We start from the raw sequence: 72,089 nt of genomic DNA, 5'->3' as shown, positions 1-72,089 counted from the left end.
ATCATGGAGCATCGTCATCACTTATATCCACTCTATTTAATTTTGTGTGTGTATATCTTTGTTAAAATACTCAGACATTAGACTTTTTAAATTGACGTTGATATAATTTCTGTTATTTACTTATTTTAATTTTTGTCATTTCAGTTTACTTTCTGAAAAGCTCAATTTCCTTTTTCAACACTTTCTAATTTTCCATTCTAACTATTATTATTACTTAATCATTTTGTTCACTGTGTAGTCTTTCATTTTTTACTGACATATCAAAATTATACATATATTTGAGACATTATGCAATATTTCAATATGTGTAAGCAATGAGCAATGTTAGATCAGTATAAACATATTTGTGTCCTCAAACATTTAACCTTTCTTAATGTGAAAATATTTACAGTCCTTTCTTCTAATTTATTAGAAAAACATATAGTACATTATGATAATCTCTACCTGTCCTACTGTGTAAATGAACCTCAGATTTCCTATCTAGCTGTAATTTAGTATCTATTAAACAGCCCTTCTACCCTCATCCTCCCCTTCTGCTTCTGATAACTATCATTATGGTCTTAACTCCTATGAAATCAACTTTTTTAAATTTCACATTTGAGTGAGATCATGCAGAACTTGGTTTCTGTGCTTGATTTATGAAATTTAACATAATAATTCCCAGTTGCATCTATGTTGTTACAACTAATAACATTTGATCCATTTTATGTCTGAATAGTATTCCATTGTATATAAGGATCACATTTTCTTTATTCATCATTGAATGAACATTTATGCTCTTTCCTTTTTGTAATTGTTGTGAATAGTGCCACAATAAACATGGGATAACCACATAGAAAAGAATGAAACTAGACCCCTATCTTTTACAATGTACAAAAATAAACTCTAGATCAATAAAAGACCTAGATGTAAGACCTAAAACTTAGAAATTCTAGAAAAAAGAACATAGAGGAAGTACTTAAGGACATGGGAATACGCAAATGTGCAGATTTTTTTATCAGATGCCAAAAGTATAGGAAACAAGTAAAAATAGATGAATGGAATTTCATGAAACTAAAAAGCTTCTGTAGAGCAAAAGAATAATTAACACAATGAAGAGAGATAACTGACAGAATGGAAGAAAATAAATGCAAGTTACCCAGTTGACAGTGGGTTACTAAGCAGAATACATAAGGAGCACAAACAACTCAATAGGAAAAAATAATCATATTAAAAATCTAGTAGATTCACACTGACATTTCTGGGAGGAAGACATACAAACGGTCTACAGGTAAATGAAAAAATGCTCAACAAGGCTAGGCACTGTGGCTCAGTAGGTTAATCCTCCACCTGTGGCGCTGGCATTCCATATGCACACGGGCTCTAGTCCATGCTGCTCCACTTCCAATCCAGCTCTCTGCTGTGGCCTAGGAAAGCAGTGGAAGATGGCTCAGACACTTGGGTCCCTGCACTTGCATGAGAGTCCTGGAGAAAGCTCCTGGCTCCTGGCTTTGGTTTGGTGCAACTCTGGCTGCTTCAGCCATTTGGGAAGTGAATCAGCAGATGGAGACCTTTCTCCCTATCTCTCTCTTTCACTGTCTGTAACTTTATCTCTCAAATAAATAAATACAAATATCTTTAAAAATGCTCAACATCACTAATAAGAAAGCAAATGCAATGAGAGTCACAGTGAGATATCAACTCAGTCCATTTAGATTGTTGTTGTTGTTGTTAAAGTTTTTATTTATTGGAGAAGCATAGAGAAATGACAGTAATGCTTCTAGGCTTCTCTGGGGACTTAATCTAGGAGCCAGAAACTCAATCCAGGTCTCTCATAAGGGTGACATGAACCACGTCACTTGAGCCAGCACTGCTACCTCCCAGAGTCTACATTAGCAGAAAGCTGGAGTCAGGAGCATGGTATTCAAGTTCCTAAGCACTTCAGTACACTTTACTATGGGACACGTATATAGATATGCTATGGAAAATACCAAATCTTGGTGCTAAAGATACATCTTGAGATACCACATCCATATTTGAGTCCTGGTTCTGCTCCTGATTCCAGCTTCCTGCTAATTCACACCCTGGAAGGTATGGTCCCTCAAGCACTTTGGTCTCTGCTACCCAAATGGGAGACCTGGATTGAATTACTGCCTCCTGAATTTGTCTAGGCCCAATATAACACTGGTGAGGGCGTTTGGGTAGTAGACCAGCCAGTGTATAGGAGGTTCTCTCCCTCTCATTCTCTCTCTCTCTCTCTCTCTCTCCATCCCCCCAATCGCTTCTCTATGACTCTGCCTTTCAAATAAATAAAGAAATTTTTAAAAAATAAATAAATATAAGTATAGATATACAGATATTTTAAGAAGTTGCAGGAAGACTTGCTGATTGATGTGTCTCAGTAGGATGGTCTAATTGAGACATTTCTTTTGTCTAATTTTAACTTATTTGAAGGGAAGGGAGAGAGAGAAACAAATATCTTCCATCCTGTGGTTTGCTTCCAAGATGTCTGAAACAGCCAGGGCTGGGCCAGACCAAAACCAGAACCAGGAATTTAATCTGGGTCTCCCCTGTAGGTGGCAGAAACTTACCTGCTGCATCTCAATGGTCTATCAACAGGAAGCTGGAATTGGAAGCTGAAGCCTAGATTAGAACCCACTCCAATATGGGATGCAGGAACCCAAGCAGCTTCTTCAAATGCCAAATATTCACCCTGATTAAAGTTATTTCAGTCATCTATCTTCATATTAAAGTCCTCCTAACATCACTGTATGCGTCCCTGTCCGTGGTGCCTTTTTTCCCCCTTTGAGATTAGATTGACCTATTTACTCAGAAAATAAACCTCTGATTATACCAGAGTTTGTTACAGAACTATTTGTATAGAAATGGCAAGGGTGTCTGGATTTCAAATGCATCTTATAGCTTTTCAACCATTTCTTGTGTTTTCAGCTGTAACTGTATTGCCATTTTTCAGAGGGAGTAGTGACTTTAATGTCACTACATTTCAATACATTTCTGGTATTGTGCAGTTCAAGTGAATTGATTGTGAGTTTCTTCCAATGCTAGAATAAAAGTCAAACTTCTTTGGTCTTTTAAGAAATTTATCATTCATCCATATGCATTAGAGTTTCCAAACATTTGTTACTGCAATGTCTTTCCCCAAGATTTTTATTATAGTTGATCACATTATTTTATCATTTTAAGTGCATTTTTATGTAATCTGGATAAGGAGAAATTTTAACACATATCTTGATTCTACTATGCTTATCTAGTTAAAGAGAAAAAAAATTAAAAGCTACCAAAACGAAACACAGACTACCTCCCCAGATGCCAGAAGATGGAGTATCTTCAAAGCGCTAAAGAAAAATAACTGCAAGGATCCACATCAGATCTCATTACCAGAAGAAAAACATAAGAGAATGTATTATTTACAAAGATTAAGAAAATTTTCACACGAAGACTCTCACTGAATGAATGACAATTAAGTGCACTTCTAGAAGAAAAGGAAGAACCCACACAGACAACAGTGTGAGATAAAAGAAACAAGAGTGAACACCAAACTGGATGAAACATCTGCAGATTTAATGATGGATTTTAAACACAGTAACTGTATTTGGTGAAATTATGAAAGAATTAAAACATATTATGGTTTCAGTTTACTTCTTGATAGATCAGAAACATAAACTTTAAAAAAATAGATATTTTAAAGTCAAGTAATTCCTAAAATAATTAAAACTATATATAGAGAGAGATATGTAACTTCTAACGCAGCAAAGAAAAGGAAATTTTTGAAAACATTTTCACTCTCAAAACTACTAATAAAGAAAGAAAAATAATGTGCAAAGATGACAGGTAGAAAACTCAAAATATATAGTAAAATAATTCCAAACATTTCAGCTAATCAAAATAGTTTAGATGACTCAAACTCACCTATTAAAGACAGATTACAATTAGATTCTTAATATTATGGCCGGGACTGGTGCTTTGGCATAGCAGGTAAAGCCACTGCCAGCAGTGCCAGAATCACATATGGGTGCCAGATAGAGCCCCAGCTGCTCCACTTCCCATCCTGCTCTCTGCTATGACTTGGGAAAGCAGTAGAAGATGGCCTAGGTCCTTGGGCCCCTGCACCACGGGGGAGACCTGGAAGAATCTCCTGGCTCCTGGCTTCGGATCAGCACAGCTCTGGCTGTTGCGGCCATCTGGGGAGTGAACCAGCGGATGGAAGACCTCTCTCTCTGTCTCTCCTTCTCTTTTTGTGTAACTCTGACTTTCAAGTAAATAAATAAACCTTTAAAAAATATATACATATATAGCCATAAGTTGTTGAGAATAGACATGAAAATAACAAGGAAACAATTTCCAAGTGAAAACTAGGGCAGCAATATAATATCAGATGGTTAGAATTTAAGGTAAAAGACTGATAAGACATTATGGACAATAATAGAAGGGAAAATCACTAACAAATTGTAACAACCAAGAGCTTATGTGCAACTAAGAACAAAGACTCTTGAAATATTTAATGTAAAGCTGGCACAATTGCAAGAAGAAATGGTTACCCCCATAATATTAAATTTCAATTAAGGATAGTTAAAGTGGACCAAATATTATTTAGAGTATGTTTTTCAAAATATATTTAAGAAGCTTGATGTAACAATTACATACAGAAATCTGTAACCAAAAGTGAATATGTATAATATCAATATGAATAATAACCAAATTGACAACATACTGTCATTGCTATCATATTGCAAATAAGTGTCAATAAGTAATAATCTATGAAAATAATCAAATTTAACATCAACAATAAAAAATCTAAAAACTTTGGAAAGTCTGTTAACTCCCATATTAAATTACAATGAGAATTAGGAGATGGAAGTGAAACAATTAAAGGCATTTGGTAATGTATATGTTCTACATTTTTGAGATATGTTAGGTGCATTTTATAACATTATTTGGACTCTTTAGAAAAAATATTAAAAATGAATGAGTTATATATTTACCCAAGAAGATGAGGAAATAAAGCAGAAATAAGAGGGTTAAAAATAAAGCAAACAGTTTGACAAGGTATATAAAATAACAAGTAATAGTCAATAATGTTCTTATACATTATTGGCATAAGTACCAATATATAGAAATAATAACTGAGGACTAATAAAAATGTAGCTGATTAAATGACACACAAATATCTAGAAAACTACAATGAATATTTGTAATTTACCAAAAAAAAGAATAAGAAAAATTATTCATCGATAATAGCAAAAAATTTTGTAATATACCTAGGAATAAATTTACTACTAAGTATGCAATGTGTTTGCAGAGAAAATTATAAATCATGATTTAGGGAACAAAAGAAATTAATAAATTAAGAAATGTACTATCTTCATAGATGAAAAAGACATATTTTTTAGAAATGATCCTGAAATTAATGTACAAATTCAGTAAAAAATTTACTAGAATCATGTGACAGGTTAGGCTGAACCTACAAGTCATGTAGAAGAGCAAAGGGCCAAGATTATTGAATTTTGAAGAACAAATTAGAGGAACTCTCTCTACTTGATATCAAGATCTAATATAGATCTACAGAAATTAAGCAGTGTAGATCTACAGATGGAAAAATTAGAGGAAGAAATTACAAGAATAGAAAAATGATAAGGATGTAGAAAACAGGAAAAAAAATGATGAAAGCTAGGAGAGACTCCATTTCTTTTCATTTCCTGATTCATAACTTATACTAAGATGCCTATTTACACTTATAGCCCTAGACTTGCCTTATTTCTTTATTATATGTTCTTTTTCTTTTTTCTTAAACTACTTTGAGAGGCTTTTTTAAATTTCTTTTTTTTTTTTTGACAGAGTGGACAGTAGAGGGAGACAGAGAGAAAGGTCTTCCTTTTGCCGTTGGTTCACCCTCCAATGGCCACCGCGGTAGGCGCGCTGCAGCCGGCGCACCGCGCTAATCCGATGGTAGGAGCCAGGTGCTTCTCCTGGTCTCCCATGGGGTGCAGGGCCCAAGGACTTGGGCCATCCTCCACTGCACTCCCTGGCCACAGCAGAGAGCTGGCCTGGAAGAGGGGCAACCGGGACAGGATCAGTGCCCCGACCGGGACTAGAACCCGGTGTGCCGGCGCCACAAGGGGCTTTTTTAAATTTCTAACCCAGGAGCTGTGAATGACACAGTTTGACAATTATCAAATTATCTTTGACATTAACAATTAAAAATAATGATGCTCAACTTTATATAATACCACTGGCTCCATACATCCATGAGAAGTACAGCTTTACAAATGCATAAAACAGACCTCAGTAATATTTTTGAGAGAATAAAAAGAAGAAACAGAAGGAGTAGTATTCAAACATTGCTCCTCTGGACAAGGCTAGGTTGAAGCCTAAATAAGAATTTGGTTTATAAGCCACAGATAGCATTTGAATTGAAAGCTGCCCCTTTGATTTATGTATCACATGGTTGATATCTATTGGCTACCTTGTTTTCTTGGATATTTATACTGATCTTATAATTTGTCATCCAAATCAAATTACTTTTGAATATAAAGAGAACATGAGACATAGATAAATACTATGCTAATCACATTAAGATATAGCTTCATCCTATTTACTCTGTATATAAAATTAGTTTGTAGTGGAACACTTGGAGGGTTTTGTGGTTATTTTCTTGGTCTACAGAATGATAATGATAGAAAGAAATGTAAGAAGCATAGCAGTTACAGGAACAAATAGTCCTTTGTTGGTTTTCCTAAATATTATGTCTATTATTGAACTGGTCTCAAGATATTGGAATATTGATTTCTGTTTCTATCTCTTCTGCAAGTCTCAGGCTAGGTAAGATGCAAGCCTAACACATTGGCTCTGGTCTGGAAGGAATCCAATGAGTGTTTTTTGAATTGAAATGATTTGAATAGAAATGAATTGAAATGCATAGAATATAGTTTTAGGAACTTTCCACTTTAGGAGAATTAATAAAGAGAGGATTATCTGTGCAAGAGATATGGTGTGTTATATGTAATGCACTTTATTATGAACAGTGCATCATGGCATGCTGACATAGAACTATGCAATTCATATGTTAGCTCAGTGTATCTAAATTGAGGAGCAACATACTACAATAGTTGGAGAATCAAATATGGAGAAAGATTGCTAGAATCTAAACTAGATTTTGCCACGTATCAGCTGTGTGACCTTGGAAAAATTAATCTCTTTGTGCATCTGTTTCTGTTTATAAAATAATAGAGTAATGATGCTTCCCTTATGAAGTTGTTAGAAATAAATATAATTCATTCAAAGCTCTAAAAACAATGCCCAATTCATTACAAACACTCAAGAACTATGGTTTTGTTGTTATTAAAGCTTGACTCTCGCATGTATATATCACTATATATATTTATATCACTATATATGTATTTATCACTATATATATTTATCACCATATATATATGTATATATATATGTATATATATATGACCCTCAGTTGTATTTATCACTATATATGTAGAGAGAGAGATTATGCTCAAAGAGTCACATTATAACTTGATGCCTTGCTTGTTCACATAATAACAAATGAACTGTTAAACTTAAATAATAATTGAAGCCTGGGAACAGGATTAGATAAAACAAAGAATTCACATATGAGGAACCAATGAACTTAAATTGTAATCTCTAGGACTGGCAAACATATTAGACTATGAAAGAAAATGGAGACATTTTTTATCTCTGATCTTTACTTCCTATTTTCCCTTTCAACTTATAAGGAGAACAAATGTGTTAAAAAATGTTTCCACTTATATCTGTTAACATAAGACATAAATGATCTTTTCTTTAATCTTCGTTCACTTTTTTAGGTAAGACTCAAAATAGTTCCATTTAAGAAACAGGAAAAATTTATATATATAACGAAAAAAAGACATTTGGGCTTTCTAAGGATATAACTAATTGAGAAGTCACTTGCTATAGAAAAACAAAATATAATATTTTAGTGTAGGCATAAAATGAATTAAATGTGATATTTTCATAAATGCTCCTTGCTAGAAAATGTTTTATAAATTCTAACATAAAAGCTTCCTACATAAAATTGCTAAAAGTAGATTATGGTTTATTTAAGTGTTTACCAAGAGAATTTCTAACCTGTTATAATGATTTTAAGCATCATTTCTCTACTGTTTGATAGTATGTTTTATAGAGTGTGTCTTCAGAAAATGTTAAACGTTTCCATTCAGGACCAAGTCAACCAATTCATGATATTAATGAATTCTATAATACAATAGACATGTTTCTGGCTTTTGTTTCAGTCTTCAGAGACTAATTCTTGATAGTCTTGAGCAGGTATATGATATGTTACTACATTTCTAGGCCATATACTGATTTCCTTTGGACTCTGCTCAGAAATATCCTTGTCTGTCTCAATTTCATTTCATATCAAAATCTGACAAAATGGGTCTCTTCATGAAAAAGATAAACCTTCACCTATTGCATACACCACTACACATAGTATTAGTAGGTAATGTTCACTACTATTACTGCCATTTATTGGATGATAGAATCATACAAGGAGGCTTAATTTTTTTTTTTTTAATGCAAGAGCAGGCTTTTGGCCTAGTGCTGAAGATGCTTGTTGTCCCTACCAGGGTGCTTGGGTTCCTTATCAACCTGTGGCTTCTTGCTAACGCAGACCATGGTAAGTGACAGTCATAGATCAAGCAATGTGCCTCTCACTGATATCATGGTAAACATGCACTGCATTCTTGGCTTCTGGTTTTGGTTTAGGTCCAGCCTGGTCAACTTAGGCATCTGGGGAGTGAACCAATGTAGAGCAGCTTGTTTGTTTTCTCCCTCCCTCCCTCTCTCCTCCTCCTCCTCCACCTCCTCCTCCCCCCCCTTCCCTTCCTCCTATTCTCCCTCCTATCTTTCCTTCCTTCCTTCTTCCTTCCTTGCTCTCTCCCTCCCTCCTTCCCTCCATCTCTGTCTCTGTATCTCTCAAAAATTTCATGGAAAATGGAATTAAAAGGTAATGTAAATCTTCCATGAAATTTTTGAAGACTGTATGTATATGCATACATACTGTCTTATATATTACTTAGGCAAAGGCTGACTATTTTTTCCTAGTTGTTCTATTTGCTCCCCTTAAAAGTTGACATGCAGAACAGGTGTGAATTTGAGAGATCAGCCATTTTCAAAGGGCATGGCAGCAGTCGGGAAGATTATGTTTCTTACACTTTATACCTTGTGATATTTTTAGACTTTAAGCTACTGGCCTACATTATCTGAAAACATATCTTGTTCTATGAATTTCTTCCTCAATCCGTGCATTAAGATATGCATTATTTTTTCATGTGTAATGTGCATTGTTCCCTATGAAACAGAATGAAAGAATTTATAAATATGGAAAATCAACTTAATTGTTCAGAAAAATGAAGAGAAAGCATTGTTTTTCTCCTCACATCTCAAATCCTTTGCACTACTCTGTCTTGCTCTCACACATTCTATTTTCCTTTTTCAATCTTGTCTTCAGTAGTTTACCAAAACATCTTACCTTTGATTTCATTAAGTTCATTCATTTGTGAATCATACCTCAGAGTTTCTTGTCCACATAGAAAAGGAACAAAAATCATCACAATTTGCTTCTACTCACAAATATTGACTAAAGTTTCCTATAAGCTAGACCTTGCAAGGTGATAAGAGGGAAGAGAAAAACTTTTATCCTTGTCCTGATAAAGCAACTAATTCAGTTAACATAATTTGACAAATGTCCAGCACTTGGAAGAAGATTAATGTTGTAAGAGATCCCACCAATTGAAATAGTAAGATACTTTGTACGGATGGGTACTCAAAGTGTATATCGAAAGTGTGCAGAATTGGATAGAAAGAGAGAAGTAGAGATAACTGGAAATGTTTTTTGGATAGAGAGGCATATGTGAGTAAAGTCACTGAGAAGCAGGTGAGCTTGGAATATTATAGGAACAACAAAATTTGTTTTACCAAAAGGAAGCTTGAAGCATAGAGCAATGAGAAATCAGCCTGGTTGGTTTGGGAGGTATTCGAAGATGGAAGATGACCACTTCCAACCAAGACAAGCAATTTAATGAGGCATTGAAATTTGCTGCAATATCAGATCTTGAAGGCATCACAGACAGATAAAAATGCTTTTTCTATAACCCACTTTGACTGATGCCCATTTTTATCATGAATGTAAAAAATGAATATACAGTCACTTAATCGCAGGGATATGTTCTGAAATATAAGCCATTAGGTGATTTCTCTTTTTTTATTATTTATTTGGCAGATAAAGTAAGACAGTGAGAGAGAGAGAGAGAGACAGAGAGAAAGGTCTTCCTTTTCCGTTGGTTCACCCCTCAAATGGCCGCTACAGCCGGCGCTGCGCCTATCCAAAGCCAGGAGCCAGGTGCTTCCTCCCAGTCCCCCACGCAGGTGCAGGGGCCGAAGCACTTGGGCCATCCTCCACAGCCTTCCTGGGTCACAGCAGAGAGCTGGACTGGAAGAGGAATTGCCGGGACTAGAACCCGGCGCCCATATGGGATGTGGGCACCGCAGGCAAAGGATTAACCAAGTGAGCCACGGTGCTGGCCCCCACCATTAGGTTACTTCATTATTATATAAACAGCATAGAGTATACTTACACAGACCTGGATGGTCGAGCCTACTACACATCCAAGCTATATGATATCATGGTTCCTGGAGCCATGAAGAACAAAACATGAGATTAAATCAAACACAAATGTAATCAATGCAATCAAGAGACGTAGTAAACATAGGAAGGATGAAGTTGCTGCTAACATAATGTAACCAAATATTTTAAAGGAAACGTTTTATATATTCAAGACACATCCACAATTCTATATTTATTGTAGCTGTAGTCGCAATAGCCAAAAATAGGAACCAACCTAACTGTTCATTCAACTGGTGAGTGGATAAAGAAAATAAGGCACATATACACAATGGGATATTATTCAATAATAAAAAAAGAAAGCTGAAGTCTTGTCATTTGGAACCACATGGAGGGAACTGGGGGACATTATGTTAAGTGAAATAAGTCAGGCAAATAAAGACAAATACCACATTTTCTGACTCATATATGGAAACTTAAAAAGTTGATCTCATAGAAATTGAAAGTGGAATTGTGATTACCAGAAGGAAGAGCAAGTAGATGGAAGGAAAGGATAGAGAAATGTTGACCCACAGGTACCAAGCTATGCAGGTACTTCAAAAAGTTCATGGAAAATGGAATTAACAGCTAAGTTCATTTCAGTGTAAAACAATTTTGAATCCACTCATATGAAAGATCTTCAAAATGTTCATAAAAATGTATATATGACAAAACTATGCATGGATTTCAAAATATTCTACATCAAAATAAATCTAACTTTTCATTCAATTTTTAATATATGTATGTATTATTTGAGAGATAGAGAGACAGGGAAAGAGAAACACAGAGAGAAAGGAATAGATATATTTAGAGAGCACTAACAATGGCTGGTTCACTCCCCAAATGCCCACAAGGCCATGTTTAGGCCAGTCTGAAGCCAGGAGCAGAAAATGCAAGCCAGTTGTCAAATGTGGGTGGCAGGAACACGGTTATCTGAGCCATCACCCTTTCCTAGAGTCCACGTTGGCAAGAGCTGGAGTTAAAAGATGGAAATGAGAATCAAACCCAATACTCTCTTGTGGGTTGCTACTAGATTAAATGCCCAATCCTTAATTCCATTTTTGCAGAAACTTTTTGAAGCTTTCTTAATAGTGAGATAACAGAAAGGATTTTTGGAATTCTGTTGCATACTATAATGATGATAGATAATGATAATGTACTGTATATTTCAACAAGAGCTAGAAGAAAGGATTTTTAACATTTTGAACACAAAGAAATGTTAATGTTTCAAGAGACAGATATGCTTAGCCTGATGGAAACATTGCACTATGTATGTATGTATTAAAATATCACATGGTATCCAATAAAGAAGTACGATTACGTGCCAAATGAAGAAAAATGTAGTAAATACATAAACCAGTATCAGAGTAGTTTATTATCATTATCAAATATTGTATATTATAATAATCATATGTACTATGCTTTTATACGACTAGCAGTGTATTGTGTTTATTTACACCAGCATCACCACACAGAGTGACAGCCACAGTGCCACTGGGTAATAGGAATTTTTCATGTCCATTATAACGTTATGGGATCACCATCATGTATGCAATCCATCATTAACCAAAATATCACTATGTGGAGCATAATTGAAATAGGAAAAGAGTTAGGGAATTTTTCATTAAATTATCACACAAAGTATTATTTCATATTTGAAAATGAATGTTATATATAGATATGCTTTCAGCAAGTATAGAAATGATACAAAATAAAAATAGTGTGCATTTTGAAGAGTTGTTTGTTTAATAAACTTATGCACTAAAAGGACAATTCTTGTAAAACATGTGATTTTTCAAATACAGGTTTAAAAAATTAGTAAAAATTTAATTTTCTACTTAAACAGGTTTAGGCAAAGTAATGAAAACTAACTGGATTAATGACCAAAGCTATTATTAAAAGATGAAAAGTGGATTACATTATCATAATTTTTGTTATAGGTTGTTTTAGAAAACCAAACACATATGCAAATAGATTTAATCACATAGGAAAAAGTAACCTTTTTAACTGTTCTCTTCATATAGGTGTATAAATGTGGAGAAGCCTGGAGAGTATGGCCCGTCATATTTTTTCATCCCTTGTTGCAGAATCAAAGTCAATCTCATTCCTCTGTTCCATGGCAGCTGGCTATGACAGGATTCAACTAACAAAAGAAAATCCTCGTTTTATAGTTCAGTTTTTATTTCTACTAGTCCTGCTGCTTGTTTGTTTTGTTTAGCATTGTTTACTCTTTTCTTTATACTCAAAAAGTAAGCTTAATAACCAGGGCAACAACATTAGTGATTTGAAATAATATTTATGTCCAGAAAAGTATTGTTAATAAAGCACTATGAATGGTATTTCAGAAAATTAAAATATGTTTACTTTCCCAAATTTAGTGTGGATATTTTTAAGTTTTCCATTTAACCAGCAAACTGGTTTACGGTGATAAAAGGTGATCCTGTTTCTCTCACAAATAGATGATATAAATATGTATATTCTTTGAAACTCACTGTAGTTCAGCAGTGAAACACGGCTGCACACTGAAGAGTGAATGTCATCTCACTGATTTGCTTCTTCTTATTTTGAGAAATCTGTGGTGATATTGACCAATTATATAGATGGGATTTTTAAAGGTAATTGCTTCTACTACCTGTACTTGCTTGATTTGCCAATTAGTTTTTATCATCAGTTCTAATGGTCAGAAGCCTAGCAAGATAAAAGGGATGGTTACCAGATTACATTTTTATGCAATATAGGAAGCAAATGTACAATTCGTCTTTGCCAACTCCCCTGCTACACCCTCATTTGGCCCTTTACCAAAACTTGGTGAGACACAATGCAGGTAGTTATACTTACAAAGATTGCCCTTACCAAGATGTCCCATAGCCAAATCTTTACCAACTGGCAGCTGCCAGTTCTTCCTGAGATCCACTTGTCTAGTTCAGCATAGTGACATGACCAAAGTAGGTTGCAAAAATCCTTTTCTGCACCTAGCAACAAGTTCTTACGACTTTACTTCAAATTCTCCCTAAGTAATATTTGCAAAGTCAATTCAATCATCAATTATTTATTCATTGCTCACAAAGAAATATATAATTGAGTATTTTAAATTCTTTGAAACTTCTATTGTCATATGACAAACATATATAAGAGTTTGGTAAGTTAATGTATCTAAAAACCAAACAAAAGAGATAAAAGAGCTTACATTGGTCTTTCAAGAGAATAATTCAAGTTGAGGCACCTGTGTTCATAAAGTGATGCAGTTTTCATTCTAGTAGTCAGATATGGAATATTGACCAAAACTCTTAAAGGTAGAATTTAAAAACTAAGCCATTAAGAACTGAAGAAATTCTAACCTCAACTCCATTGTGATTTAGACTGTCAATAAAATTATCAGAACAGAAATTTTAGAGATAATTTCTAGGTACTGCTAACAGTATGCCACTTGTATTTGACTAAAATATGCCTTCTCAAACAATCAAATATTTGCTCTAAGTGCTACTTCAGGATGTTTGTATTTCATCAACTAAAAAAGTTGAAGCCAAGCCTTCATTTTCAATGAGACTTGAGAGGATCATGCAATTAGAGGATTTGGCAATAGCTGTGTACCTAATGAAACTTAAGAAAATCATTTACTGTCAGAAAAAAGTCAGTTTGAATGTTGCATGATTGTTTAGTCATGAATGTATATTTCCTATATGTGGAGGATCTATAGGCAAGTTTTTGCTCATTGAATTTACCTTTACAGATAAATAAACAGATAGCTTATTCTCTCTGAAGGTCAATGTTGCTTATTCTAGGAAGGAAGTTAATGTTAAAAAAAAAAAAAAACACAAACAATTGTCCAAATAGGCTTCTTTGTATGACCTTCATCCATGCTCCCAGCATAGCCAAAAGCATCACATTACAAACCTATGCTAAACTTTACAGGTTACCATATTTTGTGCCTAATCCTAGGACTAGCTATGCAGAGTATCAAAGAGAGTGCTCTCCCATAAAACAAAGCACAACATTTCACATATAGTAATTATGCAATAAATAGCTGTTGAAATAAATTGCATGCTAATCCTCACACCATTTCTACTTAACTGAAATGATAAATGCCATCATTTCACACATTTAGCCATATTTACTAATGGCAACCTATGACAATGTTATACTGGGTATTTCATTTTTTTTCTTCAGTAGATTTTCACATATTCCTATCTGCCTACTTAAAATTTAAGTTATCAACTAACAACCTGATAATTATATAATGAATATCACCAAAGACTAAATATGTGTTTTCTAAATACACCTTGGGATATAATTCATTGTTTTACAGCAAGAAAAAACTGAAAATTTTTCTGAAGACAAAAATACTACCACACAGAACAAATAGTGCATTTGGAAAAGTTTTAAAGCTGTTATGATTAATACCTTATGTTTTATAAGTACAGATTCATTCTGAAACAATGCTTGTGGAACTTTTAAATTTTCAACTCTGAATAATAGTTGCCACTGAAATTGTTCAGCCTGCTAAGTCTCCCTTTAGAAGAGAAAAACATTGCTTCAAGATAGACCACCCACAAGATTTTGTAGAACTGAAAGATAATCTCCCTATTGTTTCAGTCTTTGTTGGATTTGACCTCTGAATGCCCTGACTTTGTAGGTACAAAGAGGTATAAGGGGTGGGTGTATGTAAACTATTATTCAACGGAACATAATGTTTCTTTAAATTTAAGCTTTTCAATATATATGGGGGTTCTCTTAAAACTATGAAATATGAGTTGAAATAGTTGATCTATCATTATGTGCTAATAAATGATACAGTGGTAGATGAAAATTTCATCATCAATCCTAAATGACAAAAAAAAAAAAAATAGAAGGAAGAAAGAAAATCCTCTGCCATTGTCCATGTTTTATCTATTTTTAAAAACCATAGAGGGAAAGATGTGCTCAGGGAAAAAAAATGAAGCTTTACTGCAAAAGAAATGAACACAAGAAATAGCACTTTAAGTAGTGAAGAGACATGAAGCATTGCAACTTCATAGCCTGCTAAGGAGCAACAGCTGTACCTAATTTCAACTTGACGTGCTTCAGATCTCATATTCATATAGGTATTTAATGATCCAAACATAATGGTCCTATATAGAATAATTACTTATATGAAGGAGCAAACTTCATAGGCATTCCTTTTTAAATGATCCTTCAAGAGAAAAACTGCACTGGCTCTTTGAACAATGAATAGTCTCTTTCACCAATCCAAATGTTTGGAGCTAAACAGCTTATCTTTTAATAATAATAGTGCTGAGGTTACTTCTTTTTGACAGACTCTTTTTGTCTCCCCTCTTCCCAGTATAGCCAATACAATGAGAAAAGGTAGAATGCCAAGCCTATCATGAGGTCATAGTGGTAGACGGTTACAAGAAACATCAGAAACAAAAGGAAATAAGGTATTTTAGAGTTGGTGTATTTTGAAAGAAGAGATTCATTGCTTTGATCTTGAGTTTCCTGCACAGGCAGACTAGTAGAAGCAGAGCTCTCAAATTCCTTGTCACCTGAGTTAATCAGTCCTTCATTTTCATGCCTTTCCCTTTCTATGTTCTCACGAGATTCACTGACTAAAATCATTGGCCCTTGAGACATTTCCACATTGTATTCTCTTGACTGGAACATCTGGCCTATGCACTTTTCTCTCCTAGTCTCTGATGTCACTCTTCTTGAACCTCTGGAAACTTCTTCAGGTTTAGATGCAGGTTGACCCTGGGTTTCCCTTGTTGGACTACAATTATATTCTGACTCAGTAGCAGAAGTCAGGAGAGCAGTGGTAGTAACTGTATTCTCTACAGCATTTGCCTGTTCACAAGACAGCACTGAAGTTTCTGTATGGTGACTGGAAAGAAGAGAGTCATTCTGAGAAGCTCTGTTCGTGTCTGAGTTAAAGGCAGAGTGAACAGTGGCATCTATGTCGGTTTTCTTTGATAATTCTTGGACCTGCCCAAGATCTCTATTTTCTGGAAATATGTTTTTGTCTGTTGAAGGCATTTCCAAATGTAAATCCAGCCTTGAAGTTGCCTTTTCATTATTTGCAATGACCTGTGAGGATTCTTCTACAGATGTGATACTTCCAATGCCGAGTTTCTCCCTGTCACGCATCTTCCCAGGGCTGTACATAGACATGGCTTCCTCCTTCTGCGTTTCATCTAGACGAGCATTACAAATACCTAAATGGGATTCCTTTTCAACACCGTTGTCATCGATTACACCGACTGTGTCTCGTTGACAAAGGGTATAATGTGAATCATCATTTCTCCCTTCATGTGGATCAAACGCTGTTTCCTTTACCTCCATGGGCCTGTCACTTCGTGCTGTCTCTTGAGGTAGCTTAGCAATTATCGCTTTTTCTCCAGCAGACATGCTTTCTGGAGTAGTTTCTGATGTTGTCTTAATTATACAAGCTGTACCTGCTTCTGCTTTCCCAGGAATACCATGATCAGCTAGAGAAGACAGTTCACAGTGCTCTGCTTCTTGGCAGGTAAACAATGCTTCAGCAGGAGTAGCTTTCAAACTCCCTGTGTTATCTCTTTTTTTCCACATGTCTTCACAGGCTACTTGTTCTTTGATCTGCTCTGCTATATTTGTCTTACTCCCTCTCACTTTTTCCTGACTTTCCAGAACATTCCAACTTTGTTGATGCTGTGTGTCCTTATTCTGATCTTCAGGATTAATCCAACCGGAGTTTCTTTTTTCAACTTGGAAAAGATAATCATTCTTCAAAACATTTCCATTTCTTGGTGAACCAACCCCTCCAGTTAGCCCTCCTAAAATAGTGCCTTCACTAGAAGAGAGATCATGTTCTGGGGTTGTTAACACAGCTTCTTCCCAACCTAAAGTTGTCCTTGATGAGTGAAATGTATCTTCCATGATTCCCCAAGTTGGAACTGTGGTAGCTTTGGTTGGCAGAGAAGTTAAGTCTCTGACACTGGCTTCAATCCCTTCCACAGTTATTTCAAGGTGGCCCACATTTCTTTCTTGGTCATAGAAGACTGATCGAAAATTTTTGCTTGGTTTTTCATTAACATCTAACTGTATTCTTTTTTCCTTCTTATCCTTGCTAGTCCCGTAATCTTCATTGGAGGTTCTTTTTTCTGTTGATTTTTCAAAATAGTCAGATGCTTTCAAATGGACATCTCTTGGTAAACGTTCCCAATCTTTTATTTCACTGTTCTCAGCCCCTCCTTCATACTTTTTATTTAGGTTACTTGCCTTAAGTTGACCTGGGAAGGAGCAAGATATTTCCCCTCTGCCACTCCCATGGGCTGGATTAGCGTTATCATCCAGGATTTCTTTACTGCTGATGTGTAATTGCACTGATCCATCACTGGTAGTACCTCCCAATGAGGCTTTGATTTCTCCCATATCTGAAGGCTGATGACTGGACTCATTTCCTGAGGAATATTTTACAGTGTGGTAAAAATCTCCCTTGAAGGAACTTCCTGCTGATGAACCTGGAGACAAAGGCCTTTGGGACAAGTCAGTGCATGCTTCACTGTGGATTTGGTTCTTCTGTAACTCTTCAGCTTTATTTGGACTATTGGATGGATCTGATGACAATGTGTTCTTTTCATATTCAGAAGCAGCACATCTAGTTCTTACTAAGCGTTGATTTATCTTTTGGAATAAAAACAACAACAACAAATAATGACCATATGATCTTTTCTAAATATACAGAATGAATTAGATAAGTTTTATTAGCTTGGCTAGATAATTAGCTGATAGATTCCCTTGACTCATTTCATTTTGTGGATTTCACACAAACTCTGGAAGCCAGATGTTTTGGGGGGATCCTTGTAAGCAGTGACTTGAGAATGAGATTAGTAAGAAAAGGGGCCCAAATTAATCACTCTCCCTCCAGCTCCAAATATCACATTGTATTATTCAACTATTCTTGCTTGTCATTGCACTTTCTCTTCACTTTGGATATACACATTGATAGCTCCATGCTAATCAATTAGAGAGCAGCTTCCTGGGTGCCCCTTGCTGCATTTACACTTGCTGTAGATGCCCCCATTACAGTTTCTCTTATTAATATGTTTTCTGCAAAGCCTCTGCAAACTATTAATAGCAAAACGTCACTCAAAGAAAAGTGAGGGAGTTAATGTCTCTGCAAATTCTGTTTTAATGACCCTCTGCCAACTGGTACTCAAATGTATTTGAGCTCTTCAGTGATGCCAACTGTCAGGATTTAACAGTGAGATGCCTGTGTTTTTTTTTTTTCTCCTCATAACTGACATTTGCATGATCTCAATAATTATATGCAAATCTTACGTTTTCCCCTTCTTCTCACATAAGGCTCATGTTACTTGTCAACTGCACAGCTGTCTTGTAAGCCAATGCCTGTGGGTTCCACAGATTTGGTTGTATTTCCATCTATTACAGAACTTCATTGTTTTATGCATTAATGTCAGTGTGGAGCAAATTAGCATCTAAATTATAGTTCCCTATTCATTTATTGGACGTACAATCTCAGTAACTTCTAAACAAACTTTTATATTTGAGCCTGCTCCCTGTAATGAGGTGCATTGGTGAAGTATGTGATTTTTCTGGGCCTTTTCATTATATTCTGTGGTTTTTTAAAAAAATGGCGATTTTAACTTTCAGCCGGTGAGAATTCTCACAATGGGTGACAACTTTGTAGTTTCTTAAAGTTGGAGCAAAGTAAATTGCATACTGTAGTGATGCAGCTACCATATCACTATAGAAAAGGTAGAATCTGTGGGGAAGGAGATGAGCTCTATTTCTTTTCTGTTTCAGCATTGACATTTGAAGAGGCAAATGTCATTTTAATCTTAGATGATTATGAATCCATGTATCCCAATGATATGAACTTCAGTCAAATACAGAGAAGGATAAATTGCATTATGTGACTCATTTACTCCTATTTCTTCTTTTGTGATAAAAATGCTATCTAAACCACTCCACCCAAAATTCAAAATAGATTGTATGTTCAACAAATGTGAAATTTATGATAACAAATTTAAAATTAAATTGTACAGTACTGAATTGTTTCCTGTTTAAAAATTACGGCACAGATTATTTTCTTTGCACTTGGTTATTTAATGCTTTGCAATAATATAGAACTTTGACATTCTTACAAGGATGGATGTCAATTTTTTTTTAAATGTTGCTGCTAAATACAAGAATTATAGACTTGTAGAGTTGGACAGGACCCTAACAATCATCGAATTCCAACTCTCTCATTTTACAAACGAGTTTATGCTAAGTATACACTTGTCACAAAGATTAGAAATGCACATCAGGGTATGGCTACCTCTCCTGCAATTCCTACAAACTATTACTCAGAGCCGCTGGTAAAGAGATAAGAAATGAATGTCATTAATTTACCACTGCAGAGACCAGAAGCAACATACTGAAATCAAAGTGGCTTGTTGATCAAGCTGGAGATGCAAGGACAGAATACGCTGTGCTTTCACATTTGCAAATTATATTAGTTGGAGCTATTGAAAGACAGGCATTGCAGCATCTTTGAAGCTTAAATGGATTCGTCTTCTCTAATACCGTGGCAACCAGAACACTTACCATCAACTCTAATTCTTTTTCATTATGTTCATCATGTTCCATGTTTACATCTTTTACATTTTGATAACTGCTTTTCAATTCTTCCTTGTCCTCATGAGAACAAACAATTGTTGGGAGATAGGTATCTGTAAGGTTAATATAATTGTTCCCATGTAAGATTATTTTCATTGTAGGATTTAACAAAAGAGACAAATTTTATTTAAAAATAAAATAAGAAATACTACCTGCAATCTTTGAATTTTCAAAGTTATTTTCTTCTGATGTTTCTGATGATTCTTCCTTACTGTTAAAATGAAAACAAAACCTTATACATATTTCTTTTGGAACTATATGCCTTAAGTACTTTTATAAAGGGGGGAATTCAAGTCTATAACAAATCAAATAAACATATACAGCATTCCCCTTATTTTCTTCCATTATACTGTATATTTTAAGTAAAATTTGTCTTTCAGAATTTGCAACAACTATGAACCATAGAAAATTTTTTAAAGTAATTCACAAAATTCCATATTTCTGAAAAAGGTTATGCTGTTTATGTTGTAACTTATAAAACTAAAGTAAAAATAAATGTAAATGTACATTATTCTCTCATTCATGATTTTCATCTTTGCAAATGAGAACAGTATGAACTGAGAGTCCATTTATGGTTGTGGAAATTTCTTTCTAATATTTCAATTATTAATTTTTTGCTTCATTTTAATCAAAATTATTTCAGTTGAACTGACATGACATTAACTTTCTCTCCAGAAAAGGAAGAAAAAAATCAAGTTAACTAAAACCTGAAAGGCAGCTAAATTTGTATTCAGTTAAAGACTTTATATATGTATTGCCACAGGCCAATTTTACAACCAAGACTTCAGATCTCTCATATGCAAGCATATATTTTCTTTGAAATGATTCAACTTACATCCCTTTTTCTAGCATATTCTGCATAGTGATTGAAAAAGATAAATACTATTTCCTGTCAAATGTAATCCAGTGTATTTGTGGAGTCCCAAGAATGTAGATTTGAACAGGACACTTAGGGTGAAAAATGTTGCTAGTGGGGAAAAAAAAACACTTTGTGTAGAGTTATATCACAAGTCAACTTATCAGAAATATTTGGCCCAATATTAACATCCACTTGTACCATCTCTGCTGAATTTTCTTCTAGTGACCTTTCTCAGTGATTTTTCTGCAACAAAGGAAACCTGGAAAGTTGTCAATGGCTGATAATCTTGTCATGATCTAGTATTTAATATACAGCAGATTTTGATCCCCAAAATATTAATTTTATTTAAATAAATCATGCACAATTTCTTCCATATTGACTATGTAAGCAGATGATTCAATTCTGTGTTTATTTATGATGCTTACTTTTAACTTTACTATGAAAATATTTGGTTACTTTAATGAACCTATAAATGAAAATAATGTTCCTATGAATATATAAGCATAATTTCAATAGAAAATGTCTGCATAATTGGTACTGACTTAATCTATAAATCCATGCCATTTAATGAATTCAATTGGTATGTAAAAATTTATTTTTATGCTAAGATTTACTTTATGAAATTTACATGCAAATTGGCACATCTTTCCATTTCATGTAGATAATATCTATGTGTTTAAAATATACAAATAATTTTAGAACACTTAATTGTCCCTACTTCCTCTTTGTTCCCGTAAAAATACTACAAATCTCATTTGTAGAGAAAAAAGATCACAGGCATTTAGTCTTCTGTTTTTATCTAATCAAAATGTTGTCAATCATTTCTCTAATTCAACTTTCTAGAATACTTTCAATTTTATAAATGATTAAGTCTAAAGGACAGGAGCCTACTTTTTTAAACTCACTAAGAGAACAAAAGATTATTTGCCTGATTGTGCTTCATTATGGCATCATCTTACAATAACATGTAATTCAGAAATGCAGGTGGCAACTTTAGGTTCAGGGGTAAATAAAAGGAAAAAAAGATAGAAATAAATGAAATTAAAATCTTAAATCAAATACCTATGAGCAAAAACTAATAGGAAATGTTTAAGATTTTTACAGGGAAGAGAATAAAAATTGTATCAAGAAATATTAAAGAATATCTAGAAAAAAGAAATATACCATCTTCATAGATAGTAGAAATAGTATGAAGATCCCAATTCTCTCCTACATTGATCAACAGACTCAGCTTAATTCTAATCAAAAGTCCTAAAACATTTTAACAAATTATGAAAATATAGTTCTAAAGAGAGTTCTAGTCCTGATTGCTCCACTTCCAAATCCAGCTCTCTGCTATGGCCTGGGAAAGCAGTAGCTGGCCCAAGCCCTTGGGCCCCTGCATCCACTTGGGAGACTCAGAAGAGGCTCCTGGCTCCTGGCTTCAGATTAGCTCAGCTCTGGCCGTTGTGGCCAATTGGGGAGTGAACCAGTGAATGGAAGACCTCTCTCTGCCTCTCCTTCTCTTTCTGTGTGTAACTCTGACTTTCAAGTAAAATAAATAAATCTTAAAAAAAAAAAAACCTGGAAAAAATGTTTGCACTGCACAAAAATACCAACACAAATAATAACCAAGAATTTATTTTAGAACTACTAGAAATCAGTAAGAAAGCACAAACATTTCATTAGGACAGAAAACACCAATGACCAATAGACATTTAAAGGTATGATCAGCATTATTAGAGAACATAAAACTGAAACCCAGGACTACAAAGAAATACCCTCCAGCATCCATTTAATTGATAAAAATGAAAAAGTCCACCAGGAGTTGTTTGTTCTGTTGGTGAAGACACCAACGTTTTCGATATCAGAGTGCCTGGGTTTGATACCCAGCTCTGACTCCTGACTCCAGCATCCTGCCAGTGCAGAACCTGATAAGCAGTAGGGATTGCTCAGGTAACTGGATTCCAGTCATCCATTTGGGAGACTGGAATTGAGTTCCCCACTGCTGGCTTCAGCCTGACCCAGCCTTGGCTATTGTGAGCAGTTTAGAAGCAAAACTGCAGATGAGAGTTCTGTCTCTCTCTCTTCCTCTCAAATAAATAAAAATTAAAAATGTTTTACCTATCAACACCAAGAGTGGGAGATGACTTGGGGCCATAGGCTTTCTCTCACATTGCTGGTAGAGAATAAATAGAGAGGACCTTTTTGGAGAATAGTTTGACTGAAATAATCACCTAAAATTTGATATTTATATAATTATAATGATCACTATATCTACTATCGAGTATATATATTTATGAAATTCTTGCACATACTACTGAGATAGTTCTAGGACCTTTTATGTTGGCATCAATATCAGCTCTTCAAATCTTGAACATATAGAAATGACTTGAATATCACAAACATGGATATTACATAGCACCCAAGGTTAATATACCACAGAGATACGCAACAGTATAGATAACTCTTAGCAATATTGTATTAAATTAGAATTTTCAAGATTAACAGAGGGGATTAACTTTTGTTAAATTAAAAACTACTAAAATAATATAAATGTAAGTATATATCAAGGCATGCAAAGACTATAATAAAAAGTATATAAAAAGAAGAGCATTGGGCCTGAATTGTGGTGTACTAGTTAAGCCACTACTTGTGATACTGGTATCCCATATTTGAATTCTGGTTTAAGTCCTAGTTTTACTACTTCCAATACAGCTCCCTTCTAAAGCACATGGGAAAGAAGGAGATAATGGTCTAAGTACTTGAACCACTAAACCCATACGAGAGACCCAGATGGAGTTCCAGATTCCTGCCTTCAGCAGGAAATGACTGGGTCACTGCAGCCATTTGAAGTGAACCAACAGATGGAAGATCTCTCTCTCTCTCTCTTTCTTTCTTTCGTTCTTTTTCTTTCTTTCTTTCTTTCTTTTCCTTCCTTTCTTCCCTCCCTCCCTCCCTCCCTCCCTCCCTCCCTCCCTTCCTTCCTTCCTGTCTCTCTGCCTCTCTCTCTCCCTGCCTTTCAAATAATAAAATAAAATTTTTTTAAGAGAAAGTTCAGGGCTAGGGCTGTAGTGTAGCTGGTAAAATTGTTGCTTGCAATGTTGGCAATCCAAACTGGTTAGAGTCCCAGCTGCTCCACTTCTGATCCAGCTCCCTGCTAAAGTGCCTGAGAAGGCAGTGGAGGATGGCCCAAGTTCTTGAGACCTTGAAAGCACATGGGAGATCTGGAAGAAGAAGCTCCTGGCTCCTGGCTTAGGCTTGGCCCAGCCCTGGGGTGGTATAATCAGCATTATTATCTCTCTCTCTCTCTCTCTCTCTCTCTCTCTCTCTCTCTCTCTTTGTCTCTCTGTCTCTCTCTCCCTCTGTATCTCCACCTTCCAAATAAATAAATCTTAAAAAAAAAAAAAAACAGAGCTTGATTTTCTAGATTACATTTACATCAGATGGGGCAACTTAGGGAAGAAGATGGAAAGAAAATGAATAGAAATCAGTTATTGTTTTGAGTAATTGTTTATGGGTGCTTATTAAATTATTAAAAATAACTAATTAGCTCAATTCAAGTTTCATATGAATTAAGAAGACAAATGAAGGGCTAGCAATGTGGCGAATTGGGCTAAGCCTCTGCCTGTGGTGCCAGCATCCTATATGGGCACAGTTTTAGTCCTGGCTGCTTCTCTTCCTATCCAGGTCTCTGCTATGCCCTTGGAAAGCAGTAGAAGATGGCAAAAATACTTGGCCGCTGCATCTGCATGGGAGACCCAAAAGAAGCTCCTGGCTCCTGGCTTTGGTCTGGCCCAGCCCTGTCTATTGCAGCCATTTGCAGAGTGAACCAGCTGATGGAAGGCCTCTCTCTCTGTCTCTCCCTCTCTCTGAAACTCTACCTCTGAAATAAATAAAGTCTTTAAAAAATAATAAAAGAAAATAAATGGATTGTTCCCTGTCCTAGATTAGGTCCATAAATAAAATCCCACCCTGAAATTGAAAATATCAGTCACATAAATGATCACCTAGTTTTGAAGATTTAATAAAATGTTATTAGAAAATTTAAAGGGAAAATGAAGAACTTGAGGGTTGATGATGACAGGGACTAGAACTATGTATGGTTGTGATTTAAATGAAAGATCATTCTAATTCTTCTCATCTCTCCTTTATCTTTTTTTATCAAGGGAATGTCTTTTCTGTCTTCCCTTTGACTAACACAGTGCCAGCATCCCATATGAGTACTGGTTCGAGTCTACTTCAAATCCAGCTGTCTGCTAATGTGCCAGGGAAAACAGTGGAAGATGGCCCACATGCTTGGGCCCCTGCACCTATATGGGAGACCTGGAAGAAGTTCCTGGCTCCTAGCTTCTGATCAGCCCAGCTCCAGCCATTGCAGCCATTTGAGGAGTAAACCAATAGAAAGAAGAGTCTCTCTCTCTCTCTCTCTCTCTCTCTCTTTCTCTCTCTCTAACTCTGCCTCTCAAATAAATAAATATTTTAAAAAGATAAATTTCTTTATTTTTTAAAGATTTTATTTATTTATTTGAGAGGTAGAGTTACAGACAGTGAGTGGAAGAGACAGAGAGAATGGTCTTCCTTCCATTGGTTCACTCCCCAGATGGCCACAACAGCAGGAGCTGCACAAGAATCCAGGAGCCAGGTGCCTCTTCCCAGTCTCCCATGGGGGTGCAGAGACCCAAGCACTTGGACCATCTTCTACTGCTCTCACAGGCCATAGTGGAGAGCTGGATTGGAAGATGGGCAGTTGGGACTAGAACCAGCGCCCATATGGGATGCTGGTCCCACAGGTGGAGCATTAACCTACTGTGCCATGGTGCCGGCCCCAATAAATTTATTTTTTAAAAAAAGAAACCCACATCCATGAATGATGGGATTTTTTAGAGGGTTTGGACTGTGTTTGAGGAAAAGAATGCCAGCTGGAATTAATCTGAATCTGATTATAAAGTGTTTGGCAAACCAAGCAAAATGGGGCTGAATTCTTTAGGTACTTTTTAACCTGTGGAGCAGGGCAGCTAAATGTGAGAGAGAAATAGTTGGATTAACTTTTGGGGACCTAGCTCTGGAAATTAGGTGAAGGAGAGTCTGACGAGAGAGCCACAGTGCAGCAGGAGGGGTAGGACACGAGCTTCTACAACCTTGCTGGGACAAAATGATGATGGTTAAGGATGACAATGATGAGGAAAGAGAGGAAGCACATTCAAAGTATAACTTTTGAAATAGTATCAATAGGATTTACTGTCAAGTTCTCGTGCATAGTTTTTTCGTTGCCTCCTTCTGCCTAACCTTGGCGATATACGTGAGAATTAGAAATCTGCTTTGTTGTCCCTCCCAGGACCCAGGTCAGAGAGAGGCACATCTGGTAGCTAACTGAGGGCTTCTGCAAGTCAACCAGATCTTGAATTAAGTCTCCGGGTGGTTTCTGAAGTTGTACAAGATGGGTAATCTTTTCAAGTGTCCTTGTAGACATTTCTTTCAGCCTTCCTCCCTAATCTGTAGTAGACATGCTCAGATATTAGAGCATGAAATTATACCTAAATTTCTGGTTTTTATTCTAATCCTTCACTGGGAAACATAAATTCTTCATCCACATTCTGTTTAGCTTGACTCTAAGTAGTTCTTGACAGACTATTTTATACTAATTTTGGACATTTCTAAGGAAGTAGAAGTCAAGTCCACATAGAAACTCTAAGCATCTTAATTGTTCAAGTGACCTGCTACCTCTGCTTCGCATTCTCACATGAAGACTGTAACTGCAATATAACAATAGCTCCCAGAATTGTCTTTCATATCAAAAACACTGACTTACCTATAATTCTAATTAATACACCTGTGCATTCAGAAAAGGAGGGAGTATAGAGAATGTTGATGCTAAGAATTTCTTTAAGTGATTTTGCTGTGAGGCCATATTTGCACACTACTGACATAGACCCCAATGTATTAGAGTGTATAAAGACCATTGAATTTAGCTACACAGATTGTCCCTCCCTGCATGATAGGCAGTTGAGATAGTCATTCCCTTAGATGTACTTCTTGGTCCTAAACCGAGTTATCTTATTTCCTGCTATTTTTAAAAAAAATATTTATTTATTTATTTGAAAGATAGTTACAGAGAGAGAGGGAGAGATAAAGAAAGAGATCTTCCATCCTCTGTTTCACTCTCCAAATGGCTGCAACATACAGGGCTGGGCCAAGCCAAAGCAAGAGCCAGGAGCTTCATCCAGGTCTCCCACATGGGTGGCATGGTTTGAAGTAATTGAGCCATCTTCTACTGGTTTTCCCAGGCCATGAGCAGGGAGTTGGATCAGAAGAGGAGTAGCTGGAATACAAACTGCCACCTGTATGTGATGTCGGCATCACAGGTAGCATCTTTACCTGCTATACCACAACATTGCCCCTTCCTGATATTTTTGTATGAACTTTACACGTTTTGCTACATCACACAATACTTATGATGGGGGAGAAATAAAGGATGATGCAAATGCTTCTAATTTGAGAATTTAAAAGGTGGAACTGTCCATAACTTGAGAAAGAATTTAGAAACATGAACAAAAAAAAGATGAGTTTCATTGATGGGAATGTGCTAAGCTTCAAAGATCTTTGACTAATGGTAAATAATATTCAGTGCTTCATGAATGAAAACTGCTGATTGTATCATTTTATCATTAGCTGTGTCATAATTATATCATTTATCTGTATCATGACTGTATTATTTATTATTGCACACTTACATTATCTTTGCAAGTAGAGGTAAATGTACCCCCTCTTCAAAGAAATGAGACCAAATACTGAAAATTTGTGATAAATTAAAGGAGACACTAAATAAATATGTGCTGAACACAGAATGAAGTGAAAGGTTTCTAGCCAAAAGTTAAGCTTACTTAGTATAATAGTAATTTTAAATGTATAGCAATCCACATTCATTCACTCAGTCATCATCTAACAAATATTTGAGTATGCATACACTTCCAGATGTTGCACTAGATCATCGTAATCAACAATAGTTCCTGCCCTGGAGGCACTCACAGTCTACCTGTGAAGGTGAGCAATTAAATAAAGCAAAATGCCCAGCAATAAGTATGTGCTGAGCAAGGTGCAGAAGGAGGTGAACTCACTTTCAGGAGGACTTGGCCTCTATGCTGAAGCCTCCACAAGAAGTGGCACTAGCTAGAGAAAAGGACAGCAGCAATTGCAAGCTTAGGCATCATAAGCAAATACCATACTAGTAAAAAAAAATTATTCTGAACATGTCATATAACTCAAAATATACTTAAAAAAAATGAAAGACTGTCATCCCCAACACCAATTGGCAGTCAGCTAGTTCCAGAGATACAAACTTAAATTCAATCAGTGTCTAAAAATGTGGTTATGGTTCCCCTACATGAAAATGACCTGGTAAATACAAATGCTGCTTCTGGGCCCTCAACCTAGCTCCACTAAATCAGAATCTATGGAGCAGAGAGTTGGAATCTATATTTTTAAGTGGAACCTCAGAGTTTGCTGAGGTACAGTGGTGTTTGGAAACACTCTGGTCTAATTAGAGGTGTAAAAAAAGCTCTACAGGCATATTGACACTCTGAGATTGTGGAACAGAGTGCTCCTTTATAAAATTTAATTAATTTAGTTATTTTCTTCTTACTTCAAAAGCAGAGAGACAGATAAATGGAGAGAAGTAAATGGAGAGAGATATCCCATCTGTTGGTTCACTCTTAAAATGCCCTCTACAGATAGGGCTGGACCATACTAAAGTCAAGAGGCAAAAAAGTTCAATCTGTTTCTCCCACATGGATGGCAGGGACTCAGGTACTTGAGCCACCCACCATCTGCTATCTCCCAGGGTGCACATCAGTAGGAAGCTGGACTGGAAGAAGAGGAACCAGGACTAGAATCAGGTGTTCCTATATGGAATGTAGGCATTCCATGCTGCAACTTAACTACTGTATGAAATGCCCACCACAAGCAGTGCCGCTTTATGCCACAGACTTTTCAGCAAGTTACACCCCATTCTGCTAAGGCAGCTGCAAATCTATGTGCAAAATAAGACAATTCTTTAAAATACAAAATGCATTGAAGAGTAGACCAATCTTACATGCCTTAGAGAATAAAATGATGAAACATTAATGGCATAGGAATTAAAAGGTATTTTTAACCTATCTAATCAGCTCTTAAGCAAACAGCAATTTGTGTCTCCAAGTCAGCTGTTATTAGTTCAGACTTTTGAGTTCTACAAACTCTTTACACTTGCACCCCATGCAACTTACAGAAAGTTTACTCTTCAGGCCAAATTCCTGTGATGCATAAAGATCGGGAATCTGTAGGGAACTTCATAATTGATTGGTGGCATTCCATCATTTTATAGACAAAAAGATGAAATCCCAGTTTAACAATATGGCAGAAGTAACACAAGATAGCAAATGACAAAGTTATAACTAGATTCAATTATCTTGGTCACCATGCCAGTGTTCCTTCCATTGAGAATTAATTCACAATGAAAAAGAGTAGAGACAATAGGATGCAGAACTGTCCTTTCATTATTTCACACTTACTAAGCCAATTACTAATTATGGGCCACACAAGATTTAACATCCTTAAGCTGTATTTTTCTCCAAAATATTGAGCAATTATTAATCATATTTTTTGAGCCATACTGTGTATAGTGTCTGTTATTATTATTAATGAAAGGTACTAAATAATACCATGGCAATCACTTGTTCTTTATTACCACAGAAACAAACTCTCATGCTATATTACCTATATTTTATATGTATCTCAATACCTATATTTTAATATTTATGGCACTATCATAAACTAATTCACAAGCTATTTTAAGAGTAAAATTTGCAGTGCCTGGTAACATACATGCTTAACCTTTTTGAATATGCCCTTATTATCAGAAGAACATCCTCCTACCCCAAAATTAGTTGACTTTCAGTGAAAGTAAACTTTTACTTATAGGTATCCTCCCCAAATACAGTGTTCACTGGAATGTTAAGTCACACTTTTTTTTATTACTCAACCGATTTATTCAGTGTCAGGATTTAGGCACCGGGTTAATATCACTATAGTTTCTGGATATGTTGCAGTTCTGCTTTTGGAGTTATGGGTAATTTTAACACTGTCAAAAAGTACTAGCTTTTAGTATAAGCCATTATATGATTTTTCCTACAGTCCTATTGTGTTAAAACCCCTTATGTCTCTTGGCCGGCGCCGTGGCTTAACAGGCTAATCCTCCGCCTTGTGGCGCCGGCATACCGGGTTCTAGTCCTGGTTGGGGCACCGGATTCTATCCCGGTTGCCCCTCTTCCAGGCCAGCTCTCTGCTATGGCCCGGGAAGGCAGTGGAGGATGCCCCAAGTGCTTGGGCCCTGCACCCCATGGGAGACCAGGAGAAGCACCTGGCTCCTGGCTTCGGATCAGCAAGATACGCCGGCTGCAGCGGCCATTGGAGGGTGAACCAACGGCAAAAAGGAAGACCTTTCTCTCTGTCTCTCTCTCTCACTATTCACTCTGCCTGTCAAAAAAAAAAAAAAAAAAACAGAAAAAAAACAAACTTATGTCTCTTAAAATATTTCAGAGACCTGTTCCACAAAATTTAAGTCTGAGGAGAGGGAATTACTCAACCAGTTAGGGTGAATGGCTGAATGGCAGCATTAAGTTGTCGCAGCAATATGTAACTCTCCAAGAGAAGTCAAAATGTTGGCATAAAAAGGATAATTTCCAAAATGAGTCATGTATTTTGTATTTGTGTCTCTTTAATCCTGCCTGAAAGTGCTCAGAACTATCTAAAGAGGACTTAACTAGGATTCTTGGTCATCACCTCTCATTCTATGATAAACACTTAAAACATAAATGTTATACTGCTCAAGTTCAGACCAGTACCTATTGTTCAAAGCTGTGGTTTCATTTGATCTCTTTCATCTGTTTCTCCCATCCCCCAAGAAAGAAAGAAATAACTGTTATGTTGATATTTCCAGTAAAAATGGCATTCTACCATTCTTACCTTTCATATTCATTAAAAACTGAATGAAGAAAATAAAGACTTATTCTTAGTGAGAGATAAAGTTTGTTATTACGTTAGCCACCTGAGACAGTTTAATATTTTTTCCCTTGGTGCTAAAGTACCAGTAGTCTTCTTTTGATCAGGAATAAAACAAAATACAGAAAAGAAATATATTATCATAAGAGAAGCAAGTGAGATAAATGTCTAATTGTGAATAGAAGGATCTAAGGTGAGCAAAATGTGAAGGCATTATGCAGAAAGAATTTAGGATGAAAACATGCATCCAGTTCAGTTCCTTGATGATAATGCCAGAAAGGAGGGAAATGAGCGCAGTTCTGCATCATTAACAGGCACAGAAAGAAGCAAGAAATAAACTTGAGGAGAAAAGCATCAGAAATTTTTAAATGGCTTTGTATTCCCCTTCCGTGGCGAGTCTGGGGACAGATAATCCCGCAAGGAAAGGGGCAATTTGTGTGTGTGTGTGTTGGGGGGGGGGGGGGCATCCCTTTCCTTACCTTTAAAGGGAAGGCTCTGGTTTCTTAAGGAGAACAAGTACAATCCACACTTGCTGACCTCCTCTCTAGCACTGATAGCAGATAAAAGAATTTCCTTGCTAAGATACCTTGGCTCTTCTTTCACTCAGCCAGGCAGTCACTATTAATCAAACCTTTTACTGCTCAAATTGGAACCAATTCATTCTTTTCAAGTTTGATATTAAACACATGCCTTCGAGTTTCAGAGTTATATATTTATAGAATTAAGAAATATTTTCTATGAATATAATTTAGAAAAAGTTAATTTGGAATTCTTGGTTTATTTTCAAAAGATATAAATGCTGGAATGATCAATAGAAACAACGTTAACATAATTGTAATATAGCTAAAGATAAATTCTCAAAAATTTTATAGTCAGCATTGTAAACTCAAATTTAATACCATAATCTTACCTGCATAATTGGTGAACCAGAGTTATAATATCATTTCCATTATATATTATGAAATGATTTATTTCTGCCTTATTTTATTAATGTCCAACTAAAATTTTTCAGTTATTAGAACATTACCAATATCCATAACTGATGAAGATAAATAAATATATTAAATGATTTCTAATTTATAAACTACCTAATTACTGTTAAAATGTGAAATCACAATCCATAGCAAATGACAGACTCCATCAGTAAACTGTAGCAAACTCTTCAAGTTTTCAAGTCCCTAAGAACATCCCATTACCTAGGTGACCAGATGGTTTTATTGATTATTTTACATTTTGCATTAGATTGAATTACTATATTCCTAAAACTCTTCTCCATTTTAGTTTCTAAATCAGAATATTTTCCCATAACCTTGGTGCTTAAACTTGAAAATGTATTGAAAATTATAGGACTTTATCTTCTTAAGGCAGGAAGTTTCAACAGCAGAGGAAAACACAACTGAAAGATATAACCCCAGTGAATTATTTGGCATGTCTCTCTTCCAGAGTGTCTTCATGTTCTGACTCTTCATTTCCTACCAAGAAGTACTCGAGCAGTAGAGGTCCAAATCTGCTTTGTCTTGTCAAAGGGGTGGGTGACATTTTTTCAAGCTCACCCTAAAGGAATCAGGGTAAAAAAAACTTTTTATATTTAATTATATGATTGGATCAAGTACCATGTGCAGTTCTGTAGAGATGTGTACTTTCTAACAAAGCATGAAATTATAAGGATCTAGTGCATAAGTAAGCAGAATCTTGGACAGCCAAGTCTGAACCAAAAAAAAAAAAAAACTGTCGGTTGCTTTGGAATAAAATGTAATTACAAGCAGAATTTATGAATTTTAAGTGGAAGAAGACTTAGAGATAAACCCGGTTTAAGGGATTCCTCTGCCACATTCTGCCAATTATATTCTATTGAGAGAGAAATGTAAATGCTTTTAAGTGATGGATACTGGAAAAACTAAAGCATATACATGAGAGATAGGGAAAAATTCTTAAACTTATTGTTCTAAAGTCTTTATTTTGATTGACTTCTTAAAGGAAGTAATGTCACTCATGAAGCAGATGGGTGACAAGAAACTAGTCATTGACCAGCTACAAGTTGCTCCCTCAAATGTCTGACTTCCTCTTCTCTACAACTACCCTACAAAGCAATCACTAAAAGCCTTATCCATCTTCTAAAAATGTTCAAAATATTGCCATGTGAATTTTTCCTTAAGAATATTACATTTCAGGCATTATTTTCTTCATAATTTTGTTAATTTGTTTGTGGCTGTATAGAAAGTCATTGTTAGAGTCATAACCAAAAAGCCAGTTAATTACAGTTAAAAAGAAAAAGTATTACAACATAATTTCTCTGTGGAACCCACAGGAATCATCACCTACGCCAATTTGCTCTGTTAAATATTGAGTTCTGGCACCCAAACTCCATAGCATTTGTTATATATTGGCTTAAAACATTTTTAGGAAAAGGTAATTTAAAATGTAAATTGGGGGCCATCGCTGTGGCTCAATAGGCTAATCCACTGCCTGCGGCGCTGGCACCCTGGGTTCTAGTCTGGGCAGGGCACCGGATTCTATCCCATTCGCTCTTCTTCCTGTCCAGCTCTCTGCTGTGGCCAGGAAGTGCAGTGGAGGATGGCCCAAGTCCTTGGGCCCTGCATCCGCATGGGAGACCAGGAGAAGCACCTGGCTCCTGGCTTCGGATCAGCACGGTGCACCGGCCGCAGCAGCCATTGGGGGGTGAACCAACGGAAAAAGGAAGACCTTCCTCTCTGTCTCTCTCTCTCTCTCACTGTCCACTCTGCCTATCAAAAATAAATAAATAAATAAAATAAAAATAAAATGTAAATTGGTATGTTTGGGAGGATTCAGAGTAAGGGTAAATAGAGAGAGGTATGAGACTTTCAGACTTGGATGTCAAGTCTTTCAGAAGTGATGTTTTTCAGGAAAAAAGATCTACCAAATTGAGCCCGGCAGAGGTGGGGTCAGAGCTTCAGTGCAGCCACTCACCTGAGCTTTGTGCTCACTACTGCTCCTCAAGAAGAGGATGTTCTCACTTGGTTGTTCATTTTGTTATTTTTTGTGGGGAGCAAGGTACCAAACTTTGCCAACTTTTCCATCCAACTTCTGTGCCATTCCTGGCTTTTGACAATGAATTTCAAACATAAATCAATATTCCTCCCTTTGTCTGAAGAGTAAATTAGGTAAAGTGGTGTTTAATTCAAGAAAAGTAGTGGAAGTGCAACTCTTCAGTATTTCTCATGATGTATCATAGGCTTTATGTGTGTAAAAATCACTAGTTTACCTTAAACATAATTGGGAGTAACAAAAGCTAAAATATGAGAAACAAACATAGAAATATTAAGATACTCAGTGCCTTTCTGTTACTGCCTTAAATTGTTTTGAATTAAAAAAATTAACAGGTACTTGACAGACAAATTTCTGGATTGTTATGCTATCAAATATATGTCCAGCATGTCCCCTATATTTTTAAATTTTTTATACTATCAGTTACTCAGTTACTGCTTTCTAAGTTTTAATAAATGTTTAGTAGCCTCTGATATGAAGCTTGTTGGAATTCATTCCATTTTCTTTTTTCAAGACATGTTTATTCACTTGAAAGACAGAGTGACAGAGAAAGAGCAAAAGGCAGAAAGTGGGAAGGAGGAGGTGGAAAGAGAGGGAGAGACCTTCCATTTCGTGGTCCAGTCCCCAGAGGGCTGCTTTGACCAAGGCAGGGCTAGACAGAACCCAGGAGCCTAGAACTCCAGCAGGGTCTCCCCTGGGGTGGGAGATCAGGGTCCAAGTACTGGGGGCATCTTTCCCTACACTCCCAGGTGCATTAGCAGAGAGCTGGATCAGAAATGAAGCAACTAAGACCCAAGGGACAAGAGCACCAAAACATCTCCTAACCTGCTGCACCATAGCATTGGCCCCAACCCATTCCATTTTCAAGAAATTCTGTTTCACAAGCATATTTTCCAACTAGTTCTTTTACTTATGTTAATCATACCATAAATTAACATGTCAGGGAAAATAGAAATATGACAAACTGAGCTGAATAGCTTGCATTAAAATCCAGGCAAGAATCTTATTACCAAACTGGGATTGAATCTTACTACATTTGGAAAGTTTCCTCAGAAGACTTCAATACATCTTAAAGCATTATTTTTAAACTTAATGCCTTTATGAACTTACGTCACACATTAAAATCATCTTAATGCACCTTTTTGTCAATTCTTCACAATAGTATTACAATAGGAAGGGAGGAGAGGATACATTTAAAAAGCAAATGAAAAAGAACTCAATGCAAGCCTATTAGGCTACCTGTTGATAAGCATGTAAGAGAGTCATTAATATGTGGATCATTGACATGATGGGCCATAATGACTCCTCCAGGGACATATCAGTCTATTGTGTCAGAGACAAGTTAGGGATTCATTAACTGGAAGAATCGTGGCTTCTTAATATGCAAATTATTAAAGCAAAGCACAGAGGTTTACCTCTCAAGTGTCCATATTTTGGGTTACACGTTTTCTTTGCCAACCCCTCACCCACACCTTTTGTGAACTATTCTCTTCCTTCCTTCCTACGTCTCAGATTTCTTCACAAAAGATCCTATGCTCATGTAAAATCAACCATTTTACATTCAAAGACCTCCTCCCCTTCTGTCCATGTTTTTTGACCTAAGACAGGCTTAGGGGGCTGGCATGGTGGCTCACTTGGCTAATCACTGCCTGCGGTGCCAGCATCCCATTACGGGTACCGGGTTCTAGTCCCGGTTGCTCCTCTTCCAGTCCAGCTCACTGCTGTAGCCCGGGAGGGCCCAAGTGCTTGGCCCCTGCACTGTGTGGGAGACCAGGAAGAAGCTCCTGGCTCCTGGCTTCGGATTGGCGCAGTGCTGGCCGTAGCGGCCATTTAGAGGGTGAACCAATGGAAGGAAGACCTTTCTCTCTGTCTCTCTCTCTCTCACTGTCTAACTCTACCTGTCAAATAAATAAATAAATTTTTAAAAATACAGGTTTAAACTCTTGAACCATTTTGATGAAATCATTTAAAATTCAGTACAAAAATCTGTGTATATTTCTTCAATGTCAAACTAGTTTGGGGCTAATGATAGAGCAAAGTGAAAGAAGTACTTTTTTTTAAAGATTTATTTTATTTATTTGAAAGAGTTAGAGATAGAGTCTTCCACCTGCTGGTTCATTCCCCAAATGGCCACAATGGCCAAAGCTGAGCTTATATGAAGCCAGGAGCCGGGTCTTCCACACAGGGGTAGGGGCCCAAGCTCTTGGCCATCTTTCAGGGCTTTCCCAGGTGTATTAGCAGGAAGTTGTATCAGAAGAGGAACAGCTGGAACATGAACCATATGGGATGCCAGCACTGTAGGCAAAGGCTTAATCTTCTATGCCAAGCATAGGCCCCTATGCTTCTGATACTCGTTTTTTAGCCACTATATTGCTCTAATCTATTCCAAAATACCATATAATCCTTCACTACCATTTATTTATCAACTTTGAGGGAAAATAGACCCAAGTTAAAAACTCCATGCACCCTACCATAAACCCTGTGTAATTCTGCAGACATCTGTATTTGTTTATCATAAAATATTCATGTCTCTCACCAAGTCATCAATATAATTTTAAGCTACATACTAAGCTCCTCACTTCCTTGAAGAGATCACACATAGATTTTATGTGATTAAAATATTTAAATAGAAAATAATTTATTTAAACAATTATTACAAGTAGTTGGTTATACTTAGTATTTTGGCTAATGCTAATTTCAATAGTAAATGCCAGAAAATATCCAACATTTATTGGCCCTACCTGGGTTCTAGACTGGAGAACATAGAATGTAAGCAGATTGAGAGATTATGCAAGAGAGCAGACAGAATCAAGGAAAGAGTCCAACCCAACTAAACAGCCTACCGTGCAGACAACCTCTCAAGTCTGGAGCCTACTTCTGGAGGGAAGGGACAAGGTTGAGGGGAGCTCATGTATACAAAGGTGATTCTCCCACCTGAAGACTTATGAGTCCTTAATTAAATGGGGCAAAGTTCATTTCCAGAATCCTACGATGAAATGAGAAGGGCTCACTAAAACAGACCATAGTTGGATTTTAGTACAACAGCAATATGGTGTTTAGCAGAGGACAAGTTGAGAACCGGATACAAATTCACTCGTTGAGGAAGCTGGGCTACATACTGATATTGCTGAAGGAGTCAGATACAAGAGCAAAATCCTGCTGTGATGTAGTGATTTTGATGAAGATGAGGGTCTCTGCCAAGATTGTAACAAGACAATGCAGAGTTTGATAGGAGCGTTCTGAAGAACACTGCTATTAGTGGATTTAAAAGGACTCAGTTCTATTGGACATGATGCTAATTCAGAATATTGTTGGATAAAACTCAACATGTATTCATTCAACAAATATTCAATGTGTGCCAAGAACTAGGCTAGAAGTTAAAAACCCTAGGCCTGTGCTGCGGCTCACTAGGCTAATCTTCTGCCTGTGGCGCCAGCACACCGGGTTCTAGTCCCGGTCGGGGCGCCGGATTCTGTTCCGGTTGCCCCTCTTCCAGGCCAGCTCTCTGCTGTGGCCCGGGAGTGCAGTGGAGGGTGGCCCAAGTTCTTGGGCCCTGCACCCGCATGGGAGACCAGGAGAAGCACCTGGCTCCTGCCTTCGGATCAGCGCAGTGTGCCGGCAGCAGCGCGCCGGCCGCGGCGGCCATTGGAGGGTGAACCAACAGCAAAGGAAGACCTTTCTCTCTGTCTCTCTCTCTCTCACTGTCCACTCTGCCTGTCAAAAAAAAGAAAAGAAAAGAAAAAAAACCCTAGCACAAGCTAAAGTTAAACAAATTCTACCCTCATAAACTTTACCTTCTAATGAAGGATAAACATAAATCGACACTTTAAAGTCACAACTGTAAGCATCATGACATATATTTCTTACGGCATTTATAAAAAAAGGGGGATCTTACATTTCTGAATCCTTTAGCTGTCCCTCTGATGTGTAAACACAATGGGCTTCCAAAAAGGTTGTGGAAAATTTAATTCAAAGTTTATTTTGGGGCCAGCTTTGTGGCACAGCAGGTTAAGCTACCGTCTACAGTATCAGCATCCCATATGTGCACCGTTTCTTGTCCCAGTTGATTCATTTTACATCCAGCTCCCTGCTAATGTGCCTGGGAAAGCAGTGGAAAATGATCCAAGTCTTGGGCTCCTGCACTCAATGCAGGAGATGCAGAAGAAACCCCTGTCTCCTGGCTTCTGCCTGGCCCAGCCCTGGCTGTTGTAGCCATCTGGGGAGTACACCAGCAGATGGAAGATCTGTCTCTCTTTCTGTCTCCCTTTCTCTCTGTAATTCTTTCAAATAAGTAAACTTTTTTTTTTTTAAGTTTATTTTGGTGCAAAAATTTTGACACCTATGGATATGAAAGATCCTCAAAATATTCATAGAGAATGCTTACTGTGAAAAAGCTTTGCAGGGATTTTTTTTTAATTATTTATTTGACAGAGTTAGACAGTGAGAGAGAGAGAGAGAGACAGAGAGAAAGGTCCTCCTTCTGCTGGTTCACCCCCAAATGGCTGCCATGGCCCGATCCGAAGCCAGGAGCCAGGTGCCTCCTGTTGGTCTCCCATGCGGGTGTAGGGGCCCAAGCACTCTGGCCATCCTCCACTGCCCTCCTGGACCACAGACGAGAGCTGGGCTGGAAGAGGAGCAACCAGGACTAGAACCCGGTGCCCATATGGGATGCTGGCGCCACAGGCAGAAGATTAACCAAGTGAGCCACGGCGTCGGCCCCTGCAGGGATTTCAAAAGTTTTTGCGCACCAGAATAAACTCATCTTTTAAATCCATTTTCCATGAACTTGTTGAAGGACAGTTTCAGGAATGTTTTTCTCAGGCATCTGGAAGCTATTTCTTTAAAACTTAATCAGGACAGGCAGTGTATCTGTCTCCAGGTCTCATGGAGAGATAGAATTCTGACTCCAGTAACTGCCAGTAACAACACAAATGCCTAACCAGCACTTTTTCAGCATTTATTAATTTCTTAATTTATTATTAATTTTATTAATCTTTAAATTTTGTTAATTTTATTGTCAATTTTGTGAATATAAATGTTTTGTTTTATTAAAGTTTTAATACTTTAAATTCATTTTTATTAATTCATTAATATTTATTTATTCTGACTCTATGAAGCTCCAGCTTCCATACTCCCCATCCCTGTAGTCCACAGTCTATAGTCTATACACATTCAAGTTGAGTTAGGCTCATGCTAGACACTACACCCTGATGTAATAATGTATCACTGATTACAATGTGTCCATCCACTTCCACTACTGTTTTGAAAAGAAAAAAATGAATATTTCTAAAATTTTACTTGATTCTAAGTATAAATTAACTTTGCCTTGCTGTGTAATATGCCTTTCTCCATGTGATCATAAGAGCAAAATATTTAATACTTTGCAAGCTTATCTGTGATATCTCGGTGTCCTACATAACATTATTCTGATGGTGGAATCTGCAGCTCACTACTATTCTTTAAGATGCGCCCCAGAACAACCGTAACTGTGACCTCGCTTTACACCACTATTCTCACCCCAAAAGCCCTGGAGAGCTTTTTAAAAAACACCTTTACCTGGGACTTGCCCCAGACCCATCAAATTAGAAGCTTTGCAAGTGGGGCCTAGAAACAGGCTTCTTGTTTTCCCCTTTCCTATGGACTGCTAAGTTTGAGAAGCACTGGCTTTGACTGTATGAAGTAAGAGTGCTTCAATCAAAATATTCTAGAAGTTGTGGGTAACGTGAAATTGAGTACTCTAGTGAAAATATTCTGCCCTTAGGATTTTCACAGGAGGAGAAAGAGGGGGTATACATTATAAAACTGATTAGCACTAATGTAAATTTTATATCTGCTATTGTTAAGTCTATAAAGCAATTTTATTCATTATAAGAATTAAATTTAAATTTACTTTTCTAAATGTAAGAAAACTCAGGTGTTGTTTTGAATAAGAGATATTCATTATTTCTAGGTTAACAACCATTGCTTGTTATAAAATTAGTCACAGTTCTGAAGATTTAGACCTGGACAAGCAAAATGTTTTCAAGTGACTATACTATATGGCTAATTGCCCAAACAATTACTGAAAATGTAAGCACCATAAAGTGTATTGCCAAGGCCACGAGTAAGCTAACTCCCATAAAAGAAATAATTAGATTATTGAGTTGAAAATAATAGAGGTGAAGGGACAGTTATTGAAAAAGGCAGAACATGCAACGTAATGATTTAAATGCCAGTTCATCGACAATGCTGATAGTTTAATGTATTTGAAGTTTATTATGTGTATAAGCATATTTCACATAAAAATACCACAATCACATACACTCTTCTCTTTTCTTTTTTCCTGATGGGGTTATAAGGCACATACAAGATTACACTTGGCATCATCACTTTTCAGTGGTTCGCTTTATTTGTATGTATACAATGTATACAGGGCTAATTTTATGGAAAATATTTTCTTCTCTTAAGTACCCATTTACATAAACTTATCCAAAACATACATTCCAGTAGCCTACATCTAAGATAATTAAGATATTTGAAAACAAAGCAATGATCGTGGCAGTAATTTAAAGTTTTTTAAAGATAACTCAAGTGTGGAACAGCTTCTTTGATTACATTAACTGTAGCAACTCCAACAGAATTAGCAACTGGGTCCTCCAGTGGAAAAGATGACTCTACGAGAAAGGACTGGGGATCTGAATCATGAAAGCAGCCAGAGAGAAGGGAGAGATTTAGTGTCAAAGACAAATTACTGATTGCATGTGTTCATTGGTGCCATTCCTGCATTCTCCAGAACTCTCTAAGATCATGTGGGTAGGACTTGGCCCTGTGAGAAATCAGCCTCAGAGCATACAGGAGAGGCAAAATCTGAAAATAGATGCCAATAAAAACATAAGGGGTAGCCTATCCCTTGAACATTCTGTTTCTAAACATGGACACCACCCCTATTCTAAAATAGATCCTCCAACTCTACAAAATGGTACAGAACAGTGATCATGATATATTGGTGAGTAAATAAAGCTAGTTGTAGCTAAATACACACGCACTACATAATTTCTTCTTTTTTTAAAAAAAATGGCCATACCAGATATGCATGTATTTATACTAACAGGAGAAAAATGCAAGTTTTTTTCTACAATTTATCCTCAAGGAAATTCAATCTGATAGGGTAAGTGGAAACATTGCAAAGACATTTATGAAATAAAACATGAGTTTTGCCTTTTTTATTTTTAAGCATTCTTTAGAAATTAATTTAAAAGCAAAACTAACCTTCCCTGCCACAGAGCTTTGTGAGAGAACTAACTTCCCAACAAAACAAACTGAGCAAGTGTTAGTTGTGGGTGGATGAGGTTGTACAGCACACATTCTGTGTCTGTGATGTCAAAAATACTATTTTCTAGTCCCCTCAGAACCCACATCCTGAGGCAGCCATTTGACACAATGATTGTCACCATTTAGGATGTTTGTATCACATCTCAGAGTGCCTGGTTAGAGGCTCCTCTGCCTTTTTTTTGACAGGCAGAGTCGACAGTGAGAGTGAGAAAGGTCTTCCTTTTCTGTTGGTTCACCCCGCAATGGCTGCTGCGGCGGGTGCACCGCGCTGATCCGAAGCCAGGAGCCAGGTGCCTCTCCCGGTCTCCCATGCGGGTGCAGGGCCCAAGGACCTGGGCCATCCTCCACTGCACTCCTGGGCCACAACAGAAAGCTGGACTGGAAGAGGAACAACCAGGACAGAATCTGGTGCCCCAACCAGGACTAGAACCTGGGGTGCCGGCGCCACACGCTGAGGATTAGCCTATTGAGCCACAGCGCCGGCCAGCTCCTCTGCTTCTAATCCAAGTTCCTGCTAATGCACACCCTGAGAGGCAACAGATGATGGCTCAAGTACTTTGGTTCATGCCATCCACCTGGGAAACCTGGACTGATATTGGGGCTCCTGGTTTCAGCCTGGCTTAGTCCCAGCTGCTGCAGATACTTGGGGAGGGAGCACACCAGCAGAGGAAAGACCTCTCTCTCTAAATCACTCTATCTCTCTGCCTTAATAAAATAAATAAAACTCACATACTTATTCTGTGACCTTGGAAAATTGTGTAAGTCTGTTTAATTATTTTGCAGTTGTCACGGTGGAGATAACCATACCAGCCAGCCTGACCTATATCAGAGGGTTGTTGAGAAGAACATAAGCAGGGAGTCATTTTGAAAAAAAAAAAAAAAAAAATTAAGACTATTGCTAAGACAGAGATTTTTAGGTTTTTGGCAATTGAATTAGTTCTGTAGATTCAAGATTTTTTTAAGATGTATTTTATTTTATTTGAAAGGCAGAGTGACAAAGAGAGACAGAGACTGAGATCTTTCATCTGTTGGTTCACTCCCCAAATGGCCAAATGGCCAGGACTCAAATTGGTGTTCTAATATTGGATGCTGGTGCTGCAGTCAGTGCCCTAACCCAACGTACCACTACACTAGCCCATGTAGATGCAGTTTTGATAACTTTTATATAACAGCAAGCTGTTGTTTAACTTGGCTCCTAATTTTAATCACCAGATCTGTTTCCTTATCTTTCCCGAATCTGTTAATGCTGAGATCCCCGCCTCCCCTGCCTCCCCCGCCAGAGATCAGCCCTTGATTTTCTTGTCTTCTTAATGAATATTATGCTCTTGGTGATCCCCACATGTAGACTTTATATTTTTATATCCATTTTCTGGTTAATGATGCTTTTAAAACAACAACCTGCCTATTTACTTGAAATTAATGACAGATGGAGAGGGAAAAGAGACTGAGAGAGGGAGAAAGACACAGAGAGGACTTCGATCTGGTGGTTCATCTCCCAAATGCCCATCACAGCAGAGATTGAACCAGGATGAAGTCAGCAGCCCAAAACTCCGTCTGGTTCTCCCATGTGAGTGGGGCATTAACAGGAAGCCAGATTGGAAGCAGAACAGCCAGGACACAACCAGCACTCCGAAACGGGATACAGGCATTCCACATGCCAGCTCAACCCACTGCATCCCAATGCCCTCTCTAACTGGCTAATGTCTCTTAAACTTTTATCTTTCCCAAACTCCAGACTTGTATGTCTAACTACCGCTCCAACTGTTCATTGGATTTCTAAACGACATTCAAGTGGAATAGGTTTAAGACTGAGCTCATGAGTTCCCCCTGCTCACCTTTATCTTCAATCATCTTCACATCTTTTTATGAAAAACCCATTCTTCTTGGAGCTCAGTAACAACATTCACGTCATTTTCTCAGAACCCATATTCAACTCATGGGAAAATCTTCTCTCTACCTTCAAAATAAGCCATTTATCACTTAATTTAGCACTCCCTCCATTGCTACCACCTTGGGCACAGTCATATCATCTCTTCCTGGATTACTGAGACAGTTTTCTCAGCTTTTATCTTGCCCTCCCCTTACAGTCTATTCCCATGGAGCAGCTAGCATCGTCCTTCCTAAAACACAAGTTATATCCTGGCATTCTTTTGATGAAAATGTTTCAGTGGCTTTCCTTATTTACTTTCAGAATGAAAGTTAAGGAACCACAGTGAACTCCAATGCTATCCAGGGTTGGCTCCCTGCAATCTCCCTGAACTCATCACCTTCCATGCTCACCTTCACTCACATGACTTCCTTGCCACCCATCAAACACTCTTGTCATTCCTTAGAGTATGTGACTTGACTGGTTCCTTCAGCATAGACTTCTATTCCTACACCTCTCTTATGGCTGACTTTTTAATTTCCTGACAAACTGTCACCTTCTCAATGAAGTGCTTTCTTTTCTTCATATAGGGAAGCAAAGAGAGAATTTTCTTTATCTGACTTAACGTTTCTCTGAATTTCATTTTCTCACTTGCATGTATGATCTCTTAATACAAATTTTCTTATTCCCATTTTATATTATTTATTATTAGTTTTCCTTCCATTAGACTGTAAGCTACATGAAGACAAGAATTGTCATTTTTTTCATCTATGCACTCACAATACTTAGAGTAGTACCTGTCATATAACACATATTCATAACATTTGTCAAATAAATAGCATTCTTTATTCATTTTTCTGATCATTGATTTTTTTTTCTTTTTCATTTCCTGTCAATGCAGAAGCTGAAGAGCATAAGGCTTTGTTATCAATGTCTTTCATGTTAACCAAAATCTATACCTCAACCTTGAGGTCACTGGTATAGAATCAGCCATATAACAGAATATAGAATCAACCAACATGTCCATCATCAGATGAATGGATAAAGAAAATGTAGTATATATACACATTAGAATATTATTCAGCTATAAAAAAGAATGGAATTCCACTATTTACAGCAAAATGGATGCAACTATAGGACATCATGTTGAGAGAACTAATCCAGACACAGAACAACAAATACTCCATATACTCCCTTTTATAGAGCAGCTAACAATGAAAAATAAATAAACAAATAAACAAAGCAACAAAAATGACATGTCTGTGTGTATCAGTATTGCTGCAAAAGTAGCTTTTTCAAACTTTTTTGTATGTGTTTGTCAAACCAATGATTAAGAATGTCATATTACTGTTGATTTAATGATGTGCAATTGCTTTAAAAGTTACTGTGTAAGAGTGAAATGTTTATCTTTTCAGTTGATTATTGTTTATAGCCTTTGCCTATATTTCCATTGAACTAGGCTCTTTTTCTTTGCTGGACTCTTTATTTAATGGAGCATTAAGCCTTTGTAATGTAAGTTAAAAATATGTTATCTCAAAAATTAAAGGGAAGGAAGGGAGGAAGGTAGCAAGGAAGGAAGGAAGAGGGAGGGAATATCATATTCTTAATTTGTATCTATCTGTGAACTACATTGAATCTTTTCTTTGTATTAAGATCATATTAAGTTGGCCCGGGAAGGCAGTGGAGGATGGCCCAAGTGCTTGGGCCCTGCACCCACATGGGAGACCAGGAGGAAGCACCAGGCTCCTGGCTTCGGATCAGTGCAGTGTGCTGGCTGCAGCGGCCATTTGGGGGGTGAATCAACGGAAGAAAGACCTTTCTCTCTGTCTCTCTCTTTCACTATCTAACTCTGCCTGTCAAAAAAAAGATCATATTAACATAAAACAGTAAGAAAAAAGTTCATCAAAAAATACGTTACTCTATGCCAAAAAGAAATATAAGGCCCTTGTGAAATGTAAAAAATAATTTCAAATATATTTTAAAATATGTATAGTTGTACTAAAATATATACTATATTAAGCCAATATATTTAAAATATATATGCACATATATACATATATATGTCCATGTTTACATCCAAATTGGAATCTCTTAACATAGGATTGTTAAACCCCATGAGTTACTGACGCATCGATACTGCTTTTTAATAGCTGCAGAAGCCAGAAAGCCCAAGCGCTCTCAAAGCATTGTATTCATAATCTCTGTTTACATTTCAATCTGTTGATGGTCTACTACAACATTAAAATTTAATATTTTTACCTGGTCACGTGTGCTCATTGAAGCAACATTAGTAGTGAAGGAAAAGGGGGTTTTGAAATCAGAATAGGCTTCAGTCCCAGTTTTGTCAAGGGTGACTTGACCAGTAGAAGTTTCAGTTTCTTCATCTATACTAACTACCTTGCAGGATTAAAGGAACATTTTTTTGGAATTTAACCGATTTAGTCCAGATATTCATTTCCATCCCCTTGTCTACGTTATTATTAGTCTTATGACTATATTTTTTAAATGTTGTAAACAGAGTAAATAATCTTCCTTGAAAAATAGCCTAAGTTGTTGACGGAAGTGCTCTGCAGTAAAATAATTTTGGAGTTTTTACAAATAAATAAAACCATATATTAAAATATATAAATTAAAAATGATAGAATATAATGTGATGACTCCCTCCCCCGCCCCCCCAAAAAAAAAATAGTACGTGGCTGAGAACTGCCTGGAAGGGACATCGTTCGTAACTCTGACTAGGCAGTATGACAAAAGTCTTCTACCTGCCAAATACAAAAATATCTCGTGAGCAGAAAGTCTTTTGCTAAATGTTAATTTCTTTGCCTTGATATAAATCACCTTATATGTAATAATTGCATCCAGAAACTCTTTCATTTAAAGAAAACTGTCTTGTTTCGTACACGGTGAGTAGCTACTCCATAGGAAAAACAGTACCAGGAACGCTGGTAATTTAAAGGAACCCTAACAGGAATGAGAGGTCAAAAGCAAACTCGGCAATACCAGTAATAGAAATAGGAAACCTGTTGGACTAAATAAATTTTATTATTATAAGATTTGTTAACAAATACCCTGAAACTACTATAACTGCCATTGTCTAAAATCTTGACTTGTTTTGCCAGTTATCATTAAATGAAACATTACTAACACAGATAATATAAAAGGCAAGCCAAAATATGAACAATCTGAAGAATGTCTTAAATATATGTATCAGATACACATGCATACACTCACAGACACCAAAGAGATTCAGTTTAAACAGAAAGCACACACATATACATGTATGTATTTTTTCAATAGAAAAAGCAGTGCATCAAGAATGGAGTGCAGTTGGAGGTTTAACATGGGTATCCGTGTTTAATTTCCTAAATAAGTTATCAACTGAATAGGATATACCAGTCCTCTACCTATATTCATTGACTAGATGAAATAGCTCTTGAAATTGTACACACACACACACACAGAGTTAAGAAGTTAATTATATATTCATATGATTTCTGCTAGTAGATATAATATTAGCCTTTTCTACAAAAGGATAAATTTAAGCACATTTAAGTTTTAGCTAATCTCTTGATTTTAACAAATTTATTCAAAAATCTCTTTTTGACATCTTGTAAATTAGCTTGGACAATTACATTCTTTGAAGAAATTTCATTAAAAAATTAGGTATCTTGAAAATACTCTATTATTCTCAATTATTCAGTATTTAAAATGTTTTCAAGAATTCTACAGCAGTCTTTTTTTTTTTTTTGGTAGAATTGAAGAATCAATTTTCCTTTTTCATGTGGTGGTGCAAAGCACAGAATGCTTTAAAGCAGAGGAATGGGGACCAGGGTCGAGGCATAATGGGTTAAGCTGCCTTCTGTCATTCCATATGGACCCTGGTTTGAGTCCTGGCTGGTCTACTTGTGATCCAGCTACCTGCTAATGCACCCAGGAAAGCAGCAGAGGAGGGCCCAAGTGCTTGGGCCACTTACCCATATGGGAGGCCTGGAAAAAGCTCTTGGCTCCTAGCTTTGGCCTGGCCCAGCCCTGGCATTGAAGCCATTTGGGGAGTGAACCAACAAGTGGACGACCTCTCCCTCTGCCTCCCCCCCCCCCACTCTGTAACTCTGCCTTTCAAATAAAATAAAAATAAATCTTAAAATCTTGGGGCCAGGGCTGTGGTATAGCAGGTAAAGCCGCCGCCTGCAGTGCCAGCATTCCATAAGGGTGCCAGTGAGGGTCCCAGTTGCTCCACTCCCAATCCAGCTCTCTGCTATGGCCTGGGAAAGCAGTTGAAGATGGCCCAAGCCCTTGGGCCCCTGCATCTGCATGGGAGACTCGGAAGACACTCATGGCTCCTGGCTTCGGATCAGTGCAGATCCAGCCGTTGCGGCCAATTTGGAAGTGAACCAGTGAGTGGAAGACCCCCACCCCTCTGCATCTTCTCTCTCTGCGTAACTCTTTCAAATAAATAAATAAATCTTAAAAAAAAACCTTAAAATTTTAGAAAAACACAGTAGAGTGACTGAAACACAATTGTGCATAGCATATATTTTAGAAGAAAATCATTACATAAATAATTATTGAAAAAATAAAAAAGTATGATACAGTCAATTGTATACAGCCAATTCAGTTATTTAGTTCAAAAGAATTGTCATAAGAATAATTCTATTAAGAAAAATATTTATGATTTATTTTTAAAAATACCTCATACCATATTTATAAAACAGTGATGTTCCAAAACTTTTCATAGTTACTAGTATTTGAACATCATTTTTCCTATAGAAGTGTAACTGTTATTCTCCCAAGTTGATGCCCAAAAGTTTATTGAACGTATTACACAGCTAATTTTGACACTATTCATATTAGCTTGGGTCCTGGCAACAGGAAAGATAGTGATGGAAGCAAGCATTCCTCCATCAACCCTGGGCAAAAAGCTAAATCATCGAATATGGTAAAATGTGGAATTTGTCACCAATGCCATCAACACTTACATTTTGAATATCTAAAAATGCCAGCAACTAGGTTACATGATTATATATGTTAGCTAACGTATTTATTATAGCAGGACTCCCAAGTAAAAATTATTGTTCTTATTTTACCCTTAATAAATTGGATGCAAAATATGATTTATTCAACTCCCAACACTTAATAATTAACATTAAAGCTTGGAGTTTCATTGCTTTAAAGCTCTTGCCATTTCCATTATCATGTGCTGTTTTGGAGATCTATTCTCACCCCCATACATATATACTCCAGATCTTCAAAGTCCTCACACTTCCATGGATCCCTTAACACAGATACATACTCAAGTTGGCCTTGTGCTCTCTGCTTCTAAAAATCATCCATTTCCATTGTCAATTCAAATCCAAAGCCTCTCTGTGCAAGTGACCTCAATGGGTGCAAGATGTAGATGGGCCCTGCTCTCCTGGAGGTGTCTACATTTAAGCGGAGGGTTAGGGAGATAATGTGTATTTACATGTGTACATACACACATAGAGATTTCAAGCAAGGTTACAAAATGAAATGCTAGAGTATAGAGGACCATTAAAGTCTGACAGAACATTGGACAATCAGGCCCACAAGTGTCTGCCCTTGAGATCACTTCCCTTACATTATTGCTGTTGTGGTTTGGGCTACAAACTTGGAACAGGGACAAGAGTCACAGCCAGCAGAATTAGAGAAGGTGAAAACCAAGTCAGCCCATGTCGCACTGGTGCCTTCATTTTTTGCCTGGAGCATTTTTGGCCCAGAGTTCGTTGGCCCTGCCTTGCTTTACAGGTTGCAGATGGGCTTCAGGTGGGGAAGCTGGCCTACCAACGGATCTGTTCCAGACATGGTTTCCGCAGTGGTTCTTTTCAGCTTGGGCTGCATAGAAATCCTGAATGGTGAGAACCTCTCGTGCCTCTTCTCTTAGAAAAGATTCAAAATCACTTTGGGAAAATCTAAGCTTGTGGACGTGTGGGTTTCCACAAGACCATGAAGCACGATGCCCTGGTAGATCTCCAAGGGAACCTGAAGCTAGTTGGCTCTCCGTTGTCAACCAGCTGGCTGCTTCCAACACCCTTTGATGGACCCAGCGCAGCTGTGTTTTATGTTTCTATTGAGCCTTGCCAGAGGTCTCTCCCCCTAAACAGACCCAGCTTCCACAATTAGGGTGCACTCACAATGAGGTAGCTTTGCAATGAATTAAGTCCCAAAGGCCACATGGAGCTATTTACACCTCTTTGAGCTATTTCCAGAACTCCAGATTATATTGTACATTTAAACAAAATAAGTCTCACAATCCAATGGCTCTGATGAGAACATGCGACTTGGGCCTATCTTATCTTATGCCCCATTTTTCCAATGCTTAATGATTTTGCAATCCTGAAAGGTAAATTATCCGTATTCTTTAAATCATGCTTTAGAAAAGATTTCACTCTCCCATTCCTGAATGTGCTTCTATTCCTTAAGTACAAAAATTGAGGACTAATTGGTTTTCTCCTTTGGCATTAATGTTATTCAGAACTTCAGTTGCCTTTACCTGGCCAAATTATAAATACCATCCAATACTTATACCATATTGTTTCTTTCCTTAAAATAATAAATTGATTTTGCTTAATAAAAATGCAAGAAAAAGTGAAGTCAATCTGTGTACTCTATAGTGAGGAGCATAGCATTAGCAGGTAAAAGTGGGCAAGAAAAAAAAAAAAACATGAAGGCACTGAGAAGGCCACTTCTACAGCCAGTACACAAGGTCAGTTATAGATTTTAGCTGCAAAAACTAAAATATAAGTAGTTCTGATTTCACTTCCATTGTATACCCTGAGGTTCTGAGCCTGGATTTGGTGCCTTCTCTCTCCAAAATTGCTCTTCACCCTGTTAGGCCTTTTCCTTTGGGACCTCCTCTCCTTGTCTTCACAGGACCCCTGTCTCCATGATTCTCAGTTGCACATTGCCACCTAAAAACACAGGACTGGCACACAGGTCCTTGTTCAATGCTTGTAAAATGAACTTTGAAGCTGATCAAGGAAACCTATGATGTCTGAAGAAATGCAGGTATTATGCAGTCCAACACCTACAGTCCTCCACTCTATCAGCTAAGCTATCGAAGGGTAAATGACAAGGCCTAAAGCCCACCAGATTATTATCAAGCCCCTTCTATCAGGTTCTATTTGCCTTTCAATCAGAAAACTTAATTGTAGCTTAGACAGCACCTTTCTTAGCTCCTCTAATAATGACTCTGTCCTTTGTTCTAGACCCTGTCTAGCACACTTGAGCCTCATTCCTTTGTAATCATAACCTCTACCACCAATGGCTCTACTCCCAACCTGTGTGTACTGATGGTCCTCTTCCCCACTTAATGCTGTATAGTTGTTTAGACCTGGTTAACGCCACTCTTAGGATCATTGGTTACTATCCTCACTCTGTCTTTTATGACCTTGTCTAAATATGATCAGAGTCGGCAAGCTTGGAAGGCTTCCATAGCCTTGGCAACTCATGACGAGAACCTAGGGTGGTTACTGGCACCATAAACTAGAGTGTCAATTTGTTGGGTCAACAACAGGAACCACTGTGCACTTGCTCCTCATGTGGGATCTCTGTCCTTAATGTGCTGTACAGTGTGATTTAATGCTATAACTAGTACTCCAACAGTATGTTTCACTTTGTGTTTCTATGTGGGTGCAAACTGTTGAAATCTTTATACTAAATTGATCTTCTGTATATAAAGAGAATTGAAAATAATCTTGATGCAAATGGAAGGGGAGAGGCAGCGGGAGAGGGGAGGGTTGCGGGTGGGAGGGAAGTTATAGGAGGCGGAAGCCATTGTAATCCATAAGCTGTACACTGGAAATTTATATTCATTAAATAAAAGTTAAAAAAAAAAGAAAATGCCAATTATGATAGTTAGCCATTGATGACTATTTTATATGTGTCCAACTCTTTAGTGGGAGATTTAAAGATACAATCTTGTATTAATTTAGTTAAATCATCACAAGACCAGGCATCATGACCCTATATTACAAGTGAATAATTTGAGGCTTTGAGAAGTAACATATCCATAGCCCAAAGCTACTAAGCATGTGTTTTATTGGAGTTAATATTTATGCCTGTTCTATGCCAAAATTAATGCTATCTGTTTGCCCCTTCCAGAATTATCCTTCACCATTTCACCTATCATGTGTGGAAATTTTAACAATCACTAAGTTCTATTCCAGCTTTAAGATGTCAGATATAAGGTGACATATATCTGAAGAAAATTTACAGTTTAATTAATTTTTCTTGCTAATTGAAATCCTGCAAGAGAAAAAGGAATGGTACTCCAAAACTGACATTTATGAGCCCTGAAAGGAAAGAGGAGAGAGACATTGAGGAGGCTCTAGCCTCACTTATAATTGTTCAGAAATACCTAAAGCTAGAGATAACATTGTCTTTTTACAAAAGTTAACATTTTATAATGGATAACATATGATGTGTCAGACACTATAGCCAATTTCTCTAGTTACTACCACACGTAAATTTCAAACAACCCCAAGATATAGTGCTTTTAATATCCCCAACTAGTAGATAAGGAAACTAAGTATAACTTACAAAAGTTCACACAGCCAATATATGGTGGAACTTTGACTCAAACTCAAATGTGTTCAAATCTGAAGCCCATAATTTTAACTTGGAGTTTACAGTGCATTCTCTTTTTAGCTATGTATTTATGTACACTTAATGTGGTTTGTAAGTCATTCTGTCATGGATTTTTAAATAAAATGCATGGGGCATAGATCAGAATTCTGCTTAGTTTGTTTGCTAACACGTACTCCGGTGCCCCTGGTGCTGTATACGTGCAACTTAACAAGTATCCCTGATGTAGGGCTTGTAGTGCAATTAAATACCTTTGGATCACTCTTAGTCACATGTCTATGAGTTATAAACTCTGCTTTCCTCTTCCTCTAGATATTTCTTTCAGCCCAAAGTGGATGGTCAAGGACAACCCACATCAATTACAAGATGTACGAACTCTGATCCAAGAAAAATCTCCATAGAGAAAATGTACTGCCTGGGTGGGTGAAATCCTCCCTGACTCAATGTGTTCCCATAGTTCATGCTGTACTCATTACTTGGGATTACTGACACTTTCAGAAGACAACATTTTCGGGATTCTGATAGCAAATTACATTTGGTAGTAAGAGGAACTGAAGTTATCAGTCCCTTTCTGCACTAGGACAGCCTAATTCTCATTTTGCCTCTGACTTATACTGCATATTATTATTAATCTACTTACGTATGAGGCAAAAATCACATAGATTTCTCTTCTGTGTTTAGCTTCTAAAAGAAATCACTTCCAAATTAGCCTACACAGGCAGTGTGAAAATGCTCAAAAAAGAAAGAAAACCCTTTTGGATTGTATAACTATTTGGAGAGAGGAGGATTTTTTGGAAGCTATATTTTTTCATCAAATAAGTATTCATTTTTATTTTAGCCAAGTACACGTTTTGTAAAATAACATTAATAAGATGTGCTATTTTTCCCTAACCAAATTCTTCACAATGAAATCCAACTGCAATATTCATTTAGAAATTTGATAATGCTCTCTTGTGTGAGTTTTAGGAATATTTGAAACCCCATTGCATATAAATTATATCATGGAAAAGCTGTATAAATATTCTATTATGGCACATGCTGTTCTAAGGATCTGTCAGGATTTCCTTTATACACTCCATTTTGAGTGGTATATAAATCAGATGTAAAAATTCATGTTGGACTGAAACTCAGCACAAAAAGCCTCCTCCAGAGGCGCACACTTTTTTCAAAATGTGGTTTGAATTATGTTGGTCATTTTTAAGTTATAGAAGTGCAGAAAATGTATTTGTGGTTTTGAAGGAGAGAAATTTTTTCCATTTTTATAACTCATTAGGAAACTTTACAGGCCTTTAGACCATTTTGTGGTTTAGTTCTTCTCAGGTTTTTCCCCAAAGCGATATTAAAACTTGAATGGTGTCCACTGTGAATCCAATGATTACAGTTCTGAATACAAATGTGTATGTGGATATATATAGCCATCCAGTTCTTCAGCCAGGAGAAGCTCCAATAATATTGTGACGGAGGAGGAGATTGGGCCCATCAGTGACCCATTCCTTGCTCTTGATACCAAGTTAAGTTTGGTCTATCAACGAACCCTCTTATCTAAGGCATGCTTAAGCATGCATTGCTAGTAATTTTAAAGCTGTGTCTTTAACTTGCGGAAAAATCCATTGCTTCTTTTATGAGATCTTTAATAACAAGGCATGGCTTTTTCTAAATTCTGTTTGGTCTAACCTATAGAGCAAGTTGCAGCATATTTGTAGATATTCACTGACAAGGATCTCAATTGGGATATTTTTAATAGGTATGTGATTATGACTATAAATTAGTTTTTCAAATAGTGTTGAACTTATTTTGTCTGCGTAGCTAATATGTTTCTGTGATTTCATAAACATCTAAGTTACTACCTTGGTATATATAAGGATGATTATGTTATTTCTCTTCATAACCCCAGTTAAAATCTGAGACCATTTTGATTTTGACCAAGAAATTTGGCATAATTCACACAATCAACTAAGCTAATCTTTCAAACAACTTTAATGGAAAATAAAAAGACAAATGTTTTATATGTTTGAATTTCTTCCACCTATGCTACACTTAGTTCATTAGCATTGAAATAGCACATGTAATATTAATTATTTTTCATTTTATGCATTAAAACATATAGCAAAAAGCATAAAGAGGTTAAAATGTTCCAATGTCATATCTTGAATTTTTTCACTAAATATAGTTCACAAAGTTAGAATGTAGGTGTCTTGATTCTTAATACAGTTCTCTTCTCACCACCGTATACTAATGTCTCTGGGTTTAGAAACGACTAGGAGAGACCACTCAGAAGACAATCAAACATTTGCGCCCTGGCTGGTGGAGCACTGTGGACTTTCCTTTTGGGACATGGTGAGGAACAGAAGGGCTCTGACTCTTTCTGAATGTTTTATCTACTAACCTAGTGTCATGGAAATTAGCCAGTTCTGAACTACAGACAGAGCTGAGTGTCAATTTTCTTTATTTTTCATATTAGCAGGAAAGTAGGGTTACTAGTGAGGGGGTCACATCCCAAATCTCTAATCTATGTAGCTGAATACACATATGTCTATTTGGGCCATTTATTTTATTTTGCTCCATTTGCATTTACTAAATTATACTAATTTGTATTCTATAATGCTGAATTTGGTTATAATTGTAAATTTTTTTGAAATTCATATGCTGCTCACATATTTATGTATCTCTGTTTATCTTTAAGGCCACATCTGTTATGACTTCATATGTGCCACTACAAACATTCCTGGTAGACTTTAGTCAGTTTTTAAGAAGTTCCTCGAAGCTTTTGTAGGAAGTCAACAAATTTCTAAGCATTAGACACATTGAAATAAGGTTTTATGCTAATCAAAAGTATTTTGAAGCATGAACATTAAAAAATATTAGAACTAAATATACTTTAAATGTCAAAACAGATTTTATATGTGAGGAATCTATTGTTTGAACCTAAGCAATTTATAACTCATTAGGCAAGAAATACATACATTGTAGTTCCCCACCATCTATTACATTATACTCATATTTTCCTCACATTTGAAGAAGAGATAACACTGTTAGAATTTGCAATGCAATGACCTTGATAAAGCCTGACACCATTGTTTCTGACATAGCATGCAGTATATTTTTAAATAGAATGGCTATTTTTTACAAGATGTGAAATACAGATGCCTTATGAAAAGCTTTTCAGATTATGAATTGTAAAGAATGAAACATACATCCTCACCTTGATTTTACCTTCAAGCAGCCTTTTTTTTGTTTACTAGATGCTTCTTCCAATGGCTTTCCAGGCTCTGGCTCAGGTTCCTTCTTTTGACAAACCAATGTATAATTTGTGCCATTATTATTTGACCAAAATGTACCAACAGAAGTTTCGTAACGTATACAAAACTCAACTTTACTGCCATCTTTTTGATAAGGAGGAACCAATGAAATCTTGAAGGAGAACTGATCGGTTTCACCATCACACGAGTTAGGAACATATTCTGCCAAAATGTCGTAATGGGTTTGCCAGTCATCTAAGGACATTCTCACATATACTAACTTCTCAAAAGAAATATTCAAAACTCGAATAATACCCTTCATACTTGTAGAACCAGGAACATATTCAGTTGACTCCAGTATTGCTTTCTGAACTTGTAGCTGTTGCATAAGATCTTCCTTTGAGGCAGGCAAGTCAAACAGTGGAGATAACACATATTCTTCTGTCTGGAAAGCATCCTTTCCTAATTCAAAGGTGGTGGACACACTCGGAAATTCCCAGCTATCAAACTCTTTCACAGACACAAGATTGAATCCAAAGTTGTCAGCAAACGAAACTCTTCTGCCACCTGAGGATGCAGTGTGCTCGTAGACCTCTTCAGAAGCCTCAGAACCTCGTCTGCTCGGTTGAGGGGAGAAGCCAGGTTTGAAAATAGCTTTAACTTCTTCATCTTCACAAAGAGAATCAGACAAATTAGGAACTTCCAAAAAATTATCTTTGCTATTCTGACCAGGTACTTCCGAAGGCTCCATTGGGCTCTCTGGTATCAAATAAGGGAGAACTGTACAACTAGTAGAGGCTGATATTTGAGATACTGAGGCTTAAACTAAGTCTAGTGTTACAGTTGACATTGCAAAAAGGAGTCAGATCTATAAATAGGCCCACTGGCGTGTAAACTATGCTAGCTTGCCTCCAAAGGCCTTTAATATGATAGCAACTATGCTACTCTCGCCAGTATGTTTCAGATTTAACTCTCAGTTTTTAAAGTTGTAATTGTTTATGACCTGGGTTCCAAAGAGACACTTTCGAATGACTTTTTTATTTTAAAAATTCTAAACAAAACTTCAGACTAAAAACATTAATCAATTTATAGGAAAATAAAAAAAAAAATCCTGAATCAGTTTTTACAAGAAAACTTATAAGTCTTATCAAAATACTGAATATCCAATTTGAGCTAAATCAATCCTGGAGCAAGCAATTGTTAAGAGAAGGCACAATGTAGACATGTAAGATTAGAACGAGGTGGATTTCCCAGGTAGTCAAAATAACTCAAGCCAAGTCTTCGAATGAAGATTTAATAAGATTTATTATTTACATTAGTTCCTGTGAAAATACACACGTGTCATGTGCTATTGACTTGAAAATATAAGTAGGCAAAAATGAGCCTGGATGAGAGTAAAACATTCACTTAGAATAAAATTTTCATCTTTGGCTAATTGCCAAACCAGAGGTCTCCTGTAGATTTTATAGCTTCTTTAGATTCTCACATGTTTTTTGTGTCAATTTGAAGCTCATGGTAATTTGGAAAAAACCTGTTCAAAATTTGAAATGCACATATTCTTTGGCCAAGAAATGCCCTAGATAAAAATACGCCCTATCAATGTGGAAAAATAGCAAAGATAAATATAAATATATGTTCATGCAGAATTTTTTACTTACAAGTATATCTCTAGAAACTAAATGTCAATCAACAAGGAACTGGATAAATGATGTTACGCTTTTGAAAAAGAATGTTTACAGTCATTAAAAAGGACAACTAGCATTGTGTTCGATATAGATAGATAACCAAGATAAATGACTAAATGGAAAAAAGAAAATGTACACAAGTATGTGCGTAGAGTATTCCTGGAAAAATATATAAGAAAGTGATAGCAACACTTACCTCTAACCCAGAGGTTGAAGGTTGCAGGGAAAGGGGGCTCTTAATTTATTTCACTTTATAGTCTTCTGTACTGTTTGATATGTTAGACCTTATCCTTGTATGTGTTAAAATATCTATAAATTAATTTAAAACTAGAGTCAGATATTTAGCCTTGCAGTTAAGATATCAATTAGAATACCACACCCAATCATTCTGTCCCTGGCTTTGACTCTGGCTCTGGCCCTTTACTCCATCTTCCTAATAATGTGAACCCTGGGAGACAGCAGTGGTGGCTCAAGTAGTGGAGTTCCTGCCACCTACCTAGGAGATCTGTATGGAGTTCCTGGGTCCCAGCTTCAGCCTCATCCTGGCACACTTGGGGAGCAAACCAGAAGATGGGAGCTCACTCTCTCTCTTTCTTTCTCTCTGTCATAATTGCTTTAAAAATTAAATAGAAAGTAAATTTTTAAAATATAAAGTCTGAAAGGTGACTAATATTTTTTTAAAAAAAGAGAGCTCCAGACCATTGCTTCTTTCAAATGACAATTTCATAAATATGTTATAATTTATTCAATAATTTGCTTTGTGTAAAGTAGTAAACAAATTATTTTCCAATATGCGAAATAAGTGATGTGTACAAAGATAAGGAAATAAATTATGTAAGCTTTTTCTGATCCACACAGCTAAAATGAGTGTTGACCACATGGATTCTTCAAGAATAGGAAATGGCTGTGGAAATAGCTATCCCTTGCGTTCTTGACATCATGAGTAGAAATAAGGCAAGGTACCTAAAATATATCATTACCTACTCAAGGAAATTAGTAACAAAGTACTTGATAAAAATAATGTATATAGTCATGTCAATGATAGAATAGTGAAAATTTGAGATGCAGTACTATTCTAAAGTATTTTAACTATCTAGTGGTTTTGAGTCTATATCCTGGCTCTGTCATATGCTGGTTGGATGACCTTCTGAATGCTGCTCAAATTTTCTGACCATAACTTTCCTTAATTGTTAAAATGCAATACTGGGACTGGTGCTGTGGTGCAGTGGGTTAAAGCCCTGGCCTGAAGTGCCGGCCAGTTCAAGTCCTGGCTACTCCTCTTCCGATCCGGCTCTCTGTTGTAGCTTGGGAAAGCAGTAGAAGATGGCCAGGTCCTTGGGCCCCTACACCCATGTGGGAGACCCATAAGATGCTCCTGGCTCCTGGCTTCGGATCAGCTCAGCTCCAGCTGTTGCGGCCATTTGGGGTGTGAGCCAGCGGATGGAAGACCTTTCTCTCTGTCTCTCCCTCTCTGTAGCTCTTTCAAATAAAGAAAATAAATCTTTTTTAAAAAATCAAATAAAATGCAATATTAACCATTAAGTAGAATATTTTAAATATATCTATCACAAAGCCTACAGTAACTGTAGCAATCACATTTATTCCCACATGTCTTTATAAAAGTTATTTCTAAGGTACAATAGATAGATGATTTGATAGATAAACAGATAGATGAATAAACTCTAGAGAAATCCCTACATATAACATTACTAAATGATTTGTAATGTTTCTTTTGTTTTTAAAGGCTACAGTATGTAACACACATCTTTACAAAACATGAAATAGCTCTACATTAGAAAATGGTCCTGTTATTTGATCTAAACTTTTAGCTTTTAAATATGCCTCTTTACACAGAGAACTGTTCCCTTGATTTGTAGTAATCACTGTCTTTCTTTTGGAGTTTATAACCTTCACATAATTGTAGACAATTGACATATCCCCCCTTAGTCACCACTTAGCTAAAGCAGAACGATTTCATCCTTTTAATCCCTTCTCACATGTCAATCCTCCAGTGCTTTTTATCAATTTGTTACTCCTCCATGAACTCCTTCCAGCTTTTCTTTATTTTTCTATTAATGAGTTGCCCCAAGGTGACAGCAATATCACAGATCAAGTCTCGGGAGCATGGGAAAACACACTTGCAGGCTCAGTTTTGTGCCTTGGTGTTTGCATTTAGTTAAAATTCTCATTTCCTTGCTTCACTTCTGTATCATAGATCAAGCCAGCATTCTATTTTCTCATTCGACTGTTGCCTCTCCTGCAACCAGGCTATAAACCCAATTTTACTCAACTGATTAAGATTACTGGTTTTAGCAAACTGAGAACATTTTTTTTTTCAAAAGCTACAGTTCAAGTCTTCACTCATTCTACTATTTTTTGTGTTAAGCAAAGAAATTCCTTAAAGTTACCTTTTCCATAAAAACAGTGTCAGTCAGGATCCCAGTATTTAGGAAGTAGATGGCACATTCCAATAATGTAATTCTGGGGGGGGTGGTATTTACAAGTTTGTTTATGAAGTACAAATGCAGAAAGGCCACAAGGACGAGTGTGACAAACTGAGGCCAATGACCACAGAGCTGTTACCATTCCTCAGAGTCAGGGAATGGAGAAATTATCAAAACTTGGAAGTAAGTCATGCCGTAAAAAATTTACAGGTTGGAAACCCGGTCAAGGAACACAAAACATCTTGCCAGGTGTGATCCAGAAGCAATAATACACACAAAAGGATTCATTCTTCCCCTTTCACTAATATCCTACCAGGATGGGCCAGAGGCCATGGGGACCTAGCTCACTCAAATCAATCTCCTGGAGCAGAGAACAGGGTGCAAAAAGGAAAGAAGGGTAATGGGAAAATTTGAAGTAGCAAACAGAAGATATCAGAGATTAGACCATATAAGTGACATGCATTTACATAACATAATATATATGTTACTTAATTACCATTCTCTAATATAATCTGTACACATATATACACATATGTTGACATACATATATAACTTAAAGTATGTGTGCATGTTCCTGTTTACATGTAGTCCATCTCATTGTCAACTGAATTTCTTTTACCTGGTCTTTCATTGTCACTGAGTTTTGCAAAAAAAGTCAAAATGTTTAAAGTCTATAGGCTCTTAGTTGGTGAAAATTACAAATAAGAAAGAAGTTTATCAACAGATGTGTAAGAAATAAATTATCTTCTTTGATATTAGTCATAACTTTGCATTTCTTTCCCTAATTAGGTTAGTTCTTTGCAACCTAAACTCTAGAAACATCACAAAAGAGTATGTGGAAGAGTGATTCTTGATGAAATATGTGTCAAAATCACTGGAAGTGTTCAAACTGCATGGGCACAGATGCACTATCTGATCTACAGAATAATTCTGGTACACAGATCTGTTGAAACTTCACAGTCAATTGGCCTGTTGGATGTGCAGTAAGTCACTGGCATTCTAGATATGGAAACAATGATAGTTATCATACCTGAAGCATATATGCTCTTTTTACCATGGAGACTATAAAATATTTTAAAGATTTATTTATTTACTTGAAAGGCAGAGTTATAGATAAAGAGAAGGAGGGAGAGAGAGAGAGAGAATATCTTTCTCCCACTGGTTCACTCTCCAAATAGCCACAATGGCTAGAGCTGAGCTGATCCCAAGCCAAGAACCAGGAGCTTCTTCCAGGCCTCCCGTGTGGGAGCAAGCACCCAAGCACTTGGACCATTTTTTGCTGCTTTCTCAGGCACATTAGCAGGGAGCTAGATGGGAAGTGGAACACCTGAGAGTACCCATATGGGGTGCTGGCACTGCAGGCAGCTGCTTTACCCACTACACCACAGTGCTGGCCCCAACTATAAAGTATCTTTACCAAAAAAAATGGCATTATGAGGTTAGCACTCTGCCTACAGTATCAGCATCCCATATAGGTGCTGGTTCAAGTCCCAGCTACTCCACTGCTAATCCAACTCCCTGCTAATGGCCTAGGAAAAACAGCAGAGGGTAGTCCAAGTACTCAGGCCCATGCATCCACCTGGGACTCCCGGATGAAGCTCCTAGCTCCTGGCTTAGGTCTGACACAGGCCTGGCCTTTGCAGCCATTTGGCAAGTGAACCAGTAGGTGGAAGATATTTCTCTCTCTCTCTCTCTCTCTCTCTCTCTCCTTTCTCCTTGGCTCTGTATCTCTGCCTTTCAAATAATTAAATAAATCCTTTTTTTTAATGGAACTAAAGTTCAGTAGAATTGTAGAGCAGCAGAACTTTTAAAGACAATTAGCAATCCTCAAGTCTAGTATTTTCACATAAAAATCCACCAGAACAGCAAAAGACCTTATAATTCAGTAAGATCATGGACTTGAACTCAGTTCTCTCTTGCTTTCGGTCTTGTATTCTCTATATTAAATGACACATATGCCATCTTTTTGTTTTAGAATTCATAATTAACAAATTAATCATTCTTTGAAAATAGTCCTTAAAATTCATTTGTTCTAGATTTAGTTTATTTTCTTAATCAATTAACTTTTGTGAACTTTTTCTTTTCCATTTGATGAAAGCTCTCCAGGGGTGTCCTGATAATTTTTCTTTGTGACGAGGTCTTTCCACTCTTTTCAACCTATGCCCCTTTTGATGAATATAATATCCTATACTGTACTTTCTCTCCCTCAGAGACTCTGCTGTATTTCTGTTTGGGAATGACTGATCTAAGTTATAAAAATGAATTATGTAATCTCTTTAGAGCAAATATAGCTTCTTTGCATTTTAAAAGACAATTACTTAAGGGACACACTTCAGATATAATATGCGATACAAAGCTCTTCATCAGATGACAATTATTGAACAAAATCTTTCCGAATTGTTCACAATAGAGCATGCACAGATACGTCAGCAGAAAGTATAGGCGTTTCCAGGTAAAGGTAAATTATTTATTTATTTATTTGAAAAGGAGAGAGAGAAAGAAAAAGAGATCTAGAGACAGAGATTCTCTATCTGATGGCTCACTCTCCAAGTACCCACAACAACTGGGGCTGAACCAGGCCAGCACCTGGAGCCAGGATACCAGTCTGGGTCTTTAATGTGGGTAACAGGGACTCACACACTTGGACCATCACTCGCTGCTTCTCAGCATGCACAATAACAGGACACTAATCAGAAGCAGAGCTGTGACGCAAACCCAGGCACTCCAATATGGGATGGCAGTTGTCCCAAGTTGTGCTTTATCACTGAGCCAAATGCCCACCCCAATGGCAAATTTCCTTGGAACATTTAATGATTCAGTATATATCATGTTGCTGCAGAAGAGTTCTGCCATTGAGGGCAGCATTAGAGAAAAACTAATATAATACTCAAGCACCAAATGCTTACTTCATATGGATTGTTAACATTTTGTTTTATTCCTATTTATGCACATATTATATGGACTGTTAAATTCCTTTGGCCAAAATAAAGGTACATCAATATAAAGCAGAGTTATAACAATGTAGAGGTCTGGTGATGCCTAGCATATAAACACGAGGGCTATGACTTGGAAGAAAATTGAAATCTGCATTTGTCAATAGGGTTCTTACTATGAATTGTGAGTGTTGCAAGTGTTATCAATAAAAGGAAAATGCATAATAAACTTATTATATATATGTCACCTGATAATATCTTTTTAATTGTTTGTTGGCCCATAAAATACATACTCACAGTATGTACTTATAGATATTAAAGGTATAGCCATTTACACTGTATTATGAGTCAGCAGGCCAGAATTCTAGAGTCATGTTTATCATGAAGAAACTATATGACCTGGGAAACCACTCAACTGTTAGCCAAAATGTGTGGATTTTAATTGTGATCTCTTCAAAACCAAAACGTTTGTAAATACAACAAAAAATTGACATTTAATTGTAAAGCAAATCTCCACTGGCATCTTACCCCATGTCAGGCGCTGTGTTAGCACCTAAGTCTGCAAAAATAAATATAAGATAGAGAATCTGTTCTCACCTAGTGGAGAGGTAGGCAACAATGGGAATTCTCCATTGTGATGTATGTTGCTTCCTTGTCCTTGCAGTCTTACTCATCCATTTCAGTATCTTGGGAATAACCCTTGTAAGCTTGGTTTCATGGATTCTTCCCATATGCTTCTCATTATCATGTTAGAATTAGATTTTCATTTTAAAGGCAGATTTTTTAAGTGCTTTATCAGCAGCCAGGGCCTATCTGTCCCCATTTCAAATAACTTTGGACTCTAAATTCTGCAAAAATATTGACTCTTGTAGCTGCTATTTACTTTGTTAATTGTATTAAGTATTCAGCTGCAGGGACTCCAGTGTTAGAAATCTAACCAACAATGCTCTGGTAATTTTTCACCTGACCCTTTGACTTAAGGTGATGGTATCAGTCAAGAAAGAGTTTGAAGTCCAAGCCAGAGTGTAATATCCCTTGGTATGATATAGCTTGCCTGAAATCTCTGCTTTATCGAATTAAGGAAAAGAAAATTCAAGGGTTTTTCTATTAATATTAATATAAATTATCAAAATATTGTTTTAAATTCTAACATAATACTTGAAATTATAACCTCTAATAAATTTTAGACTGCTTATTTGGATTCATTTTTGGACACATTTGTGGTTTTTATTTTATTCATATGTTTCAAATGTATTAATTGGGAGAAGTTTGATAAAGTATGGGTTTTTAAAATAAAATGTACCTGTTTCAAATGGTTGCTCCTTTTTTTTAGCTGATTGATCTTGGGCATTTTATAAATGCAGTACAATCATGCTTGACTCATTTAGTCATTGTGAGGATTAAACTAGAACATGTCTGCAAGCCATTGTTGATAGTGACAAATCAATTAAAAGCATTTTAAAAGCTGTTTTATTGTTATTCTTGCAATATTGTTGATTTTGTTAACATACGTCTGTTACTGAGAGACAACACAGCTGTGGGGTTTGAGAACACAGTGTCTGGAGATGTACTGCATAGCTGTAATCCTGCTGCTTCTGTTTATGAGCTGAGTGACCAGAGGTCATTGCTTTGCCTTTTTGTGCATTTATTTCCCCATCTGTGAAGCAGGACTAATAGGAGTTCCTACCTGAAATGGTGATGAGGAGGATCAATTGAGTTAATTCATGAAAATCTTTTGAAACAATGAGATTATAAATATCAGTTCAAATTACAATGATTAAAAATTTATAAGGAAGTGACAGTCATTTGGTACAATGGTTATCTTACCACTTGAGATGGTAAAATCCCACATACTACAGGGCAATTGTTATCAAAACAGCATGGTACTGGTACAGAAACAGAAGGATAGACCAATGGAACAGAATAGAAACACCAGAAATCAATCCAAACATCTACAGCCAACTTATATTTGATCAAGGATCCAAAACCAATCCCTGGAGTAAGGACAGTCTATTCAATAAATGGTGCTGGGAAAACTGGACTTCCACGTGCAGAAGCATGAAGCAAGACCCCTACCTTTCACCTTACACAAAATCCACTCAACATGGATTAAAGACTTAAATCTATGACCCAACACCATCAAATTGTTAGAGAACATTGGAGAAACCCTGCAAGATATAGGTGCCAGAAAAGACTTCTTGGAAAAGAACCCAGAAGCACAGGCAGTCAAAACCAAAATTAACATTTGGGATTGCATCAAATTGAGAAGTTTCCTTTTAGTACTTCAAAAGAAACAGTCAGGAAAGTGAATAGGTAACCGACAGAATGGGAAAAAAATATTTGCAAACTATGCAACAGATAAAGGGCTGATAACCAGAATCTACAAAGAAATCAAGAAACTCCACAACAACAAAACAAACAACCCACTTAAGAGATGGGCCAAGGACCTCAATAGACATTTTTCGAAAGAGGAAATCCAAATGGCCAACAGACACATGAAAAAATGTTCAAGATCACTAGCAATCAGGGAAATGCAAATCAAAACTACAATGAGGTTTCACCTCACCCCGGTGAGAATGACTCACATTCAGAAATCTACCAACAACAGATGCTGGAGAGGATGTGGGGGAAAAGGGACACTATTCCACTGTTGGTGGGAATGTAAACTGGTAAAGCCACTATGGAAGTCAGTCTGGAGATTCCTCAGAAACCTGAATATAACCCTACCATACAATCCAGCCATCCCACTCCTTGGAATTTACCCAAAGGAAATTAAACTGGCAAACAAAAAAGCTGTCAGCACATTAATGTTTATTGTAGCTCAATTCACAATAGTAAAGACCTGGAATCAACTCAAATGCCCATTAACAGTAGACTGGATAAAGAAATTATGGGACATGTACTCTATAGAATACTATACAGCAGTCCAAAACAAAGAAACCCAGTCATTTGCAACAAAATAGAGGAATCTGGAAAACATTATGCTGAGTGAATTAAGCCAGTCCCAAAGGGACAAATATCATATGTTCTCCCTGATCGACAACAACTGAGCACCATAGGGGAAACCTGTTGAAGTAAAATGGACACTATGAAAAACAGTGACTTGATCAGCCCTTGTCCTGACTGTTGATGTACAATTTAATACTTTATCCCTTTTAGTATTTTTTTTTGTTCTAGTACTATTGTTTGAACTCTGTAATTAACACACAATTATTCTTAGGTGTTTAAATTTAACTGAAAAGTGATCCCTGTTAAATATAAGAGTGGGAATAAGAGAGGGAGGAGATGTACAATTTGGGACATGTTCAATCGGACCTGCTCCAAATGGTGGAGTTAGAAACATGCCGGGGATTCCAATACAATCCCATCAAGGTGGCATGTACCAATGCCATCTCACTAGCCCAAGTGATCATCTTCAGTTCACAATTTATCACACTGATAGGTCTAAGAGTCAAAGGGATCACACAAACAAGACTAGTGTCTGCTAATACTAACTGATAGAATAAAAAAGGGAGAGAATGATCCAACATGGGAAGTGAGATACACAGCAGACTCATAGAATGGCAGATGTCCTAAACAGCACTCTGGCCTCATAATCAGCCCTTAAGGCATTCGGATCTGGCTGAAGAGCACATGAGAATATTTTAGGCATGGAAAGCCAAGACACTCTGGAAAAAAAAAAAAAAAAAAACACAAATGAAAGATCTCTGCGAGTGAGATCCCAGTGGAAAGAACGGGGCCATCAAAGAAGGAGGTACCTTTCTCTGAAGGGAGGAGAGAACTTCCACTTTGACTATGACCCTGTCTGAATAAGATCGAAGTCGGCGAACTCAAAAGGCTTCCATAGCCTTGGCAACTCATGACGAGAGCCTAGGGAGATTACTGACGCCATAAACAAGAGTGTCAAATTTTTAAGTCAACAACAGGAGTCACTGTGTACTTACTCCTCATGTGGGATCTGTCCTTAATGTGTTGTCCAATGTGAAGTAATGCTATAACTAGTACTGAAAGAGTATTTTACACTTTATGTTCTGTATGGGTGCAAACTGATGAAATCTTTACTTAATATATACTAAATTGATCTTCTGTATATAAAGAGAATTGAAAATGAATCTTGATGTGAATGGAATGGGAGAGGGAGCGGGAGATGGGAGGGGTGCGAGTGGGAGGGAAGTTATAGGAGGGGAAAGCCGTTGTAATCCATAAACTGTACTTTGGAAATTTATATTTACTAAATAAAAGTTAAAAAAAAATCTCACATCAGAATGCCTAGGATCAAGCCTCATCTCCAGTTCTGATCCAGCTTCCTGCTAATACACACCCTTAGAGACAACAGATGATGGCTCAAATAATTGGGTCCCTGCCAGCTACACAGCAGACCTGATTCAGTTCCTGGCTCCATCCAGCCCCAGCTATCCCAGGCATTTGGAGAGTGAATTAACAAATGGAAGATCTCTTTCAGTTTTTCTGTCTCTCTCTCTTTTCCTTTGAAACAAATAACATTAATTAATTAAAATTCGCAAGGAAAAAGATAATTTTAATCACATCTAGTGCAGCCATTGTGTATTTGTTTGTGAAAAACCCATGAGAAAAAATATCTGTTGCATCTGCACTTATATCCTCATGCACTCCACATTATGTAATTGAAAGAATGGATGAATGAATGAATGAATGAATGGGTGGTAGGTAGAATGAATGAATTTAACATATGTCCTCATCTTCCTAGTATTCTATTAATGATATCTTTTATTGCTATTTCTGTAATTCTATAGTAAAAATGCATGGTTATAATATAAGAAACTGAAGTAGCTAACAAATCACCACAAATGATTATTTATATGTGGAAAATGTACCAAATTCTCCATCTGTCAAAATATTTTATTAAATTGAACACTGTATTCTTTGTTCTGGCCATAGTTTCCACAGTAAACAGAGTAAATACTAATGATTGCACTTGGTGATTCTCTGTTATGTATAAATCTAAATAACAGCAGAAGAAACAGTTGCTTTAGTTGTTTCTTACTTTGTTCTGCAGGCGTATGTCTTTTCTCACCATCACTCTAATTGCAAATGTCTTACAAATGTTTTTCCTTCCTCCCCATTCCATACTAGTACGCCCTTGGTGTCATTGAAGTCAATAAATAATACTAGATGAAACAACATAAGGTGTGGGGGAAATAAAATTTGATTTTGGAAAATTAAGAGTTTGTAGGATTTTATTATGGGAGTATACATAACCAGCATGAAGAAATTACATTTTTGCCACTCTGCTTATGGGGTGGTAAGTAAGATATGTGACTTAACTTTTTGTCGCTCTTCTGTCATTTAAGTTATTTAATATGGGTAAAAAATCAGCAATAACTGGGTTTCTCCAAAAGTTTCAAAGATTTTACATGTGCTTTAGGCAAGTGCCTGGCACAGTTTTGTATGGTAAGGAATACTTAATGTCTCTGCAGCAATTTAAAGAATCAGCTAAATTTACCATGCAAGGTAGGATGCCTAGCAATGTTTGACTATCAGTCCCACATTGTTTATTTTGATTACTTTATCAGGTCAGAAGTTTGTAATCTGGGATTGAAGTTTGCAATCAACAGGGTTTGTATAAGGAAAACAGTTTGAAAATCCTCCAAAATTTTGTTAAAGTTTTCCATGTCTATATTAAACCATAAAGTGTATATAAAAATTGTATCTTAGGTTCCAAAGTTAAAGAATATATAAGTGATTATTGTTACTGGTCTCTGAAAAATAATTATTTGACCACCAAAAGGTGTCGATCTTATGAATTAAACGCAAAATATATGCCAATCTGTTCTTTTATGCACCTAAAATTATAGTTTATCCCAAACTGAATCAGTATTTACTATAAAAATTTATTTTTATGTAAAGTGAAAAATACATGATAATGTTTATATGAATACATATACACATTATGAATATCTAATATGAATATTTAGGTGAGGAATAAATAGAACTTGCTTATTTTTTCATAAGGCACTTCCTGGTACAGTGAATAGATAAATTTAGCATCATCCTAAATTTTTCTATGGCAACTTATCTTTCACCAATAGAGTCATCAATTATCTCTAAATTATTTTGGGTTTTCCTTAAGGAAAGAGCAAAATTTTTTTAAAAATCAAAAAATAATCTTGCTTATCCCAGTGACTTAGTCATAAATTTGTTTAAATGCTAAAACATAAAGTGGTTGAAAATAGAAATGCAAGTATATTTTTGTTAAGTGGAATCAGAAAATTTAAATGATTTTCTGACTTACGAACAGTTTGGCAAAACATGTGATATAACCAGGAGTTTGTACTGTGTGGCACTACAAGTTAACATTATAATGTCCTAGAGTTGAAAATTGCTTGGAAGTCAATTTGTCTAACATATACCCTTGAAAGACTCCCATTTAAGATACATTGATAGGAATGCTTCAATCTTCAGGTTGGATGCATGCATTTCTAGAAATCACTGTTACATATAGCCGCATATTTTATCTTGGAAAAATTCAATGGAAAGCTTTTATTTTGTCCTACATTTTGATTCACATTACTTTATTTATGTTTGTTTTAGAATAAACATTTGATATTCTCTTGAGTTTATTTGTCAATGAACCATGCATAAAAATTTATTGTGCTGACTGAAGTAAAAATTTTTAAATAGTATATTCACAGGAAAGAATTCATAAATAATAACAATGCAACTCAGTGAATTTTTTCCAATGTGAACTTAAGCCCAAAATACTTCAAAATACACATCAAACCCCAAAATACTTCAAAATACACATTACCATCAAACCCCAAAATACTTCAAAATACACATTACCATCACTCCAGGAAAAAATATGGCCCAATAGCTACCTTTAAAGGTAACTACTCTCTTGACATCCATAATAAATAGAAAATATTAGTTTTATCGGTTTTTCTACTTAATATAAATTGAATCATTCTTTGGTGTCTAGCTTCTTGTCATTACTTTTTATGAGATTCATCTATAAAATAGATCATAACATTCATTCTGCTGGTGATAGACATTTGTTTTTTGTTTGTTGTATTTCTTAGTTTGAATCACCAAAGACAGTTTAATTTATAGAAATATGCATTTATTGGACCTGCCCTGGAGTCGAAGGATGCCCAGGTCAGAGCCACAGATCTGATTGGCTCTAAGCTGAAAAGCCCTTCACTCAGCCCAACTTCCAAAGTGACCACTGCAGCTAAGGGGACGACCAAGCAGGGTCAGCAACATTGCAGGCAGAACTGTAAATTTCTTGTTAGAGATGCCACCTGCCTTTACCTGGCCAGCTCTCCTCCCAGGCCAGCTAAGTAATGAAAGCCAACAGGGTGCCTTCCCCCAGGTGGTTCACACCTCCCTTAGGATGTACCCCATGTGAAGAGATAGATAGGTCTGGGCCTCTTAACTTACAAGGCCTAAAGCCCACCAGATTATTATCAAGCCCCTTCTATCAGGTTCTATTTGCCTCTCAATCAGAAAACTTAATCGTAGCTTAGACAGCACCTTTCTTAGATCCTCTAATAATGACTCTGTCCTTTGTTCTAGACCCTGTCTAGCGCACTTGGGCCTCATTCCTTTGTAATCATAACCTCTACTCTACCACCAATGGCTCTACTCCCAATCTGTGTGTACTGATGGTCCTCTTCCCCACTTAATGCTGTATAGTTGTTCAGACCTGGTTAACACCACTCTTAGGATCATTGGTTACTATCCTCACCCTGTCTTTTATGACCTTGTCTAAATATGATCAGAGTCGGCGAACTTAGAAGGCTTCCATAGCCTTGGCAACTCATGACGAGAGCCTAGGGTGGTTACTAGCACCATAAACTAGAGTGTCAATTTGTTGGGTCAACAACAGGAGTCACTGTGCACGTGCTCCTCATGTGGGATCTCTGTCCTTAATGTGCTGTACATTGTGATTTAATGCTATAACTAGTACTCAAACAGTACGTTTCACTTTGTGTTTCTATGTGGGTGCAAACTGTTGAAATCTTTACTGAACATATTCTAAATTGATCTTCTGTATATAAAGAGAATTGAAAATGAATCTTGATGTGAATGGAGCAGGGGAGAGAGTGGGAGAGGGGAGGGTTGCGGGTGGGAGGGAAGTTATGGGAGGGGGAAGCCATTGTAATCCATAAGCGGTACATTGGAAATTTATATTCATTAAATAAAAGTTAAAAAATAAATAAAAATAAAAAAGAAATATACATTTCTGTCAGGATTGTGCCAAGGTGTGAATTTGCTAGATCATGAATTTGTGTACATTCAGCTTTAGTAGATTCCATCAAACGTTTCCTGATGTGGCAGAACAATTTTACAAACCCAAACAGCAATGTTTGAGAATTGGAGTTGCTTCATATGCTTGTAAGCAGTTGATATTGTTGGATTTTTAGTTGTCACTCTGTTAAATGTGTTATGGTTCTTCCTTGTGATCCCCAACTTGAGTTTTCCTGGTGTCTAACAAAGTTAAGTACCTTTTCATTTTTTGACCATTCAGATGTCTCTTAGCAAAGTGAACATTCATCTCAGATGACAGATGGTAGATAATTCAGTTTAAGTCATAAACACATGTGTGCGCAGCAGTCTGTGCATTATTTCATCCATTATGTGACTTCCTTTCATCTTCTCTTATTGTAACGTCTTTTGATAAATAGTATTTATTTTTTAATAGTGAAAAACATATATTTAGAATTGGCCAGCTGGACTCAGTTCAGATGACCCCAATTTTGTTGGCAACGTCCAGAGCATCATAATCAGGAGCCAGCTGAACATGTGCCTTCTCCTCTCCGTCTGGTCTGACTTGGTTGGTGTTGACTTCAGCCACATCAATGTCGTAGAGCTCCTTCACAGCTTGTTTGATCTGGTGCTTGTTGGCCTTGACATCCACAATGAACACCAGTGTGGTGTTGTCTTCTATCTTCTTCATGGCAGACTCAGTGGATGGGGGAACCTGATGACAGCATAGTGGTCAAGCTTTTTCTCCAGGGGGTGCTCTTCCACGGATATTTTGGTTCCTGTTGGAGGCATAGCGTCTTGGGCCACTGGAACATGGGTTATATAGATCTTTTTTTTTTTTTTTTTTTTTTTTTGTGTGTGGCTGTGGACACCTTTCAGCACCACCTTCTTGGCTTTCAAAGCCTTTGCTTTGGCTTCAGCTTTAGGAGGGGCAAGAGTTTCTTCTTCCCCTTTAGCGGCATCTGGGTGAAAAGTGTATTTATTTTAAATATAGTCCATTTGCCAAGTTTTTGGTGTGGATCCATTCTGATTTACCTTTCACATTTAGATTATAGTTGATATGGAATTGATTTGTGGGTATGATGTGTGAGGCAACCATCTACAACGCCAGCATCTCATGTGGGCGCCAGTTTGAGTACCAGCTACTCTACTTCCCATCCAGCTCTCTACTGTGGCCTGGGAAAGCCGTGGAAGATGCCCCAAGTCCTTGGGCCCCTGCACCAGCTTGGGAGACCTGGAAGAGGCTCCTGGCTTCAGTTCAGCGCAGCTCTAGCCATTGCAGTTATTTGGGGACATTTTTTGTTGCATAAAGATATCCAACTTATTCACTGTTATTTCTTGAAAATATTGCCCTTTCTCTCCATACTGCGGCATCACTTTTATAATCAAATTAGTGACCATTTATGCAGGGATCTGTTTCTGTACTTTCTAATTCAGACAACTTATCTATCTTACTTTTTAAAATATTTTATTTATTTTCTTTTATTTGAAAGGCAGAGACAAAAGGAATGAGACAAACAGAAAAAACTCCTCTACCCACTTTTTCGCTCCCCTCAAATGCCTACAAGA

General features: G+C 36.8%; 1 protein-coding gene across 1 annotated transcript; it reads right to left on the bottom strand.

The window, feature by feature from the left end:
- Nucleotides 1-15,931: 15,931 nt before the first annotated feature.
- PPP1R3A (protein phosphatase 1 regulatory subunit 3A) lies at nt 15,932-55,962 on the bottom strand. Its single transcript, XM_062198671.1, has 4 exons — nt 55,175-55,962; nt 20,443-20,501; nt 20,219-20,343; nt 15,932-18,289 (listed from the first exon to the last, which is right to left on the bottom strand). Exons 1-4 carry the CDS (start codon nt 55,960-55,962, stop codon nt 15,932-15,934), a joined length of 3,330 nt encoding a protein of 1,109 aa, XP_062054655.1.
- Nucleotides 55,963-72,089: the final 16,127 nt, after the last annotated feature.

The sequence above is a fragment of the Lepus europaeus genome, chromosome 1, assembly GCF_033115175.1.
Source record: "Lepus europaeus isolate LE1 chromosome 1, mLepTim1.pri, whole genome shotgun sequence".
Lineage (NCBI taxonomy): Eukaryota > Metazoa > Chordata > Mammalia > Lagomorpha > Leporidae > Lepus > Lepus europaeus.
The sequence above is the reverse complement of the archived record's forward strand: the minus strand, read 5'-3'. Positions and strand labels throughout refer to the sequence as shown.

Excerpts from the sequence above, each read along its gene's own strand:
- PPP1R3A (XM_062198671.1), bottom strand. The coding sequence starts at position 55,962 with ATGGAGCCTTCGGAAGTACCTGGTCAGAATAGCAAAGATAATTTTTTG. Across the intron at positions 20,502-55,174 it reads TGCTTGAAGGTAAAATCAAG|TAAGGAAGAATCATCAGAAA; the intron begins GTGAGGATGTAT and ends TCATTTTAACAG. Across the intron at positions 18,290-20,218 it reads AAAAAGAATTAGAGTTGATG|ATAAATCAACGCTTAGTAAG; the intron begins GTAAGTGTTCTG and ends TTATTCCAAAAG.